At 44.4% G+C, this 72,089-nt stretch overlaps 1 protein-coding gene and 1 pseudogene across 4 annotated transcripts; both read right to left on the bottom strand.

The window, feature by feature from the left end:
• Positions 1-2,789: 2,789 nt before the first annotated feature.
• Positions 2,790-3,514, bottom strand: LOC307054774 (N-acetyllactosaminide alpha-1,3-galactosyltransferase-like; annotated as a pseudogene). The gene has a single exon. The product of its transcript is annotated as an N-acetyllactosaminide alpha-1,3-galactosyltransferase-like (transcript).
• Positions 3,515-31,116: 27,602 nt separating this feature from the next.
• On the bottom strand, positions 31,117-62,476 carry GGTA1 (glycoprotein alpha-galactosyltransferase 1 (inactive)). 3 transcript variants are annotated; one of them, XM_079707039.1, is made up of 7 exons: positions 62,405-62,476; positions 52,504-52,592; positions 46,312-46,347; positions 44,498-44,563; positions 43,703-43,795; positions 37,267-37,404; positions 31,117-32,953 (listed from the first exon to the last, which is right to left on the bottom strand). In XM_079707039.1, the coding sequence occupies exons 2-7, from the start codon at positions 52,581-52,583 to the stop codon at positions 32,260-32,262; spliced, it is 1,107 nt and encodes a 368-aa protein (XP_079563165.1). In that variant the 5' UTR covers positions 52,584-52,592; positions 62,405-62,476; the 3' UTR covers positions 31,117-32,259. The 3 variants fall into 3 exon arrangements, with proteins under 3 accessions (XP_079563165.1, XP_079563167.1, XP_079563166.1); XM_079707041.1 differs by having other exon boundaries at positions 43,703-43,804; positions 62,405-62,452; XM_079707040.1 differs by lacking the exon at positions 46,312-46,347 and having other exon boundaries at positions 43,703-43,804; positions 62,405-62,452.
• Positions 62,477-72,089: the final 9,613 nt, after the last annotated feature.

The raw sequence follows: 72,089 nt of genomic DNA, 5'->3' as shown, positions 1-72,089 counted from the left end.
TAGATTTTATTGTCAAGTAAATGCTACAATAGGCTCATGTCCATGGGGTTCACTGGTTTTACCATGTGACTCGTGATCCAGAAGCAGCTAACTTTATGAAATGGCTGGCTGAATACTCAGTTGTAGTATCAGCTGTAAGGCAACATTCTGTGAGGTTGAGGTGCTATCCTAAAGGTGTGGGATATTTCTCAAAATAGTGGCCACTATGTCATACTGTCTTCCTCAAAGCCAGAATGCATGGGTCCTAGAACTAAGAGGTAGAGATGTAAGGCCTTCTTTTATAATTGCACCAATTAATCCACTGGAGTAATATTTGCTTTCATCTCTACAATCTTGGGCTCAGTGAATTTGGAAGGTCCTAGGGCACAAAGAAGGAATGTTTCCACTAGGAAACACAGTGATGGTCCTGTTGAATTGGAATCTGAGACTTCCCCTGGCCATTTTATGTTCTCATCATGCTGAATCAACAGCCAGAGAGGGGGTCTGGATGGGGGGTATTGATCACAATTACCAAGATGAAAGTAGATTGCTACTACACAATAATGGAAGGAGGACTGTATTAAGAATTCAAGGTGTTCCCTGAGAGCTTCTTATCCAACAGTCTTTGTTAAGAGAAAACCGGCAATCCAATAAATAAAGACCCACAAAAGACTCAGATCCCACAGAACAAAGGTTTATGCCACAGCACTAGGTAAAGAACCCTATTCAGCCGAGAGCTTCTAACAGAGGGTAAGGAATATGAAATGGGTGGTAGAAGGAAGAAATTATAAATATGAACTTGATCTTGTAACCAGCTACAAAAATAAAGACTGCAGCAGGACTGCACATGTTTCTTATATTTATATTACAAATAGAAACATAATATATATATAGTTATATATAAATGTGTATCTTTATATGTTAACCAATTATTTCCCCTATTTCTTTCTTCTACAATTTCTTTCTTAATGAGGAATGTTAGTTCTTTTCTTTACAATTTAGATCAAAGCTCACCAAACTGTGAAGAGACACATGATCCTGAGAGAGAGGGCCTCATATCATCTGGGGTTCCTGGGCATGGTGAGGGAAATTATGTCAGGTGGTAATTTGTGTTTCACCTTTTTGAGAAGAAAGTGATTCTTTGCTTGCACAAAAGTTAGTTGAATTCTGCAAGGTGGAAACATGAAGTTGTTTTATGAGTTAGGTATGGGTGGAAGGATGAGAAAGATGGGTGGAAGGCAGAATGGGTGGGCTGTGGTAGCCATTGGTCTGTTTACTTTTGGGTCTCTTTCTCATTTTTCCCACACTCTGCCCAATGTAGCAGGGACCTACATTTCCCAGACTCTCTTGCATCTGATTATCGTACAGCACCAGAAAATGGAAAATACTGGCATAAGAGAGCAGGGTAGAAGGGAGAAGCCTGTATATTTCTCTCTCTGTGTCTCTGCCTTTCTCTGTCTCCTTTGGGTGGTGTCTCTAGCAGTGACTAAAAATCCTCTCTTTGTTGTCTCATCTCATGCCAGGCAATTCATGCTAGGTTCTAGCTCTTTCTGGACATCTACATTTTTTTCTCTAGCCCTAGGAGTGCTGTTGTCTTCATTAAAAAAAAATATATATATATATATTTTAAAAATCTACAAATAATAAATGCTGGAGAGGGTGTGGAGGAAAAGGAACACTCCTGTACTGTTGGAGATGTAAATTGGTGCAGTTGCTATGGAGAACAGTATGGAATGTCCTTAAAAAACTGAAAATAGAGTTACCATATGATCCTGCAGTCCCTCTCCTGGGCATATATCTAGAGAAGACTCTAATTTGAAAAGATACATGCACCCCAGTATTCATAGCAGTACTATTTACAATAGCCAAGACATGGAATCAACCTAAGTGTCCGTTGACAGATGAATGGATAAAGAAGATGTGAGATATATATATATATATAACTTATTTGCTCCTCAGCTCTTTTGTCACCTATATGTCCAGTTCCCTGTGTTAAATTACCACTGTTTGAAATACCTAGAAGAGTAGTTCTATTTTCCTAACTAGACCCTGACTACCGATAAAACGTGTATGCATGCAAGTACATGTGTAAGTATGTGATATAAGTCAATATGTATAAAATAGTGTATAAGCATATATGCATGTGCATCCACACGTGTGTGTGTGTATTCATGTGGTGGGCATATAAATGCATATAAAGGATATATCGAGTGATAGGTTTTCAAAGGGAGAGTACAGGAAGACTTTCAATTTTCTCTCTATATTTAAACTTTTCTTATTAGTTTTTACAACAAACAACTTGGCAGTTTCAAAACACATAGTTCTTTTTGAATGACTCAAAGTTTTCTAAGTAACTGTCTACCCCTCTGGTGGCAGCTTTAATGTCCTCAAAATTTTACAGAGAGAGTAGATTAGTATAGTTGCACTGATTTCCCTTATCCACACCTTTAGACAATCCCTTTCCTTAAGCAATATAAGAAATATATGTCTACTTGGATCAATGAAAATATTTCAGGTTTCATTTTCTCCTGACAGATTCTATGTTATCCAATGTGATCCAAAAATATTTCCTCAAAATTCACACAAAATATAAAAACACTATATTTCCATCTGATGTCAATACATTTATTCTGCAACTGCTATATCCCTTGTTATATGATTCAAAAAGAATGTGAGGAAAAGTATAAATATACTGTGTTGGTAAGCTTGTCATTCTGTTAGTGATTTTTTTTAGTGCTAAAATTTGTCAATACTAATTTTCTAAAGACAAGACAAAATAATGCTTTTAAATTTAGAAACACAAGGAAGGGCTATAGAATTACAGTTTGTCTAAAATAGTCATAATTTTTAACAGCCCAACAGAGTTTGACAGTGTTAATCTCACTATTAATTCCAAACATATCCCAGCAGTATTCTGGTGACAAGACTTTAGTGGGTTTATGGAGAAAGAAATACTTGTTTAAGTGACTTTCATCATGCCACACTGCTTCAATGTTATTTTTCTTGTTCAAGATTCCTTTGAAGCATTCCCTGGCAATATTGAGAACCTGAATGGGAGTACCACCAAATACAGCAGCATGGTAATAAAAATCTGCCTTACCAATAGGTATATATGCTTCTGATAACTGACTTCTCCCATAAGGTAACTCAGTAGGACTTGTCTTATACCAATGAGCATGTAACTGAGCTACTGACTCCCCCAGAGTTTCCAGTCCATATTTCCTTATGAAGATTTGATCCACATCCATGCAGAAGAGGAAATCAACTTCATATTGGATGTGATCACAACATGTTCACTGATGGTCTTCATGCACATCATACTGATATCTTGCCATCTCTTCTCTCGCTTTATTTCAAAAACTTTCCCTGTACGGAGGGGACTCAGCTCTATCCAAGGCAACTTGGAGAAGTCGTCTATCAGGACGTAAATTATGACTTTCTGGCCAGCCATAAAATATTTATCAGCTGATGATATAAATGTATACAAATAGTGGTCAGTGTATCTGTGAAGTAAATAAGAAGCAAATAAGTTCATATTCTTATAGTTTAGTGGAACACATATTATTTAAATTACACTGTAGTTTATCCAAAAATTCTTCTAAGCAACCAAACATTAGATATGCTTTTTGAGTTGTATTTAAGTAGTATAAAAGTGAAATTATCTGCCTTTCCTCTCCTTGATGAGGTTTTATGGATTATAGGAGAGAAGAGGAATTCCTCATGAGAGAGAATGAAACTTGGTGAGATCAGGAAACTGCACAGAACCCAGGGCAAAACAAAAGCCAGTTTTCAGGGTTATCAGAACAGTGGGGGCTTGCTTTGGAGGATGTAGGCAGGAAAGGTCATGGGTCATTGCAAGAGCAGTTATTGATGTTTGTGGCTTGCTTTTATTTATTTATTTTTTGGCTGCGTTGGGTCTTCGTTGTTGCGCGCGGGCTTTCTCTAGTTGCAGCGAGCGGGGGCTACTCTTCGTTGCCGTGTGCAGACTTCTCATTGTGGTGGCTTCTTTTGTTGTGGAGCACGGGCTCTAGGTGCACGGGCTTCAGTAGTTGTGGCATGCGGGCTCAGTAGTTGTGGCTTGCGGGTTCTAGAGCGCAGGCTCAGTAGTTGTGGCACACGGGCTTAGTTGCTCCATGGCATGTGGGATCTTCCTGGACCAGGGCTCGAACCCATGTCCCCTGCATTAGCAGGTGATTCTTAACCACTGCACCACCAGGGAAGCCCATGGCTTGCTTTTAGAGTAGTTAGTTATGCATAAAAAGTCAGAGGTGACATGCTTTGTATCCACTGTCTGCACTGTCTTTCTTATTTTGCCATACTTTTGCTAAGATTGCTGGACTGGAAAACAAAACTTTCTCTTTTCCAGTCTCTCCAGCCAGTTAAAGATTCTCATAGTAATAAATGGCCTCAGGTAAATTCAAAAAAGGAAAGGTAATACACGCAACTAGTTCAAATGATGTTCATATAATCATTAAAAATAAGATCTGGTTATTGATCAGAGTTTTAAGAAATATAACAAATGGGGTCAGAAGAAACTTTCTAGTTTGGAATATCTAAAATTATTAGGTACATTATGAAAAATATCACTTAAAATATTGTATTGAGCTGGAAGCTAGCAACTCAAATCCAAAGTCCAATGTACCCATATTTCTTTTATGGTTAGTGCTTTTGTGTCATACTTCAGAAATCTTTGCCCCCTTAAGGTAGTGAAAATATCCTCCTACATTTTCTTCTAGTAGCTTTATTGTTTTATCTTTCGTATTTAAGTCTATTATCCATTTGAATTAATTTTTGTGTATAGTGTGATATAGTGCTGTTTTGTGTCCATCTCAGCCTATAGATGGTGATGCTATTGGCTAGGAATGCCTAGGGGCACTCACTTGAGTCCCTACCACTTGTGGTGAGACAACCCCACTCCCCGCCAGACACTACCAGAGCCTACATTATGGCTGGACCAGCGCTTGTCATTCTTATTATAATTGCAAGATGCACCTCAACAACAACCATCAGGGAACTTTGAGAAAATAAGCTTTATTAATCACAATTCCTGGTATGCGTGAGGCCACACAGGGAGGTCACAGTTTGGAGGGGGCGGAGAGAGAGAGAGAGAGAGAGAGAGAGAGAGAGAAACACGAGGACCTGGGGTTCTGCCTTTATGGGGGTTGAGGGTAGGATGCCTAGGGTTTTGCAAGTTCACTCTTAATTGGCAAATTTTAAACATAAGAGCAAAAGTTAAGGCAACAGAGGGAAAAAGCGGGGTCATGCATACGATCAGTTCTGTAGATCAGATCACCCAGGGCTTTCTAAAAGGGAAATTTCATGGGTGGGATGACCTGGCTCTTTATCTAGTTGTTTAACTAGTAAGCGTGCCACACAGCTGGCAATATATTTGAGATAGATGTCTTTAAAATAGATGTCTCAGGGAAGTCCCTGGAGGTCCAGTGGTTAGGATTCCGGGCTTTCACAGCAGATGGCCTGGGTTCCATCCATGGTCAGGGAGCTAAGATCCCACAAGCCGCGAGGTGCGGCTAAAAAATAAATAAATAAAAGAAAATGGATGTCTCAGCAATCAATCAAAAGCTTAATGTCAGGCATTTACTTTTTTTTAAAAAAAAAAAAGCTTACTGTCACTACAATGGCAAACTTTTTTTTTCAATTTAGAAACTTTCTATTTTGGAATGCTATTAGATTTACAGAAAAGTTGCAGATATATTATAGAGTTCCCATCTATACTCTACCCACCTTCCCCTAATGTTAATATATTATATAACCATAGTACATGTGTCAAAACCAGGAAATTATCAGTGGTAAAATACTATTAGCTAAACCACAGATTTTATGTGGATTTCACCAGTTTCTCCCCTAATGGCCTTTTTAGTTTCCAGGATCCAATCCAGGACACACACTGCATTTAGTCACTATGTTTCCTTAGTCTCTTCCACTCTGTCAATTTCTCTTCTTGTTGGTCATGACCCTGACCATGTATTTTGTAGAGTGGCTCTCAATTTGGGTTTTTCTTAAGTAAAGTTAATTTTAATACAGTCAGACTTATCAACCTTTTCCTTTATGATTAATATTTTCCATGTCTTGATTAAGAAGTCCTTTTCTAGCTTGAGTTCATCAAGGTATATTATACTTTTTCCTTTAACTTTTGGTCTTTTTTTTTTTTTTTTTTTTTTTTTTTTGAGGTACGCGGGCCTCCCACTGCTGCGGCCTCTCCCACTGCAGAGCACAGGCTCCGGACGCGCACGGGCCCTGCCGCTCCGCGGCATGCGGGATCCCCCGAGACCGGGGCACGAGCCCATGTGCCCTGCACCAGCAGGCAGACTCCCAACCACTGCGCCACCAGGGAAGCCCTAACTTTTGGTCTTTAAACTAACTGGTATTTGATGTTTGTATATGTTTGTACGTGATGTGCTATAGAGGTACAATTTCAGCTTTCCTGTATTGACACTGACTTTCTCCAGCATCATTTGTGGAAGTCTTTCCCTACAGGTCTACAATGTCATTGTCAATAAATAGAAAGTCTTTAACATTTGCATGGGGCTTTCTGTTTTATTACATTGGCGTATTTGTTCATCCCTGTAGCAGATATTCATGTCGAAATGTTCCATATAGATACTTTCAATCTTTCCTCCCATTTCAGTCCCACCTATATTTCTAATTTCAGGGGAACTTGATGCCATTATTCCTGAAACTTTGGGGGTTCTTTAACACAGAGAAGGGGTTTCATGGTGAGGTGAATGAGGTTCTTGTTTCAGTGCCCCTTCCCTTACAGAGGATCCTTCCAAGACTCAGTGTGTTCTATTGAGGGTGGGTGGGAAGGAAGCAGAAACTCCATCTGTGTCCTGAAGGTAGAAGCATTGCCCCAGCATGGGGTTACTCTCTATGCCCTGTTACAGATCCTGGGGCAGCAACTTGAAGGGATCAGAATGGGTCTAGCAAGGAGGTACACGGGAAGCTTCTGAAAGGATTCTTTCCTCCCTCCTCCCTTTCTTCCTCTTTCTTTCTGTGTTCTTTTTTTTTTTTAACAATAAATTACTATCAGTATTTAATAACAAGTTACTGTAAGGTTGATAAACTTTATAATTTTAATGGGTGATATGTACATTGTTCAACTTAATACTTTTTGTACTTTCTTTGTATGATTTTGATATCAAGGCAGCACTTACTTCATAAAATTATTTGGGAAGTGTTCCCTCCTATTCTCTTTTCTGAAAGAGATTGTGTAGAATTTATGTTAATTCTTCTTTAAATATTTGGTAGAATTCTCCAGTGAAGCCATCTGGGCCTGGAGACTTTGGGAGTTTTTAAAATTATGAATTCTATTTCCTCAGTAGCTATAGGGCTAGTCAAATGATCTATTTCATGTTGGGTGAGTTGTGGTTGTCTGTGCTTTTCAAGGTCCATTTCATTTAAGTTGTCAAATATATGTGTGTAGAGTATTTTATAGTGTTTCCTGATCATCCTTTTGACGTCTGCAGGGTCTGAGGTGATATACCCTGCTTCTTTCCTGATATCGGTAATTTGCATTAATTTTTTTCTTTGCCAGTCTTCCTGGATGATTATGGATTTTATTGATTTTTTCCAAAGAACCAGCTTTTTTGTTTCATTGATTTTTCTCTGCTACTTTTCTGTTTTCAATTTCATGGATTTCTGCTCTTACCTTTATTATTTCCTTACTTCTGATTTCTTTGGTTTTATTTTGCTCTACTTTTTATAAATTCTTGAGATGGGATTTATTGATAATCTCCCATTTTCTACAATAAAAAGCCTGAATGTAAAGGACATTTGGCAATACCTACCTTCCGACAGCAAACACAGTCAGCCCCACAGTAATTTTATGACTTGCATAGTAATTTTCCAGTGCCACTTCATTGTAAGTACCATGCCACACAACTGGAGCTGACCAGTTGGTAGTCATGTTTGAGAGACTTGATGCACTGTAAGGAAGATGTAAGAACTATGAACAAAATACTTTTTAATAAAACTGTAGTAGATATTGCTAATGTATAAAGCCTGTGTCTGATTGCAGCATTTCCTTACTTCTAACCCAAAGCCTTGATGGTCATGATAAACTGAAGAAACAGTTTATCAGAAATGGCTAGATCATTACAAAAGTTCATGTACTGATTAGTTATAATGTGCTTCCAAGATCCTTGAGGACACATAGTTAAAATGTTGCCCAAAGTCTAAAGTAACAATTTCTCTTATATTTGGACAAAATCTACTGTCTTAGGCTTTTGGACATTGATTATTTACAGAGGCCATATTTTTTTAAATGAACTTCCCAGTTTTCATAATCTGAAATTATACCAGTGTTAATATTGCTGCATACTGTCAGAATCAACTTTGTCAGAACTTTGGAAGATAGCAAAAGGTTTAGAGCAGCCAAGCAAAAGTTACCTTAAAAAAAAAAAAAAGACTCAACATCGTAGGAGTAGAAAAGCTTTGTGGTATTTTAACTTGCACCAACTCCTTTCCCAGTATAGCTGTGGTATTGAAAACACCAAACCATGTTCTCAGTGTATCTGATTCTGAGGAGAGAAGAGTAGATCTAATTCCCAAGGCATTATGTTTTTCTGTTTTGACCTATATGAGAGTTCCTTGAAGGATTGACTCATAGTGCTTTCTTTTCTTTCACTTAGAACTCTCTCAGAATAGAAAAGTGGCTAAGTGGAGGGTATTCCTTGAAAAAATTTTTAAAAAGAACAAGTCCCTGCCACCTGGGTCAAAAGATTACAGTTAGAATAAACACTAGATATGCTGAAAGCCTGGGGAGGAAACATTTGAAAGACAGTTCTTTGGAAAGTAAGGGCTTTGACAAGATCCCATGTGTAACAAAGAATTGAGAAATCCATGCACATGTTCAGGGAAGAATGCATGTTCAGAAAAGACCTTTGAAGATCCTAGGCTTTCTCCTCTGTCTGATATTTAGGCTCAAGGCACACAGGAAGTGAAGGCTAAGGCAGAGTTGTAAACAGCTGGGCTGTGTTGAAGGAGGGCCCAAACACAGAGACAATCTTCACAGACTGTAAGTGTTTTTTTTCTTTTTCTTTTCCTTTCTTTTCTTTTCTCTTTTCTTCTCCTTCTTCTTCTTTTCCTCTTTCTCCTCCCCCTTCATCTCCTCTTCCTCCTCCTTCTGCCCTCCAATACATCTCTCTCTCTCAGGCTTTAGGCACTTAAGGAAATCTCTGTCAGACTACTAGCTGACCACAAGCTAAGGGTACAGAGACTTCTGAGACCAAACAAGACAAAGAATACAGTCTTTTAAAATAGTTTAGAAAAGCCACTAAACAAACAAACAACCATAACCAACAGCAAACAAGAACAACAAACTCTGAGGAGGCAAAAGCATCTGATTTCCAGAGTGACTATATTATAATACTCAAAATGTCTAGTTTTTGTTTTTTTTTTTGCGGTACGCGGGCCTCTCACTGTTGTGGCCTCTCCCGTTGCGGAGCACAGGCTCCGGACGCGCAGGCTCAGTGGCCATGGCTCACAGGCCCAGCCGCTCCGTGGCATGTGGGATCCTCCCGGATCGGGGCACGAACCCGTGTCCCCTGCATCGGCAGGCGGACTCTCAACCACTGCGCCACCAGGGAAGCCCAAAATGTCTAGTTTATAACCAAAATTTAAGTTATGCAAATAAAGAAGAATGTACAGCCCATTCACAGGGAAAAAATTAACGAGAACTGTCCAGACATTGAGTTTTTCTAGAAGGACTTTAAATCAACTATTTAAAATATGTTTAAAGAGCAAAAGGAAACCATGGGCAAAGAACTAAAGGAAACCAAAAGAATGATGTCTCAACAAATAGAGAATATCAATAAAGAGATACAAATTATAAAAACAAACTAAATAGCAATTCTGAAATTGAGAAGTGTATAGCTGAAATGAAAAAATTCACTTTAGGGTTTCAACAGCAGATCTGAGTAGGCAAAAGAAAGAATTAGACACACACAGAACACTTTACCCATCAACAGAATACATGTTTTTCTCAAATACACATGGAACATTCTCCAGGATACATCAAATGTTAGGCCATAAAACAAATCTCAGTGAACTTAAAATGACTAGAAATATGCAAGCCATCTTTTCCAATGACAGTGGAATGAAATTAGAAATCAGTAACAGAAATAAACCTGGAACGTTCACAAATATCTGGAAATTAAACAACACACTCAGAAAACCAATGCACCAAAGAGAAAAATCATAAGGGAAAAAACAAAAGCAAAAAAACCCCAACAATCATAAGGGAAATTAGAAAATACATTGAGATGAATAAAAATGAAAATACAACATACCAAGACTTATGGGAGGCAGTGAAAATCAGTACACAGAAGGAAATATATAGCTGTAAATATCTATGTTAAAAAAAGAAGAAAGTTTTTTAGGTTATTACCTAGCCTTTACCTTAAGGGAAAAAAATGGAAAACTAGAAAAAACTAGGGAAAAAAGGGGGGATAAAACTAAAACCAAAGCAAGCAGAAGGAAGAAATAATAAAGATTAGAGCAGAGATAACTGAACAGAGAAAAAAAAAAGATAGAATCAATGAAACCAAAAGTTGGTTCTTTGCAAAGATCAATGAAATTGACTAACTTTTAACTAGACTGACCAAGAAAAAATCAGACATGACTCAAATTATTAAAATCAAGAATGGCAGTGGGGACATTATTATAGACCTTACAGACATAAAAAGGATTATAAGAGAATACTATGAACAGCTATACACCATATATTAGATAACTCAGATGAAATGGACAAATTCCTAGAAACACACAAACTACTAAAACTGGTTCAAGAAGAACTAGAAAATCTTATAGACCGATAACAAGTAAAGGCAATCAAAAATCTCCTAACAAAGAAAGCACAGGGCCAGATGGCTTAACTGTTACACTCTACCAAACACTTAAAGAATTAACACCAATTATTCTCAAAATCTTCCAAAGAAATAGAAGAACTTTCTAACTCAATCTATGAGGCCAGCATTCCTCCTCTGATGCCAAAGCCAGACAAAGACATCTCAAGAAAACTATAGATCAATATCCATTATGGATATAGGTGAAAAAAATCCTCAACAAAATATTAACAAACTAAATCCAGCAGCGTGTTAAAATCTCACCATGACCAACTGGGATTTATTCCAGGAATGCAAGGCTTGTTCAACATACAAATATTAATCAATGTAAAACACCATATTAATAAAATGAAAGAAGAAACACATGGACATTTTTACTTATGCAGAAGAGGCATTTGACAAAATCCCACACTCTTTCACTATAAAAATACCCAACATATTAGGAATAAAAAGGAACTCCGACAACATGGTAAAAGGCATCTTTGTAAAACTGACAGCTGACGTCATACTTATTGTTGAGAGACTGAAAGCTTACCCTCTAAAGTCAGAAACAAGACAAGAATGTCTGTTTTATCCACTTCCATTCAGCATTGTACTGGAAATTTAGCCAGAGCAATTAAGCAAGAAAAAGAAATAAAAGGCATCCAAATTGGAAAGGCAGAAGTAAAACTATCTCTACTAGCAGAGAAAATTCTAAGAAATCTACAAAAATTTATTAGAACTAATAAATGTTGCAGGATACAAGGTCAATATGCAAAAATCATTTGTGTTTCCATACACTAGAAATGAACAATCTGAAAATGAAATTTAGAAAATAATTTCACTTACAATAGGATCAAAAAGAATAAAATATTTAGGAATAAATGTAACCAAGGAGGTGCAAGACTTGTGCAATAAAAACTACAAAACATTTTTGAAAGAGATTAAAAAAGGCCATAAAAATGGAAAGACATCTGGTGTTTATGAATTGGAAGGCATAATATTGCTAAGATGGCAGTACACCCCAAAGTGATCTTCAATTCAATGTAATCCTTACCTGTAGAAGGATTAAATAGTGTCCCTTCCAAATTAAAGTCTACTTGAAACATCAGAATGTTACCTTATTTGGAAATAGTGTCTTGCAGATGGAATTAATTATAATGAGGTCATTCTGAACTAGGTTGGGCCCTAAATCATGTGACAGGTGTCCTTATAAGAAGATTAAAGGACACATAGAAGAGAGACACAGAAAAAATCCTTGTGAAGACAGAGGCAGAGATTGGAGGATTCTCTCCTAGAACTTTCAGAGGAAGCACGGCCCTGGGTATACCCTGATTTTGGATTTTTGCATTCCAGAACTGAGAGAAAATAAATTTCTATTGTTTTAAGCCACCCAGTTTGTGGTGGTTTGTTATGGCAGCCCTAGGAAATGAATACAATACTAATTTTCCAACTGCCTTTTTTTTTTTTTCAGAAATGGACAAGTTGAGCCTAAAATTCATAGGGATTGCAAGGGACCCCAAATAGCCAAAACTATCTTGGAAAAGAAGAACAAAGTTGGAGGATTCGCACGTTTTGATTCAAAACTTACTACAAAGATACAGTAATGAAAAGAGTGTGGTTATTGGCATAAGGATAGACATCTTTAATCAATACATGTCTACATCAATACATCTATTGATCAATAGATCAATAGAATAGAATTGAGTCTGTAAATAAACCCATACAACTACTTTCAAATAAAAGTGCCAAGACCATTCAGTGGAGGAAAGAATAGCCTTTTCAACAAACTGTGCTGTGACAACTAGATATCCACATGAAAAAAAGGAAATTAGAGGCTTATCTCATACCATATACAAAAACTCAAAATTGATCAAAGATCTAAATGTAAAAGCAAAATTATAAAACTCTTAGAAGAAAACTACAGTAAATTTTCATGATCTTGGATTTGGCAGTGGTTTCTTAGATATGACACCAAAAGCACAGGAATTGAAAGAGAAAAAGATAGATAAATTGGACTTCTTCAAAACACAGAACATTGTGCATCTAAGGACACTAACAAGAAAGTGAAAAGACAGCCCATGGAATGGAAAAAATATTTGCAAATCCTTCATCTTATAAGAGTCTAATAACCAGAACATATAAAGAACTCTTGCAGTACAACAATAAAAAGATAACCCAATTTAAAAATGAGCAAAGGATTTGAATAGACATTTCTGTCTATATACAAATGGTCAATAATCACATGAGAAGATACTCAACATCATTAGTCATTAGAGAAATGTAAATCAGAACTATAATAAGATATCATTTCACACACACTAGGATGGCCATAACATAAGCAAAAACAAAAACAACCCCACAAAATATAAAATAACTAGGGTTGGAAAGGATGTAGAGAAATTGGAACACTCATACATTGTTGGTGGGAATGTAAAATGATGCAGCCGCATGGAAAAGAGTTTGGTGGTTTCTCAAAAAGTTCAACATAGAATTACCATGTGACCCAGTAATTCCACTTATAGCTATATACCCAAGAGAAGTAAAAACACGATTTCAAATTAAAACTTATACATGATTGTTCATAGCACCGTTACTTATAATAGCCAAAAAGTGGAAACAACCCAATGTCCATTAACTGATGATTGGTTATGTGGAATATCCATACAATGGAATATTATTCAGCTATAAAAAGGAATGAAATACTGATATATGCTACAACATAGATGAATCTTGAAAACATGCAAAGTGAAAGAAGCCAGACATAAAAAAACACATATTATACTCCATTCATATGAAATGTCCAGAACAGGCAAGTCCAGAGAGATGGAAAGCAGATTAGTGTTTGTCAGGGACTGCGGAGAGGGGAATGAGAAGTTACTTCTTAATGATACAGAGTTTCTTTTTGGTGTGACGAAGATATTCTGGAATGGGATAGCCTCTGAATTGTACATTTTTTAATTATTAAAATGGTGAATTTTATATTATATGAATTCAAATCTATAAGAAAAAAGAAAGACAATCCAATGAGGGTTGGGGAGGGGAAGAGAGATGAATTAGCATTTTACAAAAGTGAATATCCAACTGGCCGATATTCATATGAAGAGGTGTTCAACATTAATGGTCATCAAAGGGAAAAAATGAAAAATGCAATAGGAATTGATGTTCAGTTGGAAGAAAAAGATTCTATTAGCTGTTTCTTTCAGAACTTGTTATAGACTGAATTGTCTCCCCCAAATTCGTACATCGAAGCTCTAATCCCCAGTGTGACTATTTGGAGATAGGGCCTTTAGAGAGGTAATTGAAGTTAATGAGGTCATAGGATAGGGCCCTAATCCAATAGCACTGGTGTCCTTATAAGAAGAGGGAGACAGCAATCCCACTACTGGGCATATACCCTGAGAAAACCATAATTCAAAAAGAGTCATGTACCAAAATGTTCATTGCAGCTCTATTTACAATAGCCCGGAGCTGGAAACAACCTAAGTGTCCATCATCCGATGAATGGATAAAGAAGATGTGGCACATATATACAATGGAATATTACTCAGCCATAAAAAGAAACGAAACTGAGCTATTTGTAATGAGGTGGATAGACCTAGAGTCTGTCATACAGAGTGAAGTAAGTCAGAAAGAGAAAGACAAATACCGTATGCTAACACATATATATGGAATCTAAGAAAAAAAATGTCATGAAGAACCTAGGGGTAAAACAGGAATAAAGACACAGACCTACTTGAGGATATGGGGAGGGGAAAGGGTAAGCTGTGACAAAGCGAGAGAGAGGCATGGACATATATACACTACCAAACGTAAGGTAGATAGCTAGTCCTGTTCCTGTAAGTCCCATTCCAGCAATGTGTCTTCACCGCAGCAATAGCAGTTCCTTTCCTGAGCAGCAGTTGAATCCAGCTTTCAGTTTTTCCAGCACCTGCAAAACTAGTCTCACTGTGCCCCTCCTTAGAGGGCTGGTTCTCTGCCCCAAGAGGCCTCCCTAGAGCTCAGAGGCACCAGCACCAGTTGAGCAGCTTCAGAGTTTAAGCTCTGTGAGATTCTTCTCTAAGTTTTTAAGGTTTAATAATTCCAGCCTCTTCCTTTTGTTTCTTCAGCACTGGGGAAAATAATTACTTCCTATAGTTGTTCCCTCCATAACACCTTAGAGTTCTCTTTTCAGTCTTTCAAGTAACCTAGCTAACAACTTTATACTAGTCAGCAATTCTTTATACTAAATTCTCTGTTTAAATAATTGGTGTGCTTTTTGTGCCCTGATTAGATCTGACAAATGTCATGATATTATGGGAGGATGAGTCATGGACCATTATCCAATAACTGGATGTCTCCTTTCAAAGTTTTAATTAAGAGGTCCTCAGATCTACAGCATCAAGGTCAAAGATAGGTGGGTAGAGTAAGAAGATGGCGGCAGAGAGGCCAGAAGAAAGCCGTTATATTAAAGCATGAGGAGCAAAGATAGCCCGTCTACCTGATTTGGGCTTTGGTTCTCTCATGGGTGAACTGAGGAGAATCAACCAAATGATCTCAAATATACCCTTATGTTTTTGACCCTCCGTCATTCTAGGACCCTTTGTGTTTCTGTCATCTAAATTCTCATTCATTGAGGATGTAGGTACTAATGTCCATTCCCAATTGGTCTTGGCTACTGCTTATTTTTTAAAATACAATCAAAAATCCATCTGCTCTCCAACATTTGGAATGCCAATCATAGTATTGTTGCTATCTATTAACTTCTATTGAGCAATCTATGGATTAATCTCACACGTGTTAGGTTTGGAATTCTTACTTGGGAAAAAACCAGTCTGACAGCTTTAATTCTTCTGTTTGAGTATTCATAGACCTATCAGGAAAAATAATGCAAAGAGTCACATTATATCTACTAGAGTTTGAGATAAATGAGTGTCTCTCAAGTCATGAGCTGTATTATCAGAGGTAAAATGCAAAATAAGCATGAAGGAGTAAGAAAAATAATAATGAATTTTGATGTTGGTGGCATGGAAACATCATGATTTCCACCCTCAAGTTAATTCTCTGTGCTTCCCAGAAGTCTTCATCTGTTTTCGAGTTCTCATCCTCATCTTCTAAATTCACAGAGAAAATTGTAGCCATCATCATATGAAAGCTCCCTCAACTTTCTGCCACCTCACCTCCAAATTTACCTATAGTGCTGAATATTTTTTCTTTCTATCATAATGAAAATACATCCCTATTTTCCATCTAAGGTTAGCCTTAAATATCCTGTCTGCTCAGCAGCCTTGATTTGATAATTATTCTCAGAAGGGTTTTTCTTAGGCCCTCTGTTGGATCAACTGACAATCTTCTGGCCATTTTCCTGTGGCTTCAAGTCCTTATGTATAATGATACTTTTTCCATGAGTTTAAGACTAGTATATCCAACTGTGTTCTGATGTCTTCTACTTGAATTTTGCACAGACACTACAAAATGCAGATGTTTAATGTTAAAGTTATCATCTCTTCCCCAAAGTAGGTCCTCTTCATATGTTGCCTTAACTCACTGGATCTGCTTGTATTTGCAAGGAAGAAATATAAGAGTCATTCTACACTCAGAGCACTGCCTGAATCCCAACATCAAACCCAACATTAAACCCTGCTGGTTTTACCTCCAAAACATCTTTCACATCTATCCCTTATCTCCATTCCCTGCCACCACATGACTTCAAGTCAGCATCATCTTTTGTCAGGGCTACTGCAATAGCCTCCTAACTGGCCTCACTGTACACTTTAAAAAAAGACTTTGTAGTATGAAAAATTTCAAAGGTACACAAATGTAAAGAGCACAATATAATGAACCCTCGTATTACTATCCATATAATTAGCGATGTGCTACCCTCTGCCTATCCTTGCATTGCCCCTGTTCAACTCATTCTCCATATATTTACACTCTGCTTCCAATAGCATGTTTCTGAAGCACCAGTGTTGCCATGTCATTATTCTGTTTAACAGTGTCCAGTGGCTCCCCTTGTCATAAGGATCATGTCCACATTCCTTATATGGCCACGATATTCTGCATGATCTGGCCCTTCACACTGTTCCATCCACCTCTCTTACCTAACCCCACACCAACAATTTTCTAGGCTCACCGGCCTTTTGTTATTTCCTTAAACATGCCACAGGTTCCACCAGCTAATTCCCACATAGCCTTTAGGTCTCATTTAAATATCCCTTCCTAAGGGGAGTATTCCCTAATCTGCCAGATGAGTTTAGATTCCCTTCATTAATCGCTAATACTTATTGAATACTTATATTATCAAATTTAATTCACCACTATGAGATAAACTGAGGCACAGAGAGCTTTTACTATCTTGTCCATAGTTGCACAGTAGGTGAAAAGACAAGCAATCATGCCTGAGTCCTTACCCTTCCTCTTTCCTAAATACTCTAATAGCACCCTGGCTAGGACACCCTTAGAGAGCTGATCCTGGGCTGAGTTAACGAGGGGATGAGGCAGCTATGGAGCTGAGTCGTATGTCATGAGACTGTCTTTGTGCCTATGTACACAGATGGGAGTAACTGCTATGGCAGAGTGTGGCTGAGACATGACATTCTACCAGGCACCAGCTTCCACTGATAGTGATGCCTTGGATGAGGAGTATTACTATGCTAAGGGTATAGAATCCTGATGCTAAGGAGAACTAACATTAATAACAGAGAGAACGATTGTTAGATTGTATTGCATTAAATACATTTTGGCAGAAAACATTTTAATCCATTCTTTCTATCAGTGTCTGCTGTAGCAAACTTTCCTTGAATGTTCCCACCTTTGCTTAGGATTTTCCTGCTTTTTTCAGGTGGTTGAAAGTTCCAGTGCCCTGCTAGCCATGGCTGTATATAGGGGAAACATACTCTGCCTGGTACATGAAAACCTTCTTTATTACTTTCATGCAGAGCACCGCTCACCCAAGTATGGAGTCCTGGTCTTAGTGGGGGTGTTAAAAATCATGGAACCCTCAGAGAGACAAGTCCCTGGACACAACGAGCAACAGAAAGGAAAGTTGCTTATGTTTGTTCCCATGACTGTAGGGAGAAGTTGAGGAACATCTTATGATATTGAATCTTGGACAGTCTTCGGGGAATTTCCTCTCTGCACACATTCAGATGGCATGATTTTGTAGGTGGTATGTGGTTAATACCTGAGAGTCTGTTAGCCAACACTGGGCTCCTGTGTGTTTTCCCAGAGCTTTAAAACTTGGGTCCTTTAAAGGACCCAAGGTTCCTGGAGGCAGGGTTCTGGCTTCTGTAACACATTTCCTCTATCCAGGTCTCATTCCTCTGATCAGAGGTGGCGCTCTGCCAGTCTGCTCTTTCTTTGACTCCTAGTACTCTGACCTTAAACAAATATCTCCAGTGCCTATTCGTACAATTGCTTTGGTTTATCCTGTCCATCGGAACCAAGGACTTGCATGTAGTCCATTGCCCTCCAACTGATTTCATCTTCAAAGAAGAGGTCATAGCATATCTGTAGATAAAGACTTACCAGCACTGATATATCCTTTGTAGTTTCTTTGTGCTTAGGATAAATGAAAAGCATTGTATTAATTTTAAAATAAAGGGCTTCCACATTTAAGAGGACTAGAGTTATACCCCTATAAATCCATTAATTTTATTACCTAATTTTACTACTTAATATTACCAAATATTTAATGAACATATAATGTTATGCATGGAATATTTGTGTCCCTCTCAAATTTATATGTTGAAGTTCCAACCCCCAGTGTGATGGTATTAGGAGGTGGGGCCTTTGGGAGGTGAGTAGGTCATGAGGATGGAGCCCTCGTGAATGGGGTTGGTGCCGTTAGGAAAGAGATCCAATGGCAGAGATTCTTCTGCCATGGAAGGACACATTGAAAAGATGGCTGTGTATGAACTAGAAAGTAGGTCCTCAGCATACACCAAATCTGCTGGTGCCTTGATCTTGGACTTCCCAACCTCCAGAACTGTGAGAAATTTCTGTTGTTCATAAGCCAACCAGTCTATGGTATTTTGTTATAGCAGCTTGAATAGACTAAGACATACACTATGTGCCAAATACATTGCTGGTTATAGAGATACAGTAATAAACATGATAAATGTCACTGTAGTTATGACCTCATATGCTATATCTTAAAAAATAAAGTAATTATTTGAGATACAAATGACAGAGAAACTCACTTAATAACATTTAAACAACAAAGTTTGTGGGAACTCCCTGGTGGTCCAGTGGTTAAGACTCAGCACTTTCACTGCAGAGGGCCTGGGTTCAATCCCTGGTAAGGGAACTAAGATCCTGCAAGCTGCATGACGAGGCCAAAAAATCCAACCAACCAACGAAAAAAACCCCAGTGAAATTTGCTAATTGCCAATGAAGTCTTTCTTTTTGCTCAAATATGTGGAGGGCAAATACCACACTTAGTGTCTGAAGTCAACAATATTAGGGACATTTCTTTTTTTAAAAAATGCCACCTATTGGGCTTCCCTGGTGGCGCAGTGGTTGAGAGTCCGCCTGCTGATGCAGGGGATACGGGTTTGTGCCCTGGTCCGGGAAGATCCCACGTGCTGCGGAGCAGCTGGGCCTGTGAGCCATGGCCGCTGGGCCTGCGCGTCCAGAGCCTGTGCTCCGCAATGGGAGAGGCCACAGCAGTGAGAGGCCCGCGTACCACAAAAAAATAAATAAAGTAAAATAAAATAAAATAAAATAAAATGCCACCTATTTAAAAACGGCAGTTTCTCTATAACACATACTAACATTACACTGCCATAATTACATGGTAACTGTATTGGTGGCTTAACATTTCTTCTCCTCACACACATGAGCCTATAAAATTTACATTTAACTCTGATCACATTAGAAACAAAGAACTTTTATGCCGAAGGCTATGTTTATGCTGATATACTTGGATATTATTTGGATATAATTGGGTATATTAGGATCAATATATTTAGATGCTGATCCATTCAGGGGGAAAACCTATCACCTTTCTGACATACCAGATCCTTACCAACACCAGAATAAAATATCACTAATTTTTTAAAGTTACCTGAAATGATACGCTCTATGCAAGGCCCATAGAAACAATAAAATTAATAACAATTGAATTATTTTCCTTTGGTATCTCATTCTTTCCTGGGACGATAAAGAAACAGATAAAACTAGATTAAATAAAGCACAATGTACACTGTATGCTGTGCTGAATCCTACCTCTCCATGACTTAAACTATGTGAGGTGATAGATATTGGCTGGGATGTAAGGCACCTCTGCTTCTTGGATATCTGTCTGTATGAAAATCGAGTTAAGTCAGTAGAAACACTGTTTATTCGAGCTAGCTGCCCAAAGACTTGGGACATTAGCTGGCATAAGCTGACCTGATACAAGAGCTCTTACAACCTTTATTTGTCTTTTTCTAAAGTACAAAGGGCTTTTCCTACAGAAAATAAAAGTATAAATGCCACTTCCAAGCCTAGCTCACAGGGTGGGTGTCAGAGAAAGAGATCATTATGAAAATACTTACTTGGACTCTAAAGAGTTGTATAGTTATGAAGGAAGTTATTATTTTTAATTAAACAATATTATGAAGATCATTCTAAGAAAGGTGATAGGATTGCTAACAGCATAAAATATGTGCCCCTTCTCAAAAGCATTTGAATATAAAATTGATTCAGACCACTGGCTGGAGGCTAAACTATAATTTTTAGATTATTTGTGCATTGACCTTGGACTTTGAGCCATCAAGTTTACAGAACTCCTTTGTGATATGTAATCTATGGAATATGAAATTCTCTGTGTGCAGAAAGGAATTAGATATGGCTTGATGGTTGAACTTAAGGACAAACTGTTACCTTTTGTTTTACAAAGATCGCATAGTAATTTTATATAGCTTCTTCTTAGAGATATAACATTTATGGTATAATGGGTTGGGAATTCATGTAGAGAATCCTAAGAGGGTAGACGGTTTTCAAGCAGGACATTTTGAGACCTTTGAAATATCGTGAATCAGATAACCTAGTATTTGTTTGGTGATATTCTCCAGTTTGTGTGTTTATTATTTCAGTCTTCTGTGACTGATGATGTCATCAGATTCTTTTTTGATGATGAAAGAATTAGACACTTGTAGCCTTAACAATTCATATGCCAGTAGCTCCTCTTTGTCATTACCAGGGGACTAGATTTTGTCCAATTAGAAAAAAAAACGTAGGATAACTTAAGTTTCTTTCTTTCCTTGGGGATTTTTTAAAGCTTCATAATACATTTTTAACTGAAGTATAATTTACATAAAGTAAAACACATGCAATTTAAGTGTACAGTTCATTGGATTTGTAACAAATGTACATGTGTATGTAAAAACCACTTTACGATATCAACATCTCCATGATCCCAGTAACTTTTCTTGTGCCCCTTGGAGTCACTACCTTCCCCTACCCAGGAAACCAGTTTTCTGATTTCTATTACCATAGCTGAGTTAGTCCTGCTGTAAAACTTCATATAGATAAAATTGTACTGATACACTCTTTGCATTTGGCTTTTTTCACTCCAAAGTTTTGCAGCTCACCCATGTTGTTGTGTGTATTTCACACCATACAAAAAGTTAATTCAAAATGAATTACAGATCTAAGCGTAAAAGCTAAAGCCACAAGCTTTTAGAGAAAAACATAGGAGAATATCTTTGTAACTTGGGGGTAGATAAATGTCTCTTAGGTGACAGAAAACAACAGCTGAAAAAATGATAAACTATACTTCATCAAAATTAGAAAAACTTCGGCTCTTCAAAAGACACCATTCAGAAAAAGAATAAGGAAGCCATTATTATTCACCAATGGTTTATAGTTACCTGAAATAATATATACCATACATGATCCATACAGGAAATAAAATCCATATCAATGTTGGAAATTTTCCATTGATTTCCATTCTTCCTAGAAGAAAAAAAGGAGGTGGTGAAGGAGGATAATTAAATTAAATTAGTGCAGAATTAGAATCTATTTTGGGTCACAGCTGATTAGATTATACCAGACTAATACTCCCATAGATAACAGTCATAAGCTCTGGATGAAATTTAAAGAAAAATTAAATAAAATTATCTGCAGGCAAAGGAGAGGGACAAAAACAGACCAATCCTTGAAAGGAGGGAAGGTATTGGGTAAAATTCACATTTATACAGCTTTTCATTTGAGGTTATCTCTCAATTCACACAGAGCTAGGTGGCTAGAACTCACATAGAAAGACTTGAGGAGTCAGAGGGTAGAGTTGTTAGATGTAAAGAGGCTGAAAAGTAATAGAGAAATCCCAGAAAGAGGGATACACAAAATGGGGTATCCCAAAGTCGGCATACAGACTCTGACCAAGGGACTCCCCTGGTGGCACAGTGGTTAAGAATCCACCTGCCAATACAGGGGACACGGGTTTGATCCCTGGTCTGGGAAGATCCCACAAGCTGAAGAACAACTAAGCCTGTGTGCCACAACTACTGAGACCACGCACCACAACTACTGAAGCCTGCTTGCTCTAGGGCCTGCGTGCTGCAACTACTGAGACTGTGTGCTGAAACTACTGAAGCCTGCACGCCCAGAGCCCATGCTCCACAACAAGAGAAGCACTGCAGTGAGAAGCCTGTGCACCGCAATGAAGAGTAGCCCCCACTCACCACAACTAGAGAAAGCCCATGTGCAGCAACGAAGACCCAATACAGCCCCCCAAAAATTCTGACCAAAACCTTGGATGACAACTTAACTGTCCATGCATGGGAAAGATTTCAGTTTCCCCAGGAAATACGAACATCTAAGATGCTATAAAAATTGAGTAATTTCAGTTGATGTCCCCTGCAGGAGAAAAGGGGTTTGGAATTTGGGTCCAGACCAGTTAACTAACTGTTCAAACAAAAACCATCACTCTACAGAGGAAAATAACAGAATCCAGAGTCTCTACAACATGTCATCCATAATGTCAGACATATATTTTTTAAAAGTTATTAGACGTGCAAAGAAACAGGAATATGTGACACATAGTGATGAGAAATGGACCCCAGTATAACTCAGATGTTGGTTATGGTAAACAAGGACTTTAAAACAGCTATTATGAAAATGTTTGAGAATTTAATGGACAACTTGGTCAAAATGAATGAACAGATAAGGATAAGCAAATAAATGGAAGCAATTAAAAATGGCATACTAGAACTTTAAAAGTACTATATTTGAAATGAAAATGTTAGTGGGTGGGCTTACAAACAGATTGCATACTATAGAAGGAAAGGTCAGTGAAATGAAAGCTAGATCAATGTTAATCATCCATTGTGAAAAAGAGTGGAAATTAACATCTATTTACATTTAAACTGTATTCAGAATCCACCTTCACCACCCACATATGGAAGTTTCCACACTCTCTCACTGTGAGAATCTTGCCAAGTTGGGTGCCTTCTGGAGGAGGGAAAAAGAGGGGGAGAATCAGGGGATGCAATGCCCTTCAGTTGGACAAATAAGGTGGTGAGGCATGAACAGGCCTAATAATATAAAGAAACCGATTTTAAAGCCCACCTCCTTTCAGGAAGTGTTTGAGATGGCTTACAATTAAGGTGTGGTTGCAATAAACAGGGAAACGATACAGGCAGGACAAGCAAAAAGGAACAGAGAGAGAAACATCTATTTAGTCACTCAGGTAGGTATTTTCACATGACTTTGTTCATCCCAGCCACTCCATGAGAATAAAGGTTTTACCTTTATTTTCATTTACATTTAAAATAAAGTACTGATAGGGAGGGACTTACTTGTCATTTTGCTATTTGCTTTCTTTATGCCTTATAGCTTTTTTTGTCCCTTATTTCCTGCATTACTGTCATCTTTTGTGTTTAGTTGATTTTTCAGTAGTGAAATATTAGAAATTCTTTCTCATTTCCTTTTGTATGCATTCTACAGCTATTTTCTTTGTGGTTATCATGGGGATTGCATTTAACATTCTGAAGTTATAACACTCAAATTAGAAGTTATACCAGCTTAACTTCAATAACACACCAAAACTCTGTTCCTTTACATCTCTGTCCCCATCCCTTGTGGTTGTTGATGTCATGAGATTACATCTTTGTACATTGTGTGCCCCAAAACGTAAACTAATAATTCTTTTAAATGTATTAGTCTCTTAAATTATGTAGAAAACAAAATTTGGAATTACAAACCAAAGTTATAATAATTCCACCTTTTAGACCAGTAACTTAAAAAAATATGTATTTGTCTCTTTAATAATGTAGCAAAAAAAAAGTGAAGTTACAAACAGTTGTTACAATACTAGCTTTTATAATTGCCCGTATATTTACTTTCACTGAGATCTTTATTTCTCCATATGGATTTGCATAACTGGCTAATGTCCTTTCATTTCACCCTGCAAGACTCCCTTCTGGATTCCAAAGTTCCCAATGAGAAATCTGCCAATAATCTTATTGAGGCTCTGTCATGTGTGACAAGTCATTTCTCTCTTACTTCTTTCAAGATTTTCCCTTTGTCTTCCAAAAGTTTGATTATAATGTGTCTCAGTGTGGGTCTCTTTGAGTTCCTCTTACTTGGAGTTTATTGAGCTTCTTGGATGTTTACAGCCATGGTTTTCATCAAACTTGGGAAGTTTTCAGGTGTTATTTCTTCAAATATTTTCTCTCTCCTCTCCTTCGGGGGCTCCTCCAAAGGAGGTCACTTACTAATTTTCCCATTATATGTGTTGTTTTTGAATGTCCTAGTCTTTAATATCTGGTCCCAAAGAGTGAAAAAGAAAAATGAAAGGAGAGGTAATGGGTGTTGACCCTTTAAATCCCCTGAAAGTTACTTTAGCCGGAGAGGGAGGGGCTTGCAACAATGGGGGGAGTTGCAACAACAATGAATGCCTATCTCTTTGTCTTCGCCTCTGTGATCAGAAGCATCAGTCAGCAATCAGAGCACAGATACCCAATATTTGGAGGACAGGGTCTTTTTGCCCACTCTGGCTTCCACAAGCTGTGGGTAAGTCACCGCAGGAACACATGCACAGCTGTCTGCCAAATGGCTGGAAGATGGGGATGGGTGGCTGCTACTGTGCTAAGAGCTGAAATTGACTGCAATTAATCTTAATTTACCATTCAAGTTTTCCTCTGGAAGTTGCAAGCCTTCAATAGACTCCAGAGTTCCAAAATAGTTACATCAGACAATTCTGCCAGTCTAGGTGGAGAGACAGCTTCCTGGTGCTTTCTACTCCACCATATTACGAGAATCCTCTTCACCTGGGAAGCCCTTAAAAGTCCCAATGCCCACGCATACCAACTGAATCAGAATTTCTGGGGTTGGAACCAGGCATCAATATTAGCTCTCCAGGTAATTCCAGAATGCAGCCAAGTTTGAGAACCAGAATGCAGCTTTATGTCTCCTATTACTAAAGGGACACATAACTCTTATGTGATACTTTGGATTTTGTAGGCAGTGCCCCCACACATAAGGGTATCCAGCTACCTCCCACTTGTGTGATAAGTGTAAAAGCAGTAAGCTTCCAGTAGGACCTTGGACAAGAGAAAGCTCTCCAGCTGGTCCATGTTGCAGACAAGTTACCCTGCCACTGGACTCTTGTGACCAATCATATCTTACATAGCTCAGAGGGTCTGAAGTAGACTGGGATGATGGATGAAGACTGTTGCTAGCCTTGATAGAAAACTTAACAGCAGAGGTCAACTGAATTCCAGAGTAAGGAAATGCCCCTTGAGCAGGTAACCATCATTCCGTCCTTTTAGTTTTCTTTTTTTTTTTCTTTTTTTTTTTTATTAGTTTCTGCTTTATAACAAAGTGAATCAGTCATACATATATATCTGTTCCCACATCCCCTCCCTCATGCATCTCCCTCCCTCCCACCCTCCCCACCCCACCCCACCCCTTAGTTTTCTTTTTTTTCTCTCCTTTTAAGTAGGAGTTAGTGTAACTTTCCCCCCCTCTTCCTTCCTTGTCTCTCACTATTGACTCTTGTGTATTTGGGTGTGAGCTAAATTTACCATTTATTTCACAGATTGCAGAATAGTCAGATGGGCTTTCTAAGGAACCACAGGATAAATAGTTATTACCTGGAGATAGTAGGCTCTGAGAAGCTTAGCCCTCTGACATTTGCTGTGGATTCTGTGGCCTGCTATTAGGAGAGGGGTCTGTGCTAGAGTTGTGAATAACGTTTTTGAATCATGGTAGCAGGGAATATTTTAGATATGTGGAAAGAAGTGACCGACAGCCAGACAGCTATAAGTGAACGTGGTATAGACACTTTTAGAGGCATCTACTGAGCTCACAACAGTATATCCTTCTCTGAGAGCCTCCCCAGAGTGTAACCTTCCCTCCAGTAAACCTACCCCATGGCGCAGCTGCTGGGAGCATGAGTGGATGCTGTGCCACGTGGGTTTTCTTTTCCAGGAATTTAGAGTTTTGAAGGAAGAAATCTTGAGTCTGGAGATAGTTGGAGCTTGGTCATATTTGAAGACCTTTAGGGGAAGTTTACAGTTTTCAACTGTTGAAGCCCTTGTACTTCCCTGGCTCTTGCTTATGGCCTGGTTGTAGTGATGTGCTAGTAAATTTGTACACAATCACCTCCTTAGAAAGATAGAAAGGGAAGGGAAGGGAAGGGGATGGAACCCTGATTTCTAGTGTTTGCTGATTCCCATGGTGCAAACACTCCCACCATGGCTGATATCAAGCTACCCCAGGGAAGTCACTGAACAGGGTTGGGAAGTGTTGCACACAACACGTTCTCGCAAGCAGGTATGACCCAGCTTCAGTATACCACTGTCTGGTTGCCACCTCTCCCTTGTATTTAGTAGAACTCTCCAGTAGCCTCACAGTAATCTCCCTTTTGGGTTTATACAGATCAAGGGGAATATCTGTTCTTTGCAACCAAAGTATCTTTAACTAAAACACCCAGCTAGCATAACCACCTTTTATTCTGAACAGTTACAGTCAACTTACTAAAAGTGTGTTCCAATTTTGGCTGATTTTTAAATACTTATAGCTATATTCATTTATATGCAAAGCTCATATCTATTTCTACAAATGTGCAGTCCTCGCCAGGTCCAGAAAAGACTGTCTTTAACCCTATTCGATGTTTTTATCCTAAGCAGTTGCTTAGGATAACAGTGTTGTCTTGGGAAATTCCTGCCCTCTGGTGTCCAGTATGGGGAACTACTTTTGTCTGAGCTGTGAAATGTTACAGGGGGACTAAGACCAGGTGAGTTTGAAGCTTTGGGCACCCATTAGGGACTATTCCCTGGGTATAGACAGGTGGGTATTATACAAATTGGCTCCCCACGTTTCTTTCTTCATGAAGTTCAAGGGAACTTTACACCAGGTTTCTCAAGCTCATCACAATTGACATTTTGAACCAGATGATTCTTTGGTGTGGGGCCTGCCCTATGCATTGTAGGATGTTTAGCAGCATCCCCGACGTCTGCCCACTAGATTTGCATAGCAACCGCCCTCCCCAAGTATTGTGACCACCAACAATATCTTGAGAGATTGCCCTGGGGTCAATCTCTGGGGTCAGTGCAGCGGTGGGGCGTGGGCGCGCAGCAGTGGCGGTGGTTGTACAAAATCATCCTGGTTGAGAACGACGGTTCTGCTCTGATGGAGTAAGCTCGTCCCATGCATCACGGACCTTAAGCAGCACTGAACTCAGTAGGTTAGGGTACCCGGTTAGAGCCTGAAGCTCAGACCTCGACTCGGGTTCCCATACTGATAGAAAAGCATCTGCTTTGTAGTAGGACACAGAGTCCACAGTCCAAAAAAAATTTTTTTTTAATTAAAAAAAAGCACTTCTTATGAGGCATGATGGGAGTGGATGTAACGATTCATTCGTTCATTCACCTAGTAGATATTCGTTAAGCAGCGCCTCTGAGAAAGGTGATGTAATGGGTGCTGGAGCTGATGCAAAGGCAGACTATGGTCCTGCCTTTAAGGAACTCACAGTTCTAGAAGGGTTCAATGGGGATATTTGCAGTTGTAAGAGAAACCCCGATTCCAAGTGACTTAATAATGGGACCTCGGGGCCTCCCTGGTGGCGCAGTGGTTGAGAGTCCGCCTGCCGATGCAGGGGATACGGGTTCGTGCCCCGGTCTGGGAGGATCCCATATGCCGCGGAGCGGCTGGGCCCGTGAGCCATGGCCGCTGAGCCTGCGCGTCCGGAGCCTGTGCTCTGCAACGGGAGAGGCCACAGCAGTGAGAGGCCCGCGTACCGCAAAAAAAAAATAAAAAAAAAATAAAAAAAAAAATAATGGGACCTCATTGGCTCACACATTCGAAAAGTCCACAGGCAATTCAGGCTTTAGGTAAGGCTGGAGCCCGTGGCTCAGGGTTGTCATCAAGGACTGTGGTTCCTTCGGTGTCCCTGCTCCTCCTGTCCTATTGTCAGTTTCATCCTAAGGCTGACTTCCCTTGTGATCCCCAGAAGTGTTAGTGGCTTCTAATGTTACGTGTCCGTATTTCCAGTAAAAGACCTGAGATTCAATTTGATTGCATTAGTTTAGATCACCTGCCCACCCCCGAATCAGTCATTGCCACCAGGGGGAGGGAAAGTGTTGATTGGCTTAGTCTGGGTCACTTGGTCCAACTATGGCACTAGTTTCCATAGAAATCACATAGACTCCATAGAGGAGACCAGGCTTTGCTGGGGAGGGAGAAAGAGAGCCACAGATGCTGGACGAATGTGCAGCCCTCAACCAGCCAAAGCCCTCTCAAGCTCTTTGCTACTTTTCACACAGGCTCTGCTATGAGATTTCACCCAGTTCCAAGGCCTTGGCACCATTTGGGTGGGTCTCCGTGAAAGTCTCATCACAGTCCTCACTCCATGTCCACTCTTCACAGTAACCCCCTTCTCTTCTCGCAAAGCTCAATTCAGAGGCAGCCCCTCTGAGGCTATTTCCACCTCCCAGACATCCTTTCCTCCTCTCTACACCCTTGGCCCTTGAACTTTCCTGGGCCTCATATTGCTCAGGTTCCATTTGACTTTCTCCAGCGTGGCTCCAGGATGAGTTTAGACCTACCTTCTGCCTCTGAAGAGTCTGGGTCTACTAAGTTCTCTCTCTTTAATTCCTAAGACAAGGATTGAGAGCTTTTGGTGGTGATTCCTTGCTGTCCAGATTTCAAAAACAAGATGGTTAAAGTGTGTGTGTGTGTGTGTGAGTGTGTATGCACATATGTGAAAGAGAGAGTAAGGGAAGCAGACTAGAGCTGTGGGAAGAGCAAAGGATTTGGAGTCAGACAGTCCTGGGTTTGAATCCACCCTTATAGACCTGAGGCTTTGACCAATGGATCCCCACTTAACCCAGCTTTCTCACCTTAAAAGAAGTATGCATTGTATATTATGCATTCATGCATTCTATGATGTTTCACACTTGTGAGTATGCTACCATGCCTGTTACTCATTTACATAAGGTACATTTAATAAACAGTGACTAATAAATTCTTATAACTTTAAGTACTGCCATAGCTATCAGTAAATCACATAGTGACTTTGGCTGAGAGAGAGAAAATGAGTCATTACAAGAAGGACAAGAGAAGTCAGGCCCTTCTAGCCTTACAGAAACTTCTCCCCCTCCAGCTGCATGGAACCCCCAGAGTGGAAGGAGGAGGCATGGCTGTCCCTTCCACCCACCCCCTCACCAGCTTTGCCCTCTGAGGCACTTCCTTGGTATAACAGCTTATGAGTGCCCACTGGGCTTATAGAGGCCCTGCAGGCACAACATAAAGTTGAGAATGGTCGCAGAGTCTTTATTTATTTTTACATGATCCATTTTAACTAATTTAATGCACTTGGGGCAGGTTTCATGCAGAAAAATTGGGAAGTGGTACGGGCCTAGGAGCATACCTAGCTTTAAAAATATTACTTCTTATGGCAAAAATTCCCCTTTATCAGATTCTTCTATAAAGCAGCATTTTCCTTGATAGGAAACATGGCCCTCCATATGCATGGTGTCAACACATTTATCCTCATCAGCTTCTCTGGTGTGAGCTTCAGCTCAGTTGCTTCCCAGCTGGGTGGCTTAACCTTTCTGAACCTCACTTTGCTCATCTACAAAATGGGAATAATTCTCTACTATGAGGGAATCATGCCCTGTTGCATATCCCAGGCACCACACTACATCAGGCTGTTCCACTTCAATTTTTGTATTTATTATAAATACACCCACCCAGTCTTGCTGGAAATTCAGCAAGTCTCTCCCAGGGCTCCCTTGGCCAGATATATTCCCCAGAGGTCAGGACTAGTAACCACCAGATATAGTTATGGCATTGTTTTCTCCCTCTGCCCTCGTGCCCCACCCAGACCTTCAGGGGCAAGCCTTATTCCACTGGCACTTAATTACTTCAGCGTATCACTTTGGGAAGCTCTTTATAAGCATTCATTGTTATAAAAGTGAGCGAATCTCAACCATGTTCTTTCTATCTTCGTAACAGTGGACAAATTTTTAGAAGGACACAAGGACTATTTGGAATCTAAGTATTTAAAATTCTGCAATTGACAATTCTGAACATCTTTGGGAGAAAATGCACACTCCATGACTGGACCAGAATATACTGAGAAAATAATTTATTCAATTGTAAATCAGGAATTTTATTTATTTTTTTAATACCGAACTATTAATAACATCTTGAGTTTGTCCATTTGGAATTTAAGTGAATTAAAAAAAAATCAAGATTCCTTCAAAAGGAAACATCAGTCCTTTAATCTCTGAGGATAGATCATTTCTTTGCTTTGGGACTTAAACCATGAACTCTCCCTACTCCAGAATGGATCCCAGAAAACTTAAGTTATAGAGAAGCAAGAGTCCTAACTGACCTGCAATCTCCTTTTTCTTTTACAACGGCACTTCTTCAGGATTTTTGTTGGTTTTGTTTTGTTCTGCTGGGTTGTGAAAATTCTTGGCAAGAATTAAAGACTAGGAGGCACAGTAAAAACAGTAGCGAAAATGGAGGTTTGATTTTATCAAAGAAGCCCATGTGCTGAACATCAAGCCAGTGCAATGGCTCTTCAAGTAAATTGCTTGAAAATGGAAACCAGTGACCTCAACTGGAACACAAGCAAAATATAAACGTGCCTGCATATGTAAATGTTGCCTCCTAACTTCCTTTATGTTGAATTGCTTAACTTTAAATAATATGTAAGATTTCATAGCTTCTCTTAGAGAAAGGAATTGAATGTTAAGCTGTCAGTCACGAAGACTGGGTCTCCCATTTCCCTCCCCTCTACTTTTGATATAAAATCAATGAACTGTTTTATTATACACATCTGGTTGTTACACTTCAGTAGTGCAGATGGGGCAGGGGAAAACAAGAGGTTCCTTGATGTCAGCCCTCCAAGCTGGGGCGTGATGGGCTGAGGGTTAGAGCAGGTGGTGGCCGGATTTGCTGATGACTGGCTGTCCTGAAGCCCAGGTCTGGGAAACGTAACCCCTTGCAAGCCTCTTCAATCCCCTGCGGGTCTCTGTCTACTCTGACACCACCCACTTCCTCTGGCCAAGGATTTGAAGACTCAAGTTCCAGAGCATGGTGGACCGAATATGACTTGGCCAAAACAAGAAGCATCTTCTAAGACAACACTTCTCTTGGTGTCGTAACGGTTGAGGAGACTGGAGGCCACCCACATTGCCTCCCATTCAGCGCCTGGATCCATACTGCTGTATTTATGTGCCAACCCCATGCCCTGTTCCCCTCAGAGGTGGCATTGCCCCCACAGTGATCAGCCCCCTGTCTTTCTACTCTCTCTCCGCTATTTCATGGCAAACTTACTTTGAGGCTTTGCTTTCATTTCATGCCGAGCACCCACTGGCTCATCAGATTCCCTGTGACCCCCAACATTCGTCACTATGATATGCACTGGGAGTCTTGACCAGTCTTTGCACGGAAGCCAAACAATGTCCTGATAAGAAAAGGACATGGACCACAAACGGCCTGAAGTACTCTGCTGTTGAAACCACTTGAGGGTTACCAGGGTTAACTGTGTCCTACTAAGAGTTCTCCTGTTTGCAAAGCAACCCTGTTGCTAGAGACTCAGCAGAGACAGGAAGACACTGAAATCAAGAGGACAACGGCTCACAATTGTATCTTGTTGCCAAACACTTCCCTATGCATACTCTTCTCTGGTAGGTCAACTGACGCATGTAGAGTGTTTCTGGCTTTTTCTTTGCCCATGACAATTTTCTTTTTTCTTTTTTTTTTTTGGTTTAGCTGATAGTATATCCCCCCAACCCAGAAAAGATAAGAAATCACTAGGAATTTACATCTGATTACCGTAGGTTCATTCTCCCATATGACAAGGCTTGAAGTTGCAAGGAGGAATAATACGTACTTGCTGTGTTGGTGTTTTGTTAGTATTTCTTTTTTAAGTTAAAATTAAGTGTTACTTTTCTGGAGAAGTAGCCAGAATAATACTCTCTCAAATTCAGAAACCTACCGGCACAATTTAAAGTCAGACGTTATTTCTAACCAAATTATATTCTTTTGTCTGCCAAGATATCTTGACAAGCTTAATATCTGAAGGCAGGCCTATATGATAATCCCAGCAGTATTCTGGGGATAAGATTTTAGTGGGTTTGTTGAGAAGGAAATACTTGTTTAGATGGCTTTCATCATGCCACTCGGCTTCTATGTCATTTTTCTTGTCCTGGAGGATTCCCTTGAAGCACTCCTGGGTGATGTTTAGGACCTGAGTGGGTGTTCCCCCAAAAATGGCCGCATGGTAATAAAAATCCCCCTGGCCAAACGGAATGTATGCTGCGGACTCTTTCCGCCTCTCGTAGGTGAACTCGTCAGGATCTGCCTTGTACCACCAGGCCTGTAGCTGAGCCACCGACTGGCCCAGGGTCTCCAGCCCAAAGGTGTCTTGGAAGACCTGGTCCACGTCCATGCAGAAGAGGAAGTCGACCTCATGCTGGATGTGGGCCACAATGTGCTCCCCGATGGTCTTCATGCGCATCATGCTGATGTCCTGCCACCTCTTCTCAGGCCTGATCTCAAACACTTTGAAGGAACGCAGAGGACCCAGCTCTATCAAAGGCATCCTGGAGACATCATCCACCATGATGTAAAATATGACTCTGTGGCCAACCATGAAGTACTTATTAGCAGATGTTAAGAACTCCTCCAAGTAATGCTCAATGTATCTGAAAGAAAGAAGAATGGGATAAATGAAACCTCTAGGATTTCTGCAGGAGGCGACATGCTATTCTCATCATCTTGTCTGTATTTTGCAGTTTAGGAAAGGAATTATTTTTGCCCCCATCCCAGACAAGTGCTTTCACACAGAGGGATGTGCCTGGCCACTCTCCACCATTCAGTCACTCAACTTTGGGGAGGTGGAGTGACTTACCTGACTGATGATTCTAGAAGGGTGACTGGGCATGCCCAGCCCCGCCCCCTCTTCTCTCACTCTTGGAAGCCGGCCAGGTGGAAAGAACATGTGTTCTCAACTGCTCTGGGCCTCGTACCGGTAGCTTAGTGGTACAGGCCCTGCTCCCACAACCAGAGGCTTGCAGTTTCTTGTGCTGTAGGTGCCTGGATGCCCAAGTCTTTCTAATTCTGTGGTTCAACATTAGGAGGCCCAGGGCCTTCAGATATAAGCCACATTCTCCAGTATCAGCTTTAACTGTAATGAAGGTGATATTCACTACCACCTGCCTTACTTAGCCCCTTGTCTTATTTATCAGTTGATTCAGACTTTGGGCAGGCAGAGGGGGCACTAGTTCTTTTTTGTTCCTGCTTTCTTGAGATATAATTGACATACATCATTGTGTAAGTTTAACATGTGCCAAGTGTTGATTTGGTGCACATATATTACAAAATGATTACCACTGTAGCATTAGTTAACACCTTCATCACATCACATAATTATCATTTCTTTTTTGTGGCCAGAAGATTTGAGATTTATTCTCTGAACAGTTTTCAAGTCTATAACACAATATTATTAACGATAATCACCATGCTGTATGTTAGATCCCCAGAACTTATTCTTCTGATAACTGCAGGTTTGTACCCTTCAATCAACATCAGGGGGCACTAGTTCTCAGGCCTCCCTTGAAAACCCCAACCTATACTCCAATGTTGCTACTGCCCTACCAGATGCAAGGGTGACGTGACCCTTGGGTCCTTTGGGGATGCATTAAGTCTAACCATCGCCACTCTCTTATCCTTCTCTGGGACCCAGAGAATGGGTTATGAGACATGGACATCCTTCCATATTACGCATTCACCCTGTGAATTTCCCTCTGGTCACCCCAAACACCAATCCATTAACCAGATACCACCATTATAAGACCCATCCCAATACCAGAGCAAACAAGCTCTGATTTAACCTTATTTTAACTATCTCATTTCCTTTTTAAAAAATAGATTTTATTTTTTAGAGCGTGTTTAGGCTCACAGCAAAATTGAGCTGAAATTGCAGAGAGTTCCCATATGCGCCCCCCCACTCCCCTGTCCCTCCCACGGCTTCCCCAATATCAACGTCCAGCACCAGGGTGGCCCATGCATTGCAGTCAATGAACCCACACTGACACATCATTATCAGGCTAAGTCCACAGTTTACATTCTATGGGTTTGGACAAATATATAAATGACAGGTATCTTTCATTATGTATGGTATTATACAGAGTATTTTCACTGCCCTAAAAATTCTGTGTTATGCCTATTCATCCATTTCCCCACTCCAACCCCTGGTAACTACTGATCTTTTTACTTTCTCCATAGTTTTGCCTTTTCCAGAATGTCATATAGTTGAAATCGTACAGTATGTAGTCTTTTCAGATTGGTTTCTTTTACTTAGTAATGTGCATTTAAGGTTCCTCCATGTCTTTTCAAGCCTTGATAGTTTTTTTTTTTTTTGCACTGATAATATTCCACCATCTGGGTGTGCCACAGTTTATTGATCCATTCACCTACTAAAGGACATCTTAGTTACTTCCAAGTTTTGGCAATTATGAATAAAGCTGCTATAAACATCTGTATGCAAGTTTTTGTGTGGACATAAAGTTTCAACTTTTTTGGGTAAACGCCAAGGAGTGCAGTTGCTGGACCGTATGATAAAAGCATGTTTAGTTTTGTAAGAATCTGCCAAACCGTCTTCCAAAGTGGCTGCACCATTTTGCATCCCACCAGCAGTGAGTGAGAGTACCTCTTGCTCCACATTTTCGCCAGCAGTTGGTGTTGTCAGTGGTTTCGATTTGGGTCATTCTAATAGATGTGCAGTGGTATTTTAGCTATTTACTTATTCATTCAAAAAACATCATGTTTGGGACTTCCCTGGTGGTGCAGTGGTTGAGAATCCGCCTGCCAATGCAGGAGACACCAGTTCGATCCCTGGTCTGGGAAGATCCCACATGCCGTGGGGCAACTAAGCCCGTGGGCCACAACTACTGAGGCTGTGTGCCACAACTACTGAAGCCCGTGCGCCTAGAGCCTGTGCTCCACAACAAGAGAAGCCACCGCAACGAGAAGCCTGCACACAACAAAGAGTAGCCCCCGCTCGCCGCAACTAGAGAGAGGCCGCACGCAGCACCAAAGAGCCAGAGCAGCCAAAAATAAAATTAAATAAATAAATTAAAACGAAACAAAACAGAACATCATGTTTGTGTCTTCTGTAAGCCAAGCTACACGCTATCTTGTGAAGCCATGGAGATGATGGAGAAGGGGAAGGAGGAGTAGTTGGCTGGCTTAACACAACTCATGCCACCCCCAGACTCATGCTCAGTGAAGGTGGAATAAGTGTAATTTGCTGATCACACTAACGGCCAATTATGGTGTTTTGTGAGTAATAATAAGTGGCACTTCTTTTTGCTTTTTGGTTGCTGCTTGGATTCCCTTTCGTTACTACAAAAATAAACTGTGCTTTTAATATTGGTCTCCGGAAACCCCAGCGTTGACAGTATTGATTCTTTAAATGGAGAGAATATATCGGAGCAATATTAAGAGGGGCTTCAACATGACTCTGGGGCTGGTGGCCAGGAAATCCTTCCATACTCTGGAACTTTAAGAACAATCTATTGCACCCTGAAGCCTGGGAGACAATCCCAGGGGAAGGGAGGGGGCCTTTGTTAGGTTTAACATTGTTTAGAGATTAAAGCACTGAGGTTGGCTCTGTGCATTGTTATTTGAAAACAAACCAAACATCATACCTCCTAAAAGTCCAAATCCACTCTTGGGAGGATTTATTGCTGCTGAGTACAAACAGTCCTCTCATGCCCCCGAGCGGAGAGCACATGGATTTCACCAGGATATGCGATTTACAGTTTAGTCCTGAGAAGCTGCAAGGAGATGGCAGAAACCATTGTGGAGCCGCCGGCAACGTTCTGCTCTTTTTGGAAACATCAGGATTAAATCTGTCAGCAGTGTGGCTGGCTTGTCCCCTCTCGTACCAAAGGACAAGGTGAGCTGAGCATCTGCTCCCGACTCAGTACAGATTCTTCTAGTATAAATGTCAAAACTCCAGTCACCCTTCTCAATTAGAGATGCCGCCTAGGCCCCTGGGATGAGCACATCCAGTGACATTAGGACTTGATCAGTACGGTGATGGCAATGGCTTCTGGGCTCTGGGTCGGAGGTCTCGGGAGAACGCTCAGATCTTCACTCAGATCATCCTGGGCCTTCACCTCTCTTTGTACAGGCGAGAGATCAACTTTCCATGTGGCTTTTGGAAAAGGTACAGATGGGAAGGCCCATGGCGGGGCGGGGAGGGAGGAGGCTAATAGGAAAAGTGAACTTTTAATTTTGTTTTGGAAAAAAAAAAAATCTTCAATATAACCCAAAAGAACAAAATGGGTTATATTGTATTTTAAACTAAGATTACAGCTACTACTTTTAAGTAAGAATGACTGCAGTTTGGGGAGAAATGTTCTAAACAAGGAAATGGAAGCTGAAACAGGAACCTATCCAACCTCTGGAAGAGGAAGTTCTGACCAGCCAGATCTCCTAGGGCCAAAGCCTCCAGGATGAATGGGCCAGGAAGCAGCCCAGGAACCCATGGAGGAGTGGTCAGCCATGCTGATGTGGAAAACCACCGCACTTCGGTCACTTCTCTCCCTGATCCTTGGTCCGGGGTCTTGAGAGCGTAGGAGAAACAATGACGCCCATTCGGGCTGTCTAACAGCTGGCATTTTTGGAATTTCCAGAGAGCTGTGGAGGTCAGGGCAGAGGCAGCTGTGGGCGTGCTGTAGACTCCGGGCTCAGTGGGTGCAGCAGACAGTCTTACCTGCAACCGAGGCCCTCAGTGAGGTGGGAAGTTGTCGACTCCCCGATCACTGTCTTGTTCTCAGCCTTTTGGGGCCTCAGCAGAAATGAGCCTGAAATGGTCCTATTACTCCATTCTCCTGTCTAACAATTCAGACACGTCACGAACAGCCTCCGTACGCCCAGGGGGCCCCTCGCCAACCTTCTGACAGTGGAACAAGAAAAAGTTAAAGTCAGTTTTATTGGCCACACCTACCTTCCGACAGCAAAAACCGTCAAGCCCACGGTAACTTTCTGTCTGGCATAATAATTTTCTAGGATAGCTCTGTTGTAGGTGCCTTCCCACACCACCGGCGCCTTCCATCTGGTCATGGTCACAACTTCTGGGCGTTTACTGGTGACAAAACAGAGTCCATGAATCAGGATGGCTTTTAATGTAGGGCAGAGACGCTCTGAGGGAAAATGGGTCAGCCATGGCTTATGGTGACTGTCCTTGAATCTCGACTGTAGTTTAACCTCAAACAGTCGGCTGGTGGTACGACATTTGCATCATCTTCTGGGTGAGGGACAGGAGACCCTGGCCCAGGTGTCTCTGAGGGCTGCGTTGGGGGACCCTGTGGGGACCTTACCTGTACAACTCAAACCCTCTGTCTCCCCGCCTTCCTGCCTGCCTTGTCCTCATCTTCCTTCTAAATCTCTCCTGCTGTCTCCCCAGCCCCTTCCTAAGCTGCCAGTGGCATCTCTGGGTGTTCTTCATCCCTGTGGGTGCCATCTGACCCTGAGAAAACCCTAGTGCTTGATGCAGGGGGACCAGAGAGTGCCATGAGAGCTGAAAGAGGAAGAAGCCGCTGTTTCAATTTGCCTTTTGCTAGAAGGGGATCCCTGGGTTGAACCTGGTTATAGGGCAAAAAGGGCCCCAGACTAAGGGGGTTCTGGTGTTTATCGTTCATTTGACAAACAAGGAGACAGTCACCCAGGAAAGAAGGGACCCTGCAGGCTGGGGCGCTTGCTCTGACCTCTCTCAGACCACGTGGCCTCTTTACTAAAGGCACAAAGCTGGGGGAGGTGGGAGGGGAGGATGTTCTCTGCACTCAGAACACTTGAAAGGGACTTGGCAGAGCCAACACAAACACAGGAAACAACGTAAGAGCAACGACAAAACACCAAGCTGTGAAGAGTAAATGCAGAAAGGCTGAGTAGCAGCTGGGGCCCAGCCCGAGGCGGGGTGGGGGGATGGGAGTGGGATGGCGGAGACTCAGCTCTGACCCCCATTTGCTCTGGAAGTGACTGCACTTGCCTGTTGGGAAGTAGCAACTGAAACAGTCATTTCGACTCGACCCCCATGGGCGAAGCTGAGTTTCTCCAGTGAGGCTGGGCAAGGCTGGGTCACCCCCTGCTAACCCCAACCCCCAGTAGAGTCTCACTCATGCCTCCTGTCTCTCTGTCCCCAAGCTCTGCACTCCTATTCTGGAGCTGACTCAGCCCTCCCACCCCTGCCCTGTGCCCTGCTTCAGCTTCAGGGCTGCTTCCTTCTTCCCCACACAGTGAATCTCCTCCAGAGATGGGGAGGGACACTGCCAGGCTGCTCTCGCGGCCCTCCTCACCTTGTCTGGAGTCTCAAACCCCACCCCAGCTCTGCCCTCCCACCCCGGGTAAGACAGCTGCATGGCTGCATGGCTGCACAGGGAGAGCTGCTCTTGGTTTCCTTCCATCATGAAAGAAGCTATTTTGGACTCTGCACCAACCTGTGTGGGATACTTTCACATACACTTTCTCATGTAGTCCTTGCAAAAGCCCTGCCATGTATTATGTTCATTGTACAGATAAGAAAACCAAGGCTCAGAGAGGCTTGTTAACATGTCCAAGGCCAAACAGCTAATGATGTAACGAACACACACTGGACACTTCCTATGGAACCAGGCACAGTACCAAGGGCTTCACCCTTCAGAGGTAGGTGCTATTTTGAGTCCCATTTTATCAATGAGGAAACTGCAGCACGGAGCAGTTAAATAACTTGTCTGAGGTCACACAGCTAGTAAGAAGCCAAGCTGGGATTTGAACCCAGATAACCTGACTCTGTAGTCTGTGCTCTGAACCACTGTACCTATTGCTTCTTATATTGATTATTTATTTGCTAGGCTGATGAACTGGGGTTAAAACACAGGTTTGTCAGTCATTTCCACTCAACTTACTACTTCAGCATTTTTTATCAGTGCAGAATGAGAAATGATGAGGTTTTTTGTTTTTAGAAGCCTATGTGATGCTTTTAGTCACATAAAACTCCCAGCTTTGTTGAATGACTGGATTTCAAACCAACACACACACACACACACACACACACACACACACACACACACACGACTTATCCTTCTATAACCAATGTTTCTGAACATAAACCCTCCCATGCAGGGCTTCCCTAGTGGCGCAGTGGTTGAGAGTCCGCCTGCCGATGCAGGGGATGCGGGTTCGTGCCCCGGTCCGGGAGGATCCCACATGCCACGGAGCGGCTGGTCCCGTGAGCCATGGCTGCTGGGCCTGCACGTCTGGAGCCTGTGCTCCACAACGGGAGAGGCCACAACAGTGAGAGGACTGTGTACCGCAAAAAAAAAAAACAAAAAAAAACAAAAAACCCTCCCATGCGTTGTCACCTCATCCATTGCCTGTCAAGGATCTCTCAGCAGTTCTGTCCCAGGCCATCAGCTAAGCCATGCAGCCATGCGTGAGCTGAACATTTGGCAAGCCGGTAATATCATTTTTAAGAAAAGGAAGAAAAAGAGGAAGAGAAAAAGGAGGAAAGGCCGGTATTCTTATTTAATACTTCTGGGTACAGGGGCTGTCCTTGACTTTCATTCTCTCACTGAATCCTCACAACTACCTTCTAGAGCGGGTGCTGTCCTCACCCGTTTCACAAATAAAGAAAGCGGGGGTAGGCGAGAAGGAGAAGGGAACTACATCTTTCGCCATTTCATCAACAGGAGGGGCCAGACCAGGGCCCTCAGCCCCACCACGCACATCTGCTAAGTCTCTGCTCTGTGCCAGGCCCAGAGCTGAGCACGGAGGTCAGAGGAATGAGACTTGTCCTACCCCTTGAGAGTCTCACAGTCCTGACAGGTGGTCTACCACATGCTCCTCCACTGCACGACCACTCAGTCTACACCTTCTAGAAAGACTGAGTCAGGACACCAGTGTCCAGTTTGTTTACTTGGCTGGGAAGAGTCCTTTGAGCAAGAAAAAAAAAAAGCAGTAATATTAAAATTAACGTTTCATTAAAAATTAAAATGTTCTATTTCCCAGCTGTTAATTATTAAATTCCACTGGCAATTCCAACATGTCAGCGACCCTGACTAGGAAGCCAGATGACAGGCTGAAAACGCAGGCCGTGGGGAGGAAGATGGGGTGTGGGAAGATGATCGAGATCAGCTTCCTGGATGAACCTCTGCTCAGACAGCCACCCCACCCCACCCTGAAAAAAAAAAAAAGACAAGTGACAGCAGGCAAACCACACATGTGTAAGAGCAAAAGATGTCCAAGGTTACCAAGATGGGGCTCTAAAAGGAGGAAAAAGTACCAGGAAAGATGGGAAACTGCCCAAATGCCTTCTTTCCAAGCAGGGCACCCACTGTGTTCCTTCAGCTTGTGGGGTTCCACCAGTACAGGCTAAAGGTTTCCCACAAAATAAAAGGGCCTGCATAACCCAAACACACACCTAGCTAGGTAATTGGTAGCTTTTACATTCTGTGTACTTATGTATGGGTACGTTGTGGTCCCCAAGGATGGGGAAGAGGAAGCGTTAAAGTTCTATGAATCATGCAGCAGTTCAAAACAGGTGTGGAATGCATACAACGTGTTATTTACTGGACTCCTTCCAGGCAGCAGCACGTAGCCAAGAGCTGATGGTGACATGAACAAGGGTGGTGGCTGTGGGATGGCGAGAAGGAGATGATGTGGGAAGAATCTGCAGGGAAGAGTTAACAGAACATGTAAATGAATTAGACTGTGGGATGGATGAAGGAGCGGATGAAGGAGGAATCAGAGAGGTCTCCTGGACTCTGGCTTGAGATGGGGAATGAGAAGAATGAGGGTGAGGTAGGATCAAGAACTCCACCTGGGTCACGTGAGACGCACAGAGGTGTCGGGCAGGCAGTCAGACACAAGCAGGGGATCAGGGAAAACCTTTGGACTAAAGATATAAATGTGGGTGTCCTTCTCCCATGGATGGTGTCTGATGCCATGGAAATGGGTGAGAGCACATTGGAAGATGGTATAAAGAAAAGAGATGGGGATACTGGACTCAACCTCCAGAAACTAATATTTGATGGCTGGGAAGAGGGAGAGGCCCCAGTTAAGGAGACTGAGAAGGGAGGTGGGAGAAGTATGAGGAAAATTAAGAGGATGTGATGATACAGAGAGTAAGTGAGATTGATGTAAAAATGTATACACAGTATACTAAGATGTTTCAGACAGTTTACAGAAAAGGATACATTTCTATAAATATATTTGTTTATTCAATTGTTCATCTTTCATTCAGTTATGCAAGAAATATACTTTAGTTCCTGAGAAGGCTTAGATTTGGTGTCACTACAAATCAATATTCTTTAAATATCTGTTCGCCAGTTGTTTGGAGGAGAAACTGAGCGGTGCGTGGGGGAGAGTGGAGAGAGTGACAGCTGGTGGCTGTGAGCTGTTCCTCTTCTCTGACCCCAGTAATTCAGCCCCGGCCCCGCCTTCCAAGTCCCACTCAGCAAAGCACAAGTGCCACAGTAAAAGTGTGCCGCCCTCCTTTGAAGGGAGCTTGGCGACCATCTCTAGCTCATCTAGCTGACCCTTGGCGCGGGGCATGGGGGCGGGGGTGTCTCATCACCCCCCCACACACACACATCTAAGGAGCTTGTCAAAGCTACAGTGCCTCCATATTCTTACATTTCCAGGAATGGTTTAGCATCTCATAGATGGCTACCCTATGTCATTGTCCAGCTCTTCAAATGACACATGGGAGGCCAAAATCCCCCATCCTTTCACACTGACATGGATCCCTTATCCCAAAACAATAAGAGAACTTGCCAGAACATGTTCAGTCTTTCCAGAGCCCAAGCCCCCTCATGCTGGAATAGACACTACTCTCCCCTGATCCTCCTCCTACCTCTACAGCCACTCCTGCTCCTTCTCAGACTTCTCTTCCTCCACTGGCCCTGTAAAGGCTGATGTCAGACATCCACCTGGTGGCCTCATCCAGGCCTGCAGATCCCATTGCCACCTGTACTCTGATGGCTCCTCTTCCTACATCTCTACTACGTATCTTCTGCCACACTTATGGGCACTGCTATAGACTTGACTGTTGTGTCCCCCCAAAATTCATGTGTTGAAACCTAATCCCATACATGATGGTATTAGCGGGTGGGGCCTTAGGGAGGTGATTAGGTCATGAGGGTGGAATCCTCATGAATGGAATTAGTGCCCTTAGAAAAGAGACCCCAGAGAGTTCCCTCTTCCCTTCTACCACGTGAGAAAACAGTGAGAACATGACCGTGTATACATTAGGAAGTGGGTCCTCATCAGACACCACATCTTCTGGGGCCTTGATCTTGGACTTCCCAGCCTTCAGAACTGTACAAAAAATATTTTTGTTGTTTATAAGCCATCCAGTCTATGGTATTTTGTTATAGCAGCCTGAATGACCAAGACAGGCACCCTGTGAATCTCTGTCCAGATGCCCCACAAGTACCTGAATCCACATACATCCCCAGTTGAGCTCATCGCCCCTCACGCCCCCACCACCACTAACAGACCCTTTCCTGGTCAATGGCACCACCACCCACCAGTCTCTCAGGCCTCACGGTCATCCCAGACAGCTCCTACCTCCTTACCCCCAAACCGCATCCTTCTAAGTCAGGTTGATCACACCTCCTTACTAATCATGGCAAATATTAGTTGCACACCTAGTGCCCCTACAGGACAGTGAACTTCTTGAATATAACCATACTGATTGATTTCTACTGTCTCCTGTGCCTAACACAATGTCTAGTACAGAATTTTTGACCATGACTCATAGTGAGAAATACATCTTCTGTCACAAACACATATGCACATACACATATATACGGAAGCAAAAATTCCACTAAACAATACCTATGCTTACTTCATGTGATACCTTCTGATTTTCTATTTGATTTCAATTTTTTTAAAAGTTGTTTTTAACCCATTCAGCTAATTTCTGAACACATTAATGGGTAGTGACCAGTAGTCTGAAAAACACCAGCTAGCATATCATAGGTGTTTGATAAATATTTGTTGTATGTTAAAGAATGCGTGCATGGCCCTATGAGATTCTGGGTCATCACTGCCATTTTACAGATGAGTTAACCGAATCACAGAATTTTCTTGCTCTGACTCTAGATTCTGTGGCTTTCCACAACACCCCGTGGCCTGTAAGAACACTTCCAGCCCCAGTATTTTGTGATTCATTTGCTGCCACTGGCTAACTGCTGTCAGAATCACTGTAGTTGTTGCTCAAGCATTTAAGTCAAAATATCCAGCCTCTCAGTTTCTCATCTAATCTGTTTTCAAGGTCTAATAGATGCTAAGACTCTGTCTCCTCAGTCAGGAACACTCTCCACGGCACTGTTGCCTATGCAGCCCCCCACCACTGCTGAGCTATGGATTTACTGTACTTGGGGCGATGCTTCTTTTCTTACTGTGGATTAAACCAGTCCAAGAGCTGAAGCTCTTCTTCGTCCTCCTTTCTTTGTTCCTTTGCTTTGTCTATGTCTTCTTCTTCTTCGTGGTAACTGTGGGTCCTACATACAAAGGGAAAACAAGCTGAGGAAGGCAGGGAGGGAAAACAAGCTGAGGAAGGCAGGAAGGTGAGTGAGGATCCTGCAAAAATGGGTGCCAAGGCAGAGAACATGTGCACCAAGTGAATGTCTGGAGAAAGGTTCATGATACTAAACGTTTATTCATAAAGACGTACTTTTGATGCAAAGGTGCAGTACTCACCTTTCTTATTATCCTCCCAGGTCAGCACAGTTAGCAATTTAATGACCCAACAACCATCAGGTTATTTCAGGGGGAGGGAAACTTCATAAAACCGTCCTCATGAAAACGTTTTAGAGTATGACAGTCTTTCCTGCAATCCCAACTTTAGCCTGAATTTCACTCATCCTCAAGTTAAATGGGAAAAAATAAAAACATGAAAACCAAACTTAATGTCCCAGCCCCAACCATGAAATAGAGTCCTTGGGTGCTTCCAATAGGCCAGAAAGACAAGTGACTGAGTTTATGGCTGTGAAACCATGTTTGTTTGTTTTTTTTGTCTTTAATTTTTTTTAACATCTTTATTGGAGTGTTAATTGCTTTACAATGGTGTGTTAAGTTTCTGCTGTATGACAAAGTGAATCAGCTCTACATATACAAATATCCCCATATGAAACGATTTTATTTGGACTCTATAGTGTCGGGTGGATAAACAGACCATCGTCTGACCGCCTTACCCATTGTTAAACCAGCTTGGAAACCACCAGCCCTTCTGAATGCTGCTGTCACCAACTTCTGGGTTTCTAAGAAGTGAAAAAGATGACAAACGTTTTTAGAAAATGAGGCAGTCCCAAACTGGGGGGTTTCCAAACTCTTTTTATGGCAGGTCACTTAAAAAAATTTTTTTAAATCACTAATTCATAAAATGAACCGAAGCGACACAGCTCTAGCTGAATGAGAGAGGATGGACCTGACACTCCCTGGATCTCCCCTCCCTTGGGCGTCCCCTGGCGCTCAGTTTATCCAGGGAGCCCTAGCAGGGAGAGAAGGAGAGAAGAATGACAAGATGTGGAGGTAACTAATACATAACTCTGGGTCCTGGATCTGCCACTTACTAGTTGTGTGACTGTGATCGTACATTTTCCCTCTCTGAAGCTTGATTTTCTCCTCTGAAAAGTTAGATGCTAATAATAACAACAACAATAATAAATCTACCATGAAGGTGGCTTTGAGGACTAAACAAAGTAGCATACGTAAAAGAGCTTTCTAAGTTGAAAATTACTGTAGCAAGTCGGCATCTTTCAAAAAAACAGTGCACGTTTCCAAGAATGATCTCTTTTGCTAAATGAGGAGAATTTGAGTTGCTACAAAGGTCAGCAGTGACAGACTCAGGAAATCTGAGGGTCTCTAAACCAGAAAGAAGCTCAGCAATCTGTAATCAGAACCACTTTCACCATGCACATGCTGAAGTGTCCACATTCATGGTAAGAGTCTCTCCAAGGTGGGCACCTTCCAGAGGAGGGAAAAGAGGGGGAAGCCAGGGGATACAATGCTCTTCGGTTGGACAAGTAAGGTGGTGAGGCATGAATGGGTATAAACAATAAGAAACCTATTTTAAAGCCCATTTACTTTCAAGAAGTGCTTGAGATGGTTTATGATTAAGAAGGTACGGTTACTTTTCTTTTTCCCACTTGCATAAAATGAATAAATTTTCCAAAATTAAAAAAAAGAAAAAGAAGGAATGGTTACAATAAATAGGGAAACAATACAAGAATGAAGACAAAACTAAACAAACCAAACAAAAACAAAAGGAAACAGAGGAATATTTTAGTCACTCAGGTAGGTGTTTTCACATGACTTGGGTCATCTCAGCCACTCTGTGAGAATAAAAGTTTTACCTTTATTTTTATTTTATGGCTGAGATATTGGTTGAGTGGGTTTGAGCAAACTGCCAAGATCCCATGGCATGTAAGCACAAAAGCCAGGATTTAACACCAGGGGAGAAATTATATCAGAAATGAAGGCCGAGGAAAGTGCAAGTTAAGCTAAGCACAACACTTTGCTCTGAGCTTCTTGGCAACCAAGACAAAGACAGAAAAATGAAGGCTTTCAGAGTCCTAACTGCCAATCATCACCATCATCATCCTCCTCCTCCTCCTCCTACACACACTAGTTCACTGGGAAACCCAAACTTTTTTCCTGATCCTTTGTCTCAACAAAATTTCTTGCAGGGGTCTTTATACAACATGTAGTGGGCTGCATAATGGACAATATCTACCCTGATTATTTTTAAGAGCAAGGCAGGAATGTCCTCCAGACAACACTACTTAAAGAGATAGATAGTTGATGAGAAGCAAGGACAAAACAAGAGTCACGGTTCTATAAAGGCAAGACTAGGGGGCTGGAGGAGTACAGGCCAGACCCCTGCGACCCCTCCCCTCCATCTGTGACCAGAGCTGCATCACCACCTGCCATGTTAAGAATGGACTGTAGGGGTGCCAGAGTGGACATGGGAGGCATCCCATAGATATCTAGAATTCAAAGCACTTACTTTGACTGGTTTATCCAGAACAAAGAGGCTTCTGGGCTAAAAGCAAATGAGAAATAAAAACATATCATGTTACTTTTAATTTGGAGAAAACCATTATCATTGAAGCCCTGGGCTGAGGTGAGAGCTTGGGTTTTGTCTACTCCCAGGTTTCCACCTTCCTTTGAGATAGAACCAATGATATCAAGGGACTTCAGGCACTTCTGGATTACTCAGAACAAGGGGTGGGAAGAAGGTCTCTGGAGAATCTCAAATCTCAGTTAAAAAAAAAAAAAAAAAGATGGTAGCTCTCCATTGTCCAGGGTGGCCTTGCTGAGGGAGAGGCTCCACAGACAGGTCCCCTCCTGCCACCTGCTCAGGAATCACCCAGGATTATCTTAAAACCAACGACTGCAGAGTCAGCATACCACCAGCTCAGAGCCTTCTACAGAGCAGCCTCAAAGGGCATTTCTTTAGCTAACGAAGGCAGTGAGACCATCTGAAGGCACCTACAAGACTGGACCAGCGACTGTATGACTCCTCTAGGGGACCACCTCCCTTCATTCAAAAAATACTTGCTGACAGTGTGTTACATGCCAAGTGCTGGGGATATGGTATTGACTGAGACAGACACAGTCCCTATGCGTCCTTGGGATACAGACAAGCTAGTGGGGAGAGCAGAAAAAAAAAAAAGCATAAGTAACCAGGAGCACTTAACAGGAAGACCTGGAAGGCTTCCCAGAGGAGGGGATAATGTTTTAGCTGAGTTCTGAAGGATAAATAGGAGTCCAGGGCAAGAGGAAGTGGGAAGAGTGTCCCTAACAGAGACAAAAATATGCAGAGGCCCTGAGAAAGGAAGGAGGCACTTAAATGTGCAAGGAAATAAACAGAGAAGTAGCCAGAGGTCCCCTCGCTGGGGCCTGCTGGGGATTTTGCCCTTGAAGAATTTTAGGCAGGAGACGAATAGGGTCCTATCTGTAGGCCTTGTGAGAGTAGATATGGGTGACTAGTCATGAGGTGCTGGCAGTGGTCCAGGCCCAGGTCAAGGCAGCCAGGGAGATGGAGGGAGAGGAGTGCACTGACTTGAGAGACATTTTGGGGGTAAAGGGACAGGACTTGTAGTACTAGATTCCTCCATTGTTTTGTGCACGGAAGCTGTGCCCAATGGCTAAACCTTACTTGCTCACTTCTCCTCCCTGTGAATAAAAAGGAGAGAGCCTGGTAGAAAGAGTTCTGGACCTGGGCTCAGGCACCTGCCCTGGCTCAGCGCCTTTCTGGCCCCAGCTGCCCTCATCTCTGAAAAAAATAAATGACTAATATTTGTTTCAGACTCTGCCTCCTGCCCCTGCTGGGAGTCCGCATCTCCTGGTAGGAGTAAAATGCATGCTCTCTTTCCACTTATAGTTTCCCCTCTGAGCTCAATACTTGTGGACCAAGCTCTAACATCCCTTGTTTCTAAATCTGTTTATCGATCTGACAATATTCATAATAGCTAATACTTGGCCAGGGACTGTTCTAAGCAACTGACATGTATTAGCTCATTAAATCCTCACAACAATCAGTGAAGGAGATTCTGTTCTTCCTCAGAGGCACCGACACATTAAGTGGTTTTGTTCAAGGTCCTACTGCTAGGAGAAGAAACAGGATTTGAACCTGGGGAATCTGACTCCACGCCCTACAAGAGGAGGAAGGGAGAGGGGACAGGAGGGGGCGGACCCGCTGCAACTCAGCACTCAGACCCTCACCTAGCACTCAGGGCGTCAATCTGTAGATTCAGATTCACCACCTTGTCCCAACATTTTAATTTGCCATCTTGCCCTTTGCACCCTCCTCTCCCAGAAGCCTTCGACATCTCAGGTCACAGCAACACCCACGCTGCAGTGTATGGCATTTGACACATATTCATCCTTCAAGGCACAGCTCAAATGCCACCTCTTCCGTGCCTTCCTTGGTATGATCTTAGCACAGTGCCTGGCACACAGTAGGTGCTCAATAAATATTTGTACATGAAGGCAAAAAAAATAGATCCCTCTCTAAGCCAAACATAATCTTTGCCTTCTTGAACTCTCCTGGTCCCTTTTCTCTCCCCTCTGATGTCCTTCCTCCACTTCGCATTGTTGGCTATTTTTTTTTTTAATTTAACTTTATCTAGGCTTTTGGTTTGATTTTCTAACTTTGACTTAAATTTATTTATTTATTTATTTATCGTTGTGTTGGGTCTTTGTTGCTGTGCACGGGCTTTCTCTAGTTGCGTCGAGAAGGGGCTACTCTTTGTCGCGTTGCATGGGCTTCTCGTTGCGGTGGCTTCTCTTGCTGTGGAGCACAGGCTCTAGGCGCGCGGACTTCAGTACTTATTGCACGTGGGCTCAGTAGTTGTGGCTCACGGGCTCTGGAGCACAGGCTCAGTAGTTGTGGTGCACAGGCTTAGTTGCTCCATGGCATGTGGGATCTTCCCGGACCAGGGATCGAACCCGTGTCCCCTGCATTTGCAGGTGGATTCTTAACCACTGTACCACCAGGGAAGTCCTGCATTTTTGGTTTATTGGTGTGTACGTCTGTTTGCTCCATCCAGAGCATAACCCCTTGAGGGTAGGAATTCTCCTTGGCTCACACTGTATCCCTCACAGCACTCGGCATGAACAACCAGCTCAAGAAGGAGCCCCAGACGATGAATCAGATCTGAGTTCCAGTTAGAACTTGGACAGAAATTCACTGTTAAGTCACTTCACCTATTTGGTCTCCATTTTGTCACTTGAAAAATGGGAACTCTCAACTAAAGGAAGGGTTGTAATCGTGGGTCGAGAATGGGCTGCAACCAGACAGCCCCGGACCTAAATCTTCCTGAAAATGTGACCTTGAACATTCACATTTAACATTGTGGAGACTCAGTGTTCCTCATCTGGAAATGCTGACTAATACTTACTTGCAGGCCTATTTTAAGAACTGGAGGGAATGTACAGTGCAGTTCCTGGCACCTGCAAATACTCAATAACTAGTAGCTGCTATCATCAAAATCACCCTCACTATCATTACTTTATTATAACTTTTAAAGTTTCTTCCATCTCTAAAATTCTAAGAATTTTTTTTTATCCAGCCTCAAATCAAACATTCTTTCAGGATGCTCTACTGACAATAGTTCTCTTTCCTAATCAGTTGATGTGTTCGACTGAGTTATTTTACAACCCTTTTTAGCTACAGTGCTGCCCACCTGTCTAAGGTTAGTGCCCTCAGCTCACCTCAGATCATCACATGGCCAATTCACAGGGTGGCAAAGAATCTGCTCCCTTTTAAACCTCTTGCAGACATTCAAATAGATTCCTCACATTGAAGAATTATGTGGCTGCAGTCTGGGTGCCAGACTATGGCCCTGAAGAGCAGCCAGAACCTACTCCAGTTACTGTGCAGAGAACAGTGTGCCCAGCACTGCAAAATAACCCTCTTTATGAGAGGCCAGTGCCAAGATGCACATTTGGGCCTTTGGATCCCATAATTTAATTTTGTGAAGTACCCAAAATATGGAAGTATGACTCTGGCTGCAATTCACAACACCAAGGTTATCCAACCAAGCGCTCAGAGCTTGAAGGTTACCGACACAAGCAACTCAATTCAGGGGAGGAACCCAAAGGGTGCTTGCTCTTCCGCTGGATTCTTCCAACTGCTAGAGCTCTTCCTTCTGTTATTTGCCAAAATCCCCTGTCCTCTTCTCCCCTCTGAGCAGATGATGAGGATGGCGGTAATGATGATGATGATAATGGTGATAGCAGCTAGCATTTACTGAGTGTGTTGCCCTAAGCGCTTTATACACAATAACTTATTTAATCCACCAACCCTATGAAGCAGGTACTACTGTTATGCCCATTAAAAAAAAAAATAATCCAGGTTTACTAAAGCTTTTACAGGTATGCAAACTGGTCTGCTCCACAAATACACTCACTAAGACAGGGAGAACAGCCTCCTATTCATCGGTCATTTCTTTTTTTTTTTAACTTATTATTTTATATTGGAGTATAGTTGATTAACAATGTTGTGAGAGTTTCAGGTGTACAGCACAGTGATTCAGTTATATATATACGTGTATCTATTCTTTTACAAATTCTTTGTCCATTTAGGTTGTTACATAATATCGAGCAGAGTTCCCTGTGCTATACAGTAGGTCCTTGTTGGTTATCCATTTTAAATACAGCAGTGTGTACACGTCAATCCCAAACTCCCTAACTATCCCTCCCCCCACCCTTCCCCCCGGTAACCATACGTTTGTTCTCCTATTTTTAAAGATAGGGAAACTGAGGAACAGAGTGGCTGAGTAACTTACCCAAAGTCACAGAGCAGGTAAGTGGTGGCACAGGACCAGCCCCAGGCAGCCTAGCTCCAGACTCCAGCGAGGATATTTCCTCAGCCCTCAAGTATCTAAGGAAGCCCCAGGGTCCCTGCATCCAACACTGAGTCATCTTTTCTTTGGACGAAGTACCCACAGTTTCAATTCAAAAGACCTGGTTTATAGACCACTTCAACAGGGTCACTCTCTAGCTTGTCTTGTTTTTCTTAAAATGAGTTGTTCGGAATGAAACAGGATAACACTCCAGAAGCCGTGAGATCTATGCAGCACCCCAGGGAATAACAGCTCTGGAGCCTAGAGAATCCTCCTTCTACTGATGTACCTGAAGGTGCAGTTCCTTTATAAGTGGCCAAGATTGTCCGGCTGGCTCATCAAATCTTAGAATTTAAGAATTGAAAGAGACATTCTAATGTTCATCCAGGCCATCATCTTGAACTTGGGAGGCTTCTAAGACACTTCACCATGAAAATATCAGTGGTGACGAGACAGCTCTCCTGGCCCAGAATTGTAAGATGGCCTTTTTTTTTTTTTTTTTTTTAATTTATTTTATTTTTGGCTGTGTTGGGTCTTCGTTTCTGCGCGAGGGCTTTCTCTGGTTACGGCGAGCGGGGGCCACTCTTCATCGCAGCGTGCGGGCCTCTCACTGTCGCGGCCTCTCTTGTCACGGGGCACAAGCTCCAGATGTGCAGGCTCAGTAGTTGTGGCTCATGGGCTTAGTTGCTCTGCGGCATGTGGGATCTTCCCAGACCAGGGCCCGAACCCGTGTCCCTGCACTGGCAGGCAGATTCTCAACCACTGCGCCACCAGGGAAGCCCTAAGGTGGCCTTTTTGAAAGAAAGGCTGAGCTGTACCAATGCCTCTTAAGTCAAAACCATCGTGCATTTTTGTAGCCACTTGCGGAGATTCCTTTCTGTCAGAGGCCTCTGCAGCTGGAATCTCCGAGGCATTGGTAGTTTCCAAAAACAAAGAAGCAGCTCAAATATTTGGGGTGAATCCACGGATGAACTTGAAAACTCAGAAATATTTAATTCATTTTGCTTTCCAGGGTTAAAAGAAAGACAAAATACCCCACAGTTTTGCCAGGCACAAATGAATCACCAGCAATTCAGAGTGTATTTTGCACCAAAATCAACAAGCTTGAGTTGTTCCTTTAAACTTTGCAAATATTTTAGGACTGCAAAAATCAGGGTGGATTTCTCGTGGAATTCCTGTCTGAAATTTCTTAAGGTAATTTCCATATCTGGTCATATAAATAATTTAATATGACATTTTGGTCTTAATATGACCTTACTCTTTCTGGCTCTAGCCTACCCAGAACCGCAAAGGTATAAAAATCAAGACATTAGGAACATGGCAGGAAGGAAGATAATTAATTACTTAGAAGGTGCATGAAGATCTTATGATTTTGGGCTTCCCTGGTGGCACAGTGGTTAGGAATCTGCCTGCCAATGCAGGGGACATGGGTTCAAGCCCTGGTTGGGGAAGATCCCACACGCTGCAGAGCAACTAAGCTCGCGTGCCACAACTGCTGAAGCCCGCGCGCCTAGAGCCCGTGCTCCGCAACAAGAGAAGCCACCGCAATGAGAAGCCCGCACACCACAACGAAGAGTAGCCCCTGCTTGCCGCAATTAGAGAAAGCCCGTGCACAGCAACGAAGACCCAGCGCAGCCAAAGATAAAATAAATAAATCTTTAAAAAAAAGAAAAAAAAAGGATCTAATGATTTTAAAGACAGTCTAGGGCTCAGGGATACAGGAAGGATGGAATCCCTTCTTTATGGTGTCAGTTAATCCTAATTTTAATTCAACCTGCTGACTTGGCTGATACCTGGAGATTAGAGGAGACTTTCATTAACATCGCTTTATCATGTTTCATAATTACCTGTTGATATATTCCCAAAACACAACAATTACAGTTGAGACAACCAGCATTGACAGAATCACTTTTCCTTTGACATTCATTATTTTCTCCTGGGAAAAGAAAAGAAGAGGGGGAAAAATAGATTAAATATTGAGAATGGGATATGGTTGTTTTTTTTTTTTTTAAAGATTTTTTTGATGTGGACCTTTTTTTTTTTAAGTCTTTATTGAATTTGTTAGAATATTGTTTCTGTTCTATGTTTTGGGTTTTTGGCTGTGAGGCATGTGGGATCTTAGCTCCCCGACCAGGGATCGAACCTGCACCCCCTGCACTGGAAGGCGAAGTCTCAACCACTGGACCACCAGGGAAGTCCCGGGATATGGTTTTTAAGAAATGCTTCTACCCATATCCTTTCTAAAAGGAAAAGTTGATGAATATTTAATGAGAGCTAAGGAGCATATTCTACCTTTTTTTTTTTTTTTTGCGGTAGGCAGGCCTCTCACTGTTGTGGCCTCTCCCCTTGCGGAGCACAGGCTCCGGACGCGCAGGCTCAGCAGCCATGGCTCACGGGCCCAGCCGCTCCGCGGCATGTGGGATCCTCCCAGACTGGGGCACGAACCCGTGTCCCCTGCATTGGCAGGCGGACTCTCAACCACTGCGCCACCAGGGAAGCCCTATTCTACCTTAAACTGCATAGGCCTGTGTTGGCAAATTAGCCAGTTCAATGAATTGACGGGGCTGCTTGGGTTGGGAAGGACACTAAGGCCACTTTTAGGCTCAGAGGGAAAGTATCCTGATTGATCACAAGGTTCACCATGGACGTGGGAGAGTGGGGGGTTGTTTGTTTATTTATTTATTTACTTACTTATTTTTTTTTTTTTTTTGTGGTATGCGGGCCTCTCACTGTTGTGGCCTCTCCCGTTGCGGAGCACAGGCTCCGGATGCGCAGGCTCAGCAGCCATGGCTCACGGGCCCAGCCGCTCCGCGGCATATGGGATCCTCCCAGACCGGGGCACGAACCCGTATCCCCTGCATCGGCAGGCGGACTCTCAACCACTGCGCCACCAGGGAGGCCCCTACTTACTTATTTTTATTGTAGTAGAGTTGCTTTACAATGATGTGTTAGGTTCTGCTGTACAGCAAAGTGAATCAGTTATCTGTATACATATATCCCCTCTTTTTTGGATTTCCTTCCCATTTAGGTCACCACAGAGCATCGAGTAGAGTTCCCTGTGCTATATAGTAGGTTCTCATTAGTGATCTATTTTATACATAGTAGTGTATACATGTCAATCCCAATCTCCCACTTCATCCCATCCCCCCTTACGCCGTTGGTAACCATAAGTTTATTCCCTACATCTGTGACTCTATTTCTGCTTTGCAAATAAGTTCATCTGTACCATTTTTCTAGAGTGAGGGTCTAGCTAATGTTTCCCATGGATGCCAGCTGCCTCTGACTCAGATCGCCCCACCTCTTGGCCTGTGATTTTGGGGAACTATCCATTCCTGAGCTCTGCTGCCCTTGATATACTGCCTATATGCCCATCCTCAGAGGGGAAAACACCCTGGTCCTTTACAATCTAGACTCAACCACTTCCCAGCCAGCTTTTCTCCACCACACCCACATAATCGACACACAGTAGGTATATAAATATTTCTTGACTGCTGCATGAAATTGTGATTGAAGGGGGAAGGGGTGATGGGTGTGGAATGACGGTTTGGGAAGTACCTTAATTTGGGTGGTCGGGGAAGGCCTCACTGGGGAGGTGATTTTAAAGCTTCCCACGGGATGAAGATAGGATGGAAAAGGATGAAAAGTGCCATGAGAAAGGGTGAGAATATTTCGGAAACAGCATCTATACCAGGCTGACCGAGAAAAAGCTTCTTGTGTTTGGAATAACACAAAAGCAAAAAACCTGGACAAGAAAAAAATAGTGACGCTGTCCCACCTGAGCGGCTGGAACGAGGGTGGGGTGGTGGTAGGAGGCAGTCAGAGGGTGGGCAGGGGCAGTCAGAGCCTGGAAAGGCATGGCAAGTGGGTGGGGACCCACCAAAGCATCTGAAGCTGAAGAATCACTTCATCCAACTTCATTCAGAGAGACCCATCTGGGCGCTGGGTATGCAGAACAGATAAGAGGACGAGGGCAGACTATTTTAATGGCCACAAAGAGGAGGTGGCCTGCCCCAAAGGGCGGCTTCATTCAAAATATACTTTGGAGACAGAATTGATAGGATTTGGCTGGTAATTTAGTCATCAGGGATGAGGGAAGAAACAAGGTTTCTGCTTAAGCAGGTGGGTTGTAGCATTTCCTCCAGTGGGTTGGAGGAGGAACAGGCTTGGAGGATAATGATCATGAATTGCCTTTTGGATGTATGTCTTTCGAGGAGTGTGTGAACACCTGAATGGAGACAGGTAGGCAAGTGGACTTCCGAGTCTGAAGTTCATGGGAGAGATGTGGGCGGGCTGTGCAGTTGGAGGAGCTGTCCACGGACCCAGGACAGTATTTAACATGAAGGGAATGAATTCGATTACCAAGGAGAGAATGTAGAGAGAAAAAAAGGAAGGAGGGCCCTGGGCTGAAGCTTGAAGATGCCGACACTTAGAGGTAGGATAGAGGAGGGGGCGAGAAGGAGGACCAGGAGGTGGAGAAAACACAAGCGTGGACACGTGGGAGCCAATGTCATCGCCTCTGTGAAGCCACTTCCCACTCCACCCTGACCACCAGCGAAGCCCCCTTTCTCTCCTCCAGCTCCCCATCACTTTCTTGACGTTGCTGTACACATCACCTCGGGAGGCGGCTCATGTGGTAACGTCCACATTTGGCTCTGTCTCCCCTAATCGTTCGTTTGAGCTTCCTGAGGGCCAAAAGGATGTCTTCTTCTTTTTTTTTTTTTTTGGCCACACCACGTGGCATGTGGGATCTTAGTTCCCTGACTAGGGATGGAACCCATGTCCCCTGCACTGGAAGCATGGAATCTTAAACACTGGACTGCCAGGCAAGTCCCAGGAAGGATGTCTTCTTATTCAACCCTGAATCCCCAGTGCCCCACAGACAGCAGAGGGGGCTGTCAATAAATGTCTGGTGAGCACATGAAATAAAATGAGAATGGCACTGAGATGTGTCCTTTCAGGGGACAGGTTATTCTCCAATTCTTTTCAAAGAACGTTCTGAGATGATTCCCGGCTTGGATCTCACATGCTCCATCACCTTTATTATTAAATCCAGTTAAAGAAGAAAAAGGGGCTTCCCTGGTGGCGCAGTGGTTGAGAGTCCGCCTGCCGATGTAGGGGACACGGGTTCGTGCCCCGGTCCGGGAAGATCCCACATGCTGCAGAGCAGCTGGGCCCGTGAGCCATGGCTGCTGAGCTTGCGTGTCCGGAGCCTGTGCTCCGCAATGGGAGAGGCCACAACAGTGAGAGGCCCGCACACCACAAAAAAAAAAAAAAAGAAGAAAAAGTATGGGATCAGCCATGACACTCTATTCCTTCTTGCTTAGAAGGTGCGTTCTGTTTGGAAATGGAAAAGCCAGGGCTGAACTCAAGGTCATAACTCAACCTCCAGTTTTCAGATACAACTGTGATCGGTGGTGTTCCAGAGACCGTGAGAATATGAGCCTGCTGGGCCACAGGGAAACCTCGGTCTCAAGCTTCTTCCCTGTGAATACCTCGTGAGCTGGCACAGACAGCCCAGGGCCCACAGCAAAGTTACAAAATGCAGAGGGCTGCATGCAACTCGGCCCCGCTGTTGGAAAAAGCCACTTGATTTCTATGTCAACAGCATTAGCATTGAGTGCAAGGAAAGGCCTGGGTGTGGAAGCAAACAGATCTGGATTGAGACTGTGGCCATCTCTCTCTGCCACTGTCTTCACTCCCAGAGAAGTGTGGATGGTGATAGAACACAGGAGCTTGGGAATGAGGCGGGGATTTGAGACACACGAAAATGGGTAACTCCGAACATGTAAGCATCTTTTCAGACCCTCACCCAACTCCAAGCTCTGAAAACCAAAAGCCTGTTTATAATTCAATTGGCACCTAGGCCCTAACTGACATGAGGCTATTTATAAACTTTATCCCACTTAGTGAGACTGTTTAAATGTTTCTTTGCATAAATATTGATGTATTTTGTTATGTGCTTGCTGCTGCTGCACTGGGTGCATTACATAATATGATAAATACTCTGCATCTAAAAAATTCTGAATTCCAACATATCTGGCCCTAGGGATTCAGAAAAGGGATGGTGGACCTGTAACGGATCACATTTAGGTGGGTTTCCTCGTCTCTAAAATGGGGTTAAAAATGGTGATGACTGTAAGAGTTGGCATCCATAAAATATTTAGCATTGTGCCTGGCACCATATAAATGCTCAAACAATGCTAGTTCTTATTACTGGTATCCATAAAACAGGCTGTTGGGAGGATCCAATGAAGATAGCACAGTGCCTGGTAGTTAGCAAGAGCTCAAAGCATATTTGAGAGAAAAGAATAAGGGTTTTGGAATAAGAACATGTTAAACAATAAAGTGCAAACGGATGCAAATTAGGGACTCTAAAAGTTTATCCATCTGTTCTGTGCTGCAGCCTGATTAAGAGCTCCTTGGCAATGCCAGGCGACTTTGATTTTCTTTGATCAAGCCCAGGCCATCCGAAGCTTGATCAACCCCACCTGCTGAGGATCAAACGCAAATTTTCTCCTGGTGTAAGAAACATTAAATAGAGAAGCGCGCAAGCTCTCACGGTAGAGAACATTGACGCTTACGTCAGGGAGAGCCTGATATAAAATCAGACACACCCCCTAATCCCCTCTCCAGATGCAGCTGTTTGATTTTTTAATTTCAGAAATTAGCCTCAGAGGCAACTCTTGAAGCCCATTTCTTTTTGGACTCTATAAATGACTTGACTCTGCTTACTTTTTGCTGTGGCCAGGCATCACTCTTGTTGGAAACTTACAGTTGGAAGCTGTGCAAAGGAGCCAATCTCACATCCTTTAGCAAAGCACTGGAAACGGGTGTATACACGCTTCCTGGAATCTGGAACCCAAGTCTCTGGGGACAGAAGGGTTGGCAGGGTGGCCAGCGGGTCTTTTAAAACACTTTTATTTTTCTCTCTGGATAAAATGAGGCATTTGGCAGCCAATGCAGCCTAAAAGCCCTTCGCTGATGTGTTTGTCTCTCAGAATTTTCAAAACTGTGTCATTCTGAAGATTCGTGGTTGACTCTCTTACCCACCAAGTAGGAAAGTTGGGGTTGCTTCCAAATATCCCATTTAGGGCTTCCCTGGTGGCGCAGTGGTTGAGAGTCCGCTTGCCGATGCAGGGGACACGGGTTCGTGCCCTGGTCCAGGAAGATCCCACATGCTGCGGAGCGGCTGGGCCCGGGAGAGGCCACAACAGTGAGAGGCCCGCATACCGCAAAAAAAAAAAAAAAAAAAAAAAAAAAACCAAAAAACCCCCACAAATATCCCATTTAAGGGGTTGAGCACAGAATTAGGACCTACAGAGTACTAACACCCTGCCTTATATGGGAGAGTGTAACTAGCTGAGTCACCTGCACCCCACCCCTCAGAGGATCATGTGAGCCCAGCCAGGCCCAGTTCCACCTGAGCCCTCCCAGCATCTCCCAGGCCCTCTTGTCATGGTGTTTGCGATTTCCCTCTGAATCCATCCCAACACCGACACGGGCTGCTCCTGGGCCCCTCCCAGAACTCAGTCCCTGCAACGGTTTCCACAGGAAACCGTCCCCACTCCTGCAACAGGTGCAGACTGTGCTAAAAACCTGGGTGCATTTCGCAAGGCAGGGTCACGCTGCGAGCCTGTCGTTCCTCCGCCGTCCTCACCCCCTCCCCACCCCCCGCCTCCTCTTCCGCTTCTGTTTGCCTGGCGTGTCGGATGTTTCCATGTGGCCCATAAATTAATTCTTCCACACAGAATGATACACACACCCACGACTTCAGAGAATCTCATAGTTTCACCCCAACTGATCTAAGTCAAGGTATTTATTCCTTCCAAACAGAATTCCTCTCTGAAAGGATTTCTAGTGGCCCTTGTTTTCTCCATCCCATGTCAGGGGAAAAGGTGAGCATCTCAGCTGAATCACAGAGCGCTCAGAAGCCCTGGAAAAGCCATTATCTTGGGAGAGAATGGGAACAGCAGTGGCAGAGGAAACCAAACCTTCCTGCAGGCTGAAGAATCTTCCTCTCTGCCCGTGATTCTTCCCCCTGCCCCTGGAACCCACAAGTGCTGCAAACAAAACAAAGCAGCTAAGGGGGTGGGGAGAGGGCTCAGGAGCTGACTGGGTATTAGTCACCCTGCACAAAACTCCTAATCTTTCACCTTCCACATCCTCCATTGTAACACTTAGATCCAGCATTCCAGGCAGAAATTAGGCCGGCGAATGTGCAGCCCTATATGCACAACCCCGGGCAAGTTCTCTGGCTCTGAGCCTCTATTTACATAGACAAGATGGAGCTTCAAACACCCTCCTCTAGGGTTCTTGAAAGGACAAAAGGAGACATGTTTACACAGCACATTGTGCCTGGTGGTCAGTAAATGCTCCACCAATGGCAGTGGTAAAAGGATGATGCTTTCTCAGGGGAGAGATTCAGAAATGCGTGGCTCTGAGGGCAGAGCTGTGGTTCCCTCTGAGAGGAGTCTTGGCCCTCCAGGGCAGCACCACACAGAAGAGTCAAGGGAGAGCCCTCCAGGCCACGCTGTGACTGCTGTGACAGTCAGCTCGGCTCCCCACCGCCCCCCAGCTCGGGGTCCCGCTGCGCATGGCCTTTGCCCCCATGGCTCACCATGGGCAGGGAAGGAAGTGGCGGCTCAAACATCACCCCAGCTCCCACACAGAGCGGCTTTGGGAACCAGGGTCACGGGTTCCTCTGGCCTCAGTCTCCCCAGCCTTGAAACAAGTCCTGTGGACTTAACTTTCCATGACAGGCTTTCCTGATTGACCTAGGACCTGGATGAGAAATCAGCCACAGGGCTGGAAGTCTCATTTTATGAGGACAAGTTCACTCAGCCACATGGAGCTCGTTTTGCTGCAATGGCACGCAGATTCCTGGAAGTGATGATCAAGAGAGAGGATGGGGGCTTCCCTGGTGGCGCAGTGGTTGAGAGTCCGCCTGCCGATGCAGGGGACACGGGTTCGTGCCCCGGTCTGGGAGGATCCCACATGCCGCAGAGCGGCTGGGCCCGTGAGCCATGGCCGCTGAGCCTGCGCGTCCGGAGCCTGTGCTCCGCAAGGGGAGAGGCCACAACAGTGAGAGGCCCGCCTACCGCAAAAAAAAAAAAAAAAAAAAAAAAAGAGAGAGGATGGCCAACCAACTCATGTTGAGCCCACAGGCCAACTAATCCAGAAGCTTATGAAACCTCTGAGTCAGGACCCCGGGCAAGACTGGGCCTGCTCTCCCATTGGGGTGGAGAGTGGGGAAGGCCCAAATGCTGCTCCGAGGCAAGGCGCTGCTCCTGCCTGGGGGAATCACTCCAGCCTGGGTGCCTGTCCCAGGGCTGCAGGTGGGGCCTGAATCCTGACCCCACTCCCTGCAGACCTGCCTGGGTCCCAGTAACAACCTGCTCCAGGTAGGCCTTGCTGAGCTCCCAGGAGCCTCCCACTTAGACCCACAACAGAAGGAGCTGAACTAGCTGCTGTTCTGCTCCCTGCTCAGGGGTCCCAGTGATCCAGACCTCACAGCCACCTGGTACCCACACCCCCCTCCCGCCATCCAGGATCGAAGAGCTGAGTTCTTCAGAGATCTGGCTGGAGCCACCTGAGCAGGAAACTGCCAAAAGATTCACAGCCGTGGCATCACCGATAACAAGTTGTAAAGCTGAAAGAAACTTCTAAACTCGCAGTTATGAAAAGCAACCATTGACTAACCATGCTAGAGGCAAAACTGATTTGTCTTCCTTTTGCCTCTATTAAAAATGACACTACAAAATCAGCAGACAAAGAGGCAATCCAGGAGTATGCAGCCAAAATATGACAGGTGCATCAGACAGCTGAGTAATACTGATCATTTTTATATTACTTTCACATTTTATTAGGATGTTTTCTGGATTTTGTCCTATGTAGAGTATTTGTCAATTTTTGTTATTTGTTGGGATGTCTCCTCACATTCTAAATAGTTTTCCATAACCATGGGTTTCACATCCACGGATTCAACTAACCACGGATCAAAAATGTTAAAAAACAAAAAATTCCAGGAAGTTCCAAAAAGCAAAACTTGAATTTGCTGCGTACATGCAACTATTTACATAGCATTTACATCATACTCGGTATTGTAAGTGATCTCCAGGTGATTTAAAGTAAACAGGAGGATGTGTGTAGGTTATATGCAAATACTATGCCGTTTTACGTAAGGGACTTGAGCATCTTCAGATTTTGGTATCTGTGAGGTCCTGGAACCAATCCCCTGTGGATACCCCGAGGGACGACTGCGTTCACTTCCACCCTAATATTATACTTGCAACTTTGCATTCTTTTTCTTAAAGCGGACCCTGAAAATTGAATAAGCTTCTGGCCCTGCAACACTTGGATGCCCCCCAACTGAACCAGGCCAGGCCCCGGGCTAAATGCTTTACCAGTAATCTCTCAGGTAAGCCTCACTACGACCCTGTGAAGTCATTCTAGTATCATCCTCATTTTACGGATATGAACATGGAGGCTCGGAAAGGTTAAGTGACTTGCCCAATGCCACACAGCATAAAGTGGTGGAGCCAGGATTCAGGTCCAGAGAGTTGGCCTCCAGTGCCCACCCTTTTAACTCTTTTGTTCTCAGTAAACATGCAGGCTTACCCATGGACTAACCACCCATGTCTCTTTGCGACATCCTCTCATTTTGCCTTTCATGATTACCACTTAGCAATTGACCCAAAGCCAGCTAATCACAGGCTAGACTCACTGAGCGGCTAGCTTCTCCTTGGACCAGCTGGTGAGCACTGGCTCAACTCCTCTGCCATTTCCAGGTGCCTCCTGTGTGCCTGGTGTGGGAACCTTCTGCACTCACTCCATCCTGTTCATCCCTGATCCTGGTCAGCGCAGCGGCTTTTAGCTGAGGAAACTGAGCTTTAGCAAAGGCTGAGATCACTGGGCTCACCCACAAGGTGGGTGGTGTGTTTGAAAAGCAGACCCTCTGCCTCCCAGGCCCAGCTCTTGGCAGGGGGTTGGTGCTGGGGGTGAGGAGGGAGAATGCTGCTTTATCCTAAAACCTCTCTAAATTAGTGGGCATTATGGGGAAATGCTCCCTGTTGGAAGAAACATGTTACAATTCGTGCATGGAGGGCTGTTTCCAGTTATGTTTTTCATTATAAGGGTCAAAGTAAACACAGACGGAGGAAAATAAGAGACAAGCTTCAGACTAAATATACAACTAGCTGTCGCTCCAGCCATCACAGATGGAACAACCTGTTCTCGGAGGGACGTCTTGTAGTGCCCTTTCTTGAATCCCCTTCAGGAAATCTGAAGCCTGGATCCAGCCAGCTTTTCCTTGCTGCCTGGCCCAGAGATCAGTGTGCAAGAGTTTTTCCAAGAGAAATAAGGGGAGGTAAACGAAGGGTCGGCGCTGCCCTGAGAGGGCTCTGCATCCACCCGCAACACAGGTCCTGGGCCCCAAGACTCGCCCTCCTGCCCCTGCAATGGCACTTTGAGTCCTGCACAGAAAACCCCAGGCTGCAGTCACGCCCTGTGAGGTCCTGCCAGGGGCAGCAAACTAACAGGGACTGGACCAGCATCCCACCAGCACCCACTTCTTGATCCGACGCCGGGGAGAGGAGAACTCTGTCTTCTTCTAGAACTACCGAGGGGACCAGCAAGCAGTTAGGGGGAGAGCTGGGTTCCTCCCCCAGGGGCATGCACGCCGCAGCCGGCTCACAAAACCCCCAGTGACCCCGACAAGGCAGAGGTAAATCATTTCAACATGTCACGTACCTCATCGTCTGCTTCTCTCCCCCCAGCGTAAAAGGCAAAACAACAAAGTTCTATTGAGCTCCGTTCTGCAGAAGGAGGCCGGGCTGGGAGGAAGGGAAGGTGCTCCGTTCCAACTCCTGTCAAAAGAATAAACAGCTGTTTCAGGAAGAGGGGGGCAGACGGATCCCGCAGCAGCAGTCAGGGCTTTGTTCCTTGCTGGCCCTGGGAAGTGGGCCGTTTATCAGGCCTGTTGACTCAGAGCTGCATGCCAAGGCAGAGACGTTCCTCTCTGGGCCCGGGAACGGCCCGGCCTCCCTCACCAAGCGAAACTACAGGTCCAAACTAGGGCTGGTGTTGGAGGAGGGAAGGCCACCACCCTTGGGAGAGACGTACAGGCCACCTGCGTCACCCACTCCTGGGCGAAAATGAGAACCGTTCTGAACCCAAACAACCCCAAGTGACAGCTACCAGGAAGAGCCGATGGAGAATTAAAAAGGAAGGGAAAAAAAATGGAGAGGGGTGCCTGAAGCAGAGAGTCCTCAAGACTCCTGTTGAAATGCCACCTAAACGTTCCTCCACATCGAGCCTCTCATCCACATCCTTTAGGCTTCCGAAGTTGTTTTGTTTGAGCGCTATTTTTATAGAATGTTCTGAGATCGCCCGCATTGCAAACCGAGCTATAAGAACTTTAAAAGGTCACTGAGGCCCAACCCTGCTCTTTGGCTGAATAATGCTTAACCCTTCCCACACCCACCTCCTGGTCCCAAAATAGAACTTCCCAGCTGGAAGGGACCTCACAGCGGTGGATTTTCAAATGTTGAAACAGCGAAAGCTTTAAAAAAAAAAAAAAAAAAAAGCACATGAAGTCATTCCCAGAACCCCTATGTGAAACAGAGGACACAGGGAGCTGTGGGTGATGCAGGGAAATGAAGCCTAAAGCCCCCCTACCCATCCCTCCCAAGTGGCCCTGGACACCTCCTTGGGAGTACAGACTGGAAACCCCAGACAGACCAAGGAGACGGGACCAAAACCAGACAGAAAGGGGCCAAGGACTGCCCCCCAGCCTCCAAGGGATGCCTAATCCAGCCTCTTCCTCTTGTTCTCCAGAGCTTTCACAGCCCCCTCCTCTGGGGGCATGAGCTAGTCAACCACAGTCTCCAGGGTCTGGAAGTCCTGCTTAACTACTTCCTAAAATCCTTCCCGCCGGCATCTACTACAGCTAAACCAGCCACACCTTACAACCCAGTTATTCCACCCAGGTCTATACCTCAAAGAAAATACACATAAGCTCACACAGAGACACGGACTGGAACATTCACAGTGCACCAAAAACTGGCAACGACCCCAAGGCCCACCGTCAGACAGATCGGGTGTGATCGAGCATGGGAGTCCACGTATATCAGCGAGAAGGAACCAGCTACAGCCACTGACATCAGCAGGATGAGTCTCACACACACTTCTTTCTCGCTGAGCAAAAGAAGGCCTGGATGATTCCATTCATTGAGCGTTCAAACATAGGCAAAACCAACCTGTGGTGCTAGAAGTCAGAGAGGGGGGTGGTGGAGGCTGGGAAGGGGCCCCGGGGGAGTTCCATGTGGTTTCTCGAGCCACAGGCAGTGGTTACCCAGGTGTGTCTACTTTGTGAAAATGCATCACAAATGTCCCTTCTCTGTGTGCATGTTAAGAGCAAAAGTGAACAGAAACCCTCCTGCTGGAAACTGCATTCTCTGGGGCATTCTGTCTTTCCCTGACTCTGGCTCTCAGGACACAGGGTCATGGATAGACCCTGCTTTTTTCCTTCTCTTGGGGTGGACACCCCAATACCGAGCACCACGGAGCACCTCACTATGGGCTCAGGGAAGATCTGTTGCATTAAAGGATCCAGGCGTCTGTACTGCAGTCAACAGGGAAGGGAAAGATAACAGCATTTGGAGGCTAAGGAGCTGCGCTAAGATAAACCGGTCCTTTCAACAAGCAAGCACTGATCACGAGGGTCTTCCATTTTACAGTTGACGAAGCAGCCTCTCTCCTTTATCTCAGTGAATCCTCAGGCTCACCCACCCAGTGGTCAGGGAAGGGAGGGAGGCTCTGAGAGCCTCTGTGACTTGCTCGAGGTCACCAGCTGGTGGGTCTGATGCTGCCTTTCCTCCTGAGCTGCCCCCGGGGGACACTCTACAGGTTAGTGGAATCAGAAGCTCCAGGTTGGTTACCCACAGCTCGACAGAGCATGCAAACCTGGAAGGCAGAAAATTCAACTTCCAGAGGATCCAACATGAAATTCCTCCTTCTCTGAAGCACAGACTCTCAAAACAAGGGAGCACATACTTGTGGTCAGTGTTTGAGAGGCGGGGAACTGGAGCAAGGGAGCCTCAGGCCACGTTGCTCTCCTGATCAAAGGAGGCCAGAGGCTGTCCAGGTTGAGAACCTGGCATCCCAGCCGGGCTGACTGATCTCATCACTCGATGGTCACCAAGGTCCCTTCCAGCCCTAACAGTCCACGGGCCTGTCAGATGACAACCAGCATTCAGTGCCTGTCTGTCTGCCACACCCCGAGTCAGAGGATCACACAGCGTCAGAGCTGCAGCCAAGGTAGCTGTAGCCCAGGTGTGGAGATGCCCTGGCTTCACATCCCAGACCCCTTCCGGCTGGGAATCACGAAGGGTCAGATCCCCACCCTGCTTACCTCTGTGGAAGTGTGAGGATCAAGTGTTCTTGGCAAAGAATGCTACAGACACAAAAGTGTCAGGCTGTCACTGTTTGTTGAATCCTGAATGTGTTCGGGGCAGTTATAAAAGACATTTTTTTTTTTTGGTGGTACGCGGGCCTCTCACTGTTGCGGCCTCTCCCGTTGCGGAGCACAGGCTCCGGACGCGCAGGCTCAGCGGCCATGGCTCACGGGCCCAGCCGCTCCGTGGCATGTGGGATCTTCCCAGACCAGGGCACGAACCCGTGTCCCCTGCATCGGCAGGCGGACTCTCAACCACTGCGCCACCAGAGAAGCCCTATAAAAGACATTCTTGCTGATGCTCATGAATGACAGAGCAATGTGGTTGGTTTCCTCTTCTCTGTGTTGGGAATAATCATAATCCCCACCTCTCAGCGTAGGCGAGGAGCTTAGAGCATGGTGGTTCTGAATTTGGACTCTGGGCCCAGGCTGCCTGGGTTTGAGTCCTGGCTCTGCCCCATATGCTGTGCAATCCTGGGCAATTTACTTCTCTGTGTCTCTGTTTCTACAGCTATAAAATGGGGATAATAGTACTTGTATGGTAGCTGGCACATGGTAAGGGTATAGAGATACATATTACCCATTATTGCAAGAATTAAGGAGATACTCCCTGAAAAGTGCTTGAGGTTCTCAATCACTGATACTCTCTAGTGTTCAATTAATCCAAGGTGGCCGTTCCCTCGATTTTACATTGGTGTATGAAATAAAAATTTTGATCATGTATTCCTGCAGGTTGGGGAAAAGTGGGGAAGGAGAGGTTCTGGCCAATGTTTCCATTACCATTAAGTACTGCCACACACCTGTGAGCATCAGTGCTGAAATGATCTTGGTGAAAGCCCATGCAGTAAATAACTGCACTGAGGAGAGTCTGCACCTCTAAGTCTATTTCCTTGAGAAGAGCTGGAAAAATGAAATCATGATGACTCTTTCCAAGCAACACAGAGCAAACCTTCTTGAGATGTGCCTCCATCCCACCTAACTCCAGGACAGACTCCACCAAAGCCATGCTGGAGCGCTCCCCCTGCTTCCACAAGCTTCCATCCTGAGCCTCAGCCACACCCCTTGTGCCAGGAAGACCCTTCCTGGGGCTAACCTTGGTTCTTCATGCTGTAGGTCAGACTCTTTCTAGAGAAGGAAGATGCTGGCTTTGTTGACAGCTTGGAAGGTATGAGGAGCTCCCACCGAGGGGCAAGGACTGGGTTCTGAGGACAGCCTGGGCTTGAGCCCCCAATACAGGTGGCTGGATTTCCCCAACCGAGGAGTCTCCCCTCCCCCTCTACCCTCCCTTGGTTCCTCTCACCGCTTCCTCAGGCTGGTGGCCCCAGATGGAGGTGAAAAAGAGGCACCTGGTTGTTCTTATCACAATCGGGCAGTGGGTGCCAGGGGGTGCCCTCGACTCCCCTAGAAATTCTCACCCTTCCCTGAATGGAGAGAGGCTTGAAGCCAGTAGGCCAGTGCCCTGCCTCAGAGCAGAACTACTTCCTGAACAGGTGAGAAGCTCAGCATCCCTCAAGGTCACAATCATGCCCTGTTTAGAGCCACTGCTGTCTACAACGACCCATATACTTTTACACAACCCTAGGAGGGTAAGTAGGGTGAAGAGTACAGTCCCAAGTTATAAGGAAGGGAACTGAAGATAAAGTAAGAACCTTACAGAAGTGTATGATCTGAGTCATTAACCCTGGAATGGAAGACAAGTTTAGGGTTTTTCCATGATTCTATCCCACCATAACCTCTTAGACCCCCGATGGTGGTGAAGCCAGAGCAAACTGGGGATGCTAATGGATGTAGAACAAGGCAGGGGCTGTGAACCAAATGCCACTGGAACCCAAGCGCTATTGGGGGGCGGGGGGTGCTTGTCTTCCATCTTGGTCACTTCTGAGTTTTCCCAGTACCTGGAACAGTACCTGGCACCTATTAGATGCTCAACAGATATATGTTGAATGAATGCTGAGTGAAAGCCAGGAGCCAGGCGGGCAGCAGAATTGTGTGAATTTGACCAGGTATAATGCAATAGGGAGTGATGGGGTCTGTGGTAAACTGGGGTGCTTCTGCCCACATCAGATCGAAATCAGATTTTAAAAAGAGAAAAAAAAAATTGGGAATTCCCTGGTGGTCCAGTGGTTAGAACTCTGCGCTTCCACTACAGGAGGCCCGTGTTCGATCCCTGGTCGGGGAACTACGATCCCGCAAGCTGCCCAGTGCGGCCAAAAATAAAAAATAAAAAAATAATTATAATAAGAGAAAAATAACTGCACCTAAACAGCACTTCTCTGATTACGGAATGTGATATACTGGCCACAGATGACTCCTTTTTTAAGGGAAATCATTTTGTACCAGAAACTAAAAGTACTATTTGAACCCCTGCTCCATTATCACCAGCCTGTGTGATGCAGCCATGTCCAGTTCCCTTCTCTGTGCCTCTGTTTTCTCATCTGTGGAGTGGAGGGTCCCTCCCAACTGCACTCTGCCCTGCCTGAGCCTGAATCTGGGGGTACAGCTGTGAATCGGGCTCCTATAGAAATCTGACTAGGAGAATCTCAGAAGCCTTCATGGAGGAGGTGATGTGACTGGACCTTTTCAGGTGGGCTTCTCCTGCCTCCCAGGGACCTGGCATGTCTGTCTGCACAGGCCTTCACCCCTCTCTTCCTTCTCACTAAAGACAGGCTGGCAGGCAGCACCCCCCCTCTTCAGGATTTGTAAATCCTCTTCTGCTCAGGCCCAGTCCCCCCAGGAGGTCCTGTGGGGTCATCTTATGAACCTTTTGGCTTTTGGAGGCAGGGGCCAGGATGCCACAGAACCTCCAGGCCACTCAGGAGCCCTGCTGAACCCTCCCAAAGGAGGCCCCAAACACACCGCTGAAAGAAAAGAGGAAATGGGGCACAATTCTGGCCACAAAACAGAGAAACTCAGCCAAGCAAAGAGAGGGGAAACCAGCTTTTTGAGAGAGGGGACTCCGAGTCTGGCAGAGCCACAGAGAACTTTCTCCCAACCTGGCTCACTGCAAGGCCGGGGTGAGGACTCAAGCAACTGTGAAGGTAAGGAGGAAAGGCAGGCCTGCCCCACTCAGCCCAGCCCAGCCCAGCCCCAGAAGCATTTCTTTCCAAAGAGCCTGTGGAAGGGGATGGATTGCAGTGAAGAAAATGTTTTAAGAATTGAAGTCAAGACTAATAATACAACCAGATAAAAGAAAGCCCAAGAAAGTGCTTTCTAAATCCAGTGACCTGCTTCCACAGGCCATGTGGCTCCAGGCACATCCTTTTCCCCATCTGGGCCTTACACCCCATGTGGGCGCTGACCAAGCTGAAGCAGAACTTTCCCAGGATCCCTATGGCTCCTTGGAGGGGACCCACGTGGGCTCGGTGGCTGTGAAGAGCCTGTTCTCACTTGCTCTGCAAACCTGGCTGATGAATGTGCAGCCTTCAGAGCTCAACGTCACCTCCTCTGAGATCTGCTTCCTGGCTGGAGCTGATTCTCTCTCCCAAATTCCCACTGCCCTTGTGCAGCCTACCTGGAGCACAGGTTGCTGTGCGAGTGTCCATCTCGCCCTCCACGTGCAAGCTCTCAAGGGCCGCAGGGAGCTCTGCTTTAACTCAAGGTCCCTGGTGGTCCTCACACAGGGTCCAGTACAGAGGCGGTCCTGAGGATTGGTGCACGGATGGACAGATGGATGGTATATTGGCTTGCTAGGGCTTCCGTAAGAAAGTACCACACACTGGGTGGCTTAACACCACAGAAGTTTCTTCTCTCACAATTCTGGAGGCCAGAAGTCCAAAGTCAAGGTGTTGGCAGAGCTGGTTCCCTCTGAAGGTCATGAGAGAGAACCCATCATGCCTCTCTCCTAGCTTCTGGTGGCTGCCAGCAACCCTTGGCGCGATCCTCGCGACAGCATAACCCAATGCTCTACAGCGCCACACAGTGTTCTTCGTGTGTGTCTGTGTCGAAGTTTCCCTCTTCTTATAAGGACACCAGTCACTGGATTGGAGCCCTCCCAAATCCAGTGTGACCTCATCTTAGCTTGAGTCATCTGCAAAGAATCTATTTCCAAAAAAACTCATATTCATAGGCACCGGGCGTGAGGACTTGAACACATCTTTCTGGTAGACACAGTTCTACCCACTAGAGACAGTTATCCAAATAGCTATTGGCTGGAAGCCTATAAACACTCGCAGAACCACCTGTGTACAATTACAGAGCTGAGAGCAAAAGGCTGGAGGCGGGTGGGGACGTGGAGGTGGTCTTGAGAGAGAGGAAAGTGGATGGAATCCTTAGAGCATCTCTATTTGATCAGGATTATAGGAAGAAAAGAAATGCCTCCCTGAGACATGCTCTGTGGGATGGCCAGTAGAGATGCTGCAGGTCAGCCAATATTCAGCTCTGGGCAACATAGAGATGTGAGTGGGTAAGATCACCCTAGGAGGGGAAGGATGTGATAGAAGAGGGGGCCCCCTGGGGCAGCTGGCATCAGAAACCCACGGAAGCTTGGAGCCGGGTACCAGGTTGCAGTGTGTCGAGGAAGGAACCTCAGGCGAGGAAGTGACGTCAGTGAGGGCAAGGACCTCTTGCCAGCAGCTTGCCTTGGGAGGGGCTGGAGAGAGGGTCCAGTGAGAGAAGCCATGGAGAAAAAGGGAAATACTCCTGAGTACACTGCAGACGATGGGAAACCCCTGATGAGACAGAGCCATGGAGAGGAGGGCTTGAAGGTTCAGAGGAGGGAAAGGACAGGTGCTGAAGAGCATCCCTTCAGGGAGGATGGGGGTGGGGATGCCACCAAGACAGGCAGAAGGTGCTTCCCCTTGTGCAAAAATGTGAGGAGACGGGATTTCCTTGGTGGCGCAGTGGTTAAGAATCCGCCTGCCAATGCAGGGGACACGGGTTCGAGCCCTGGTCCGGGAAGATCCCACATGCCGCGGAGCAACTAAGCCCGTGCGCCACAACTACTGAGCCTGCGCTCTAGAGCCCACGAGCCATAAATGCCGAGCCCGCACGCCTAGAGCCTGTGCTCCGCAACAAGAGAAGCCACCGCAGTGAGAAGCCCGCGCACCACAACGAAGAGCAGCCCTCGCTCGCCGCAACTATAGAAAGCCCGGTGCAGCAAGGAAGACCCAACGCGGCCAAAAATAAAAATTAATTAATGACTAAAAAAGTGAGAAGCCAGGATGGGCGAGTTGGTACCGTGGGGGGATAAAGTGGGAAGTTGACAAGCTCCAATCCAGAGCAGCTGAAGTGGGGTTTGGGGGAGGGGCACAGAGAAGCGGGAGGGCCGTGCAGAATCCTGTCACCCCGCGCCTTGTACCTGAGGAATCTGCATTTCCTCCCGAAGGTGCTGGGGAATCCTTGGATGCCATTAAGCAAAGAGAGGTACATGATTTGCTTTTTAGAAGAATTCCTTGGCTGCAGGGTGAGGGTGGGTGGGAGAAGTTAAATCTCCAGCCAGGGTGCCCAGCCAGGAGGCTGCTGGCCAATGTCCAGGGGAAAGAGTGGAGACCTGACGCCATGGGGTGAGCTGGAAGACAAGAAAGAAGTGGCATCTTGAGACCTTGGGTTACAGGAACTAAATTCTCTTTCAAATTTTGCTTCAATGTCACCTTCTTGGAGAGACTGTCCCGGATTTACAATTACTTTCGTATTGTATCAAAGTGTGGATCAAACAACCAGCAGCACCAAGCATCACTTGGGAGCTTGTTAGAAATGCAGGGCATCAGGCCCACCCAGCCCTAAGGCATCAGGATGCCCAGGGTGTGGCCCAGGAATCTGTCTGCAAGAGGTCTAGCAGGAGAGTGGATGGTTGCCTGAAAAATAAAGTGGAGGGGTTGGGAGGAGGGGGAGCTGGTGAGTTCTGTTCTGGAAGCGCTGAGTTGGAAGAACCTGCAGAAGTCAGCTCAGTAATGCTGTCCTAGACAGAGAGCCTGGGCAGAGCCCGATTTGGGAGCTGCCAGCGTCAGGCAAGAGCAGGCAGGTCTGCTGTGCGCCGAGGGAGGGGAGCATTGAGAACAGAGCAGGGCAGCCTTAACGGACACCGCCCTGAAACCTGGGCGGCAGAGCAGAGAGGCAGGAGGAGAGCCAGGCGCAAAAGTTGTCAACGATGCTGGAAGTGAGAGAGCGGCATGGACATATATACACTACCAAACGTAAAACAGACAGCTAGTGGGAAGCAGCCGTGTAGCACAGGGAGATCAGCTCGGTGCTTGGTGCCCACCTAGAGGGGTGGGATAGGGAGAGTGGGAGGGAGACGCAAGAGGCAGGAGATACGGGGATATATGTATATGCACAGCTGATTCACTTTGTTAAAATACAGCAGAAACTAACACACCATTGTAAAGCAATTATGCTGCAATAAAGATGTTAAAAAAAAAAATGCGGGGGGCTTCCCTGGTGTCGCAGTGGTTGAGAGTCAGCCTGCCGATGCAGGGGACACGGGTTCGTGCCCCGGTCCGGGAGGATCCCACATGCAGCGGAGCGGCTGGGCCCGTGAGCCATGGCCGCTGAGCCTGCACGTCCGGAGCCTGTGCTCCGCAATGGGAGAGGCCACAGCAGTGAGAGGCCCACGTACCGCAAAAAAAAAAAAATGCTGGGATTAGCCCCATCTGAATTCTCAGCTCAACTCCGCCCCGCTGACACTCCTCTGGCTGCCTCTGGCCTCACTTGCCCCGGAAGAGGGAAGGCTGTGGAGGGAGGGTTGTGTTCCCCGGGCAAGGGTGCTGCTGCCTGAGAATCCCAAGGAGTGGGATTGCCAGGCAAATGAGGGGTGGCAACAGAGATCCTGTCGCCTGCTGTGCCTCCAACTCTGAGCAACTCCCTGTGTGTGCCTCGCTGTTTCCCACCCTCCTCCCAATCAGATGAAAAGGTGGGGCTGGTGTCTCGGACTCTGCATCGCATGCCTGCCAGCTCTGGGGGCTCACGGCACCCCTCATGCCCAGCCACAGGCTCTCAGCGAATGACCCCCCCCAGAGGAGCAGTTGGTGCGTTCAGAGCATGTGA

The sequence above is a fragment of the Hyperoodon ampullatus genome, assembly GCF_949752795.1.
Source record: "Hyperoodon ampullatus genome assembly, chromosome: 6".
NCBI lineage: Eukaryota > Metazoa > Chordata > Mammalia > Artiodactyla > Ziphiidae > Hyperoodon > Hyperoodon ampullatus.
Note: the sequence above shows the minus strand (reverse complement) of the source record. Positions and strands in the feature narration are given on the sequence as shown.

Excerpts from the sequence above, each read along its gene's own strand:
- GGTA1 (XM_079707041.1), bottom strand. The coding sequence starts at position 52,583 with ATGAATGTCAAAGGAAAAGTGATTCTGTCAATGCTGGTTGTCTCAACT. Across the intron at positions 43,805-44,497 it reads CCAAGCTGGTTTAACAATGG|GACCCACAGTTACCACGAAG; the intron begins GTAAGGCGGTCA and ends CTTTGTATGTAG. Across the intron at positions 32,954-37,266 it reads ACGGTTTTTGCTGTCGGAAG|ATACATTGAGCATTACTTGG; the intron begins GTAGGTGTGGCC and ends TCTTTCTTTCAG.